This window comes from Ascidiella aspersa, chromosome 3 (assembly GCF_963924565.1).
Source record: "Ascidiella aspersa chromosome 3, kaAscAspe10.2, whole genome shotgun sequence".
Taxonomy (NCBI): Eukaryota; Metazoa; Chordata; class Ascidiacea; order Phlebobranchia; family Ascidiidae; genus Ascidiella; species Ascidiella aspersa.
In genome coordinates, this window is record NC_139449.1 from 28,691,982 (window position 1) to 28,755,901 (window position 63,920).

A 63,920-nucleotide genomic window follows, 5' to 3' on the forward strand; every position below is an offset into this window, starting at 1 on the left:
TTAGGGTGCGAGGGGAACACATATAAAGACCTAAAAGGAACAACACCTGAAGTGGAAAAAAACATAGTATTAAGACAAATGACATAATAAAACGAAATACGCAGTAATATTCACTAAAGAATAATAACTTAATCGTGTGAATAAGGCATAAACCTGTCGGAATTAGACCTAAATGGCCAAAAAATAAGCCCGAAACTGTAGGGAGAGGGTATGGGACAATCGGGGGCCATGGGTCTGGCATAGGTAAAATGTTGTGTAGGCCTCATTCTGGTCAATTAGGTCTCATTCCGACGGTTTAGGACTTATGCCGATTTAGACGGTATTACGACCACTTATAGGTATTAGTCCTATTTCGGTCTTGTTCCGATCTGTGTTATATTCCGACGTTAAGGTTGTTCTTATATCGATATTATGCCTGGAGTCCGATGCGAGTTAACTTTTGGTTTGGGTGGGTCAGGTATTATTATTATATTTATTCTCCTATCTTTATTTCTGACTTGCAATTTCAATTTTGAAAACTCATTTCGTTATTGTTAATAAAAGTTGTAGGAATCTAGAACAGCGCCAAAGGTTCTATTACTTAATTAAAAAACCACCACAGACCAAAACTGCCTAAAAATTAAGAGTTTAAAATTTCGCAAAACGTCCTAGCTAGAGAAAGATTTTGGATAAAAACTGAAATAAAAAAACTAACCAATGACATCACGAGGCGATACAAAAACTAGCTTTTTGTGAGGCTAATTGTTAAAGAAATGAGGTTTAACAAACTTTAATTTTTGTTCGTAAGTCTGCGACCCTACGTCCATGCCCACTGTAAGGAGTTTTGTGAAATTCAATACTTTTGACCTGCCTGTGCTATTCTCAATACATCTATAATAATTCGCATGTCATGTACGAAGTCGTGGCTTTGCACGAAAGTCACACGAATCTGGCATGCGCCCGTCACGGAATTTTCACGCGGTGTCTTAAGATTGGGGAAAGTTATTCTGAAGCACACATTTAAGACATCTGCAGTTACATAACTCTGATAACAGTTATTTTGACTATCTAGTGGTGTTAATATGGAAGTTTACAACTATCACTCAAAATACAAGAAGCTAGCCAACAAGAACAAATCGCTGTCCAATTTAAATTTATGCTCGAGTACATCAGTGTTTACGCTACTTCATAAAAAACCTGGTGCTTTTCATAATGCACAGCAAGTAACCTCAAGTTATAGGCTAGACAATTTAAAAAAAATCTCTCTTTGTTCTGCTTGCTAAATTATGCGTAAGGTCTAAGCTCAAAACAGATAATTAACATTAGCACAAACTCTTTAATATATATAAGCTCGTGTTTAATTGTTAAGAAATAAAGCAAGTGCTATAATGTACGCATAGTTCTAAAATAACTCCTTGTGACGTAACATGAAGTCAGACGTTCAGCTGCTACGCCAAAGAAATTATAACTTATAATCTCTTTGGCTACGCTTACCAATATAAGTTTTTTTATGAACTCGAGCAATAAGGCCAAAATTAGAATAACATTATCATTAGGGCCATTTTTATTTAAACTAAAAAAAAAAAAATTTCTAACTTTATTTTTATCAAATTTCAACTTTATTTTAACCTAACGTAATTGCTTGTTTGTAGAGGCTACAGTTCTTCCGCCAGTTACCCAAAAATAATATTTTGTCGATTTCAGACCCAAACGTGATATTTTGTCGCAAAGTCAAGGTGGTATATGGATTATAAACAGTGCATCGTTTTTTTTTGGCGATATAATTAGCTTGCTTAGGCATTTTCGTATTACAGAATGTCAGTAGGCTTATTCTAAAATCCAAATTGTTGATCTTCGAAAAGACCACGTTTATGAAGATAAAGTGTTTTATAAAAAAATTTTAAATACGTAACAATAAAGAAAACAATTGACAATTTGCGATAAAAGTTACTGCTGATCCAATTGGCATTGTGACATTTTTCCTGCTATTATGGGTTAATATGGTTTAATTGTGTCGCAGTTCCTGATTTACAATGCTTCCTCGACGATTTTTACAAAAACTACTCTCAAGAAACACAAAAACTTTGTCAAAGGCTATAATTTGACAAATTTTGCCTTATTAATAAATTTTAACTTTATTGTAAATTTTGACTTTATTTTAACCTATAAACTTCTTAGAAACAGTCCCCTAGGTGCTAAAAACAACTTTATTATTTGATTCGTGGACAGACGAGCTCCTTAAAACATTTTAACTTTATTGACTTTTGCGGGCCCTAATTATCATGTAACACAGTACTGAATTAGACCAAAATAGGACTTATACTTATTGGTCGAAATAAGACTAAATGGCCAGAATAAGATCTAAACAGAGCAGCGGCCTATGCAAAAAAAACATCTCAATCTGATACAAAATGTCGACATTACTATTCTTACTCAAGCAAAAATGATGAAATTGAAATGTTCAATGGAACTTTTTCAGGTTATTAGTAGGGCAATTATTTTTTGACTTGTCAAAAAAAGTCAAAATTTTGTCAAAATTTACATGTTAGATCAAAATTTAAAGTCAAATTCGTTCATTTTTTTCAATTTGTTGTTCAATTTAAAAAAAATAGTTTTTATTTATATTCAACGAGATTTTAACTGTATTATATCTTAATTAGAACGATATACGGTATACGAAAGCCGGCAGAATTAATCACCCAGGCCTTTCTGATTTGGACAAAAGTATTAAAAAATATTTGTTTTATTTCGCTTGTGATTTGAAATTATCCCGTTTCCTACTTCAATTGGTCGGTCCTTGTTAATTTTCTGCAAGTATTTTTACGTTGCTTTTCAACTGTTTACACTACAATTTTCTAAATAACCAGCGTCTTGGTTTCTTTGGCATTTTTATAGTTGTTTGAGTTTTTTTGTAAATGACAAAAATATTTTCATGAGTTTTGCATAAACCCGAAAAAATAACTGATTTGTGTTGAAAAGCATGTGGTTGAAGACAGCACTTCAAACAATAATAAGCTATTTAAATCAATGTATTTCTAAATGGTCAAAATTTGGTCAAAATAAATTATTTTTAGGTCAAAATTTGTCAAAATTTTAATTTTTCAGGTCAAAATTTCTTATTTTTAAGGTCAAAAATTAATCGCCCTAGTTATTAGAGTAAATTTAGCTTTAGTGTTTATAAGTTGGTAACCTCAAGTTGTCAGCCTTCTATTTTTTAATGAATTTACGTAAAGGTATTAAAAAAGGTACAGATTTCTACGTTTGATGACAAATCATTGCTAAATCCTATATTAATTTTGTTATCGGATCGGCACCGATATAAGCTTTGTACTAAACGACTACCAAAACTACTGCTTGGCATCGGATATCGGCTACGATCCGATTTTATCTGACATCCCTAGTTCTAAACACGGCGTCCAAATTTCGATTCCAGAACGGCCGATGACAGAACAGCGGCGCCAAATCGTCTCATATCCTTTCCCAAGGGCTTGAGATGTATTTAACCCATGCGGATTTATTCTGAAGAAATTAGGCCTTCTTCCGACAAGTTTAGGGTCTATTCCATGAGAGATATTATTTTATATTTAGTTAAATTATGTCGCGGGTCTTATTACTAGTGCATTATAACTTATTAGTGTATAAAGTTTTGTTTTAGCTTTTAGTAAACGGGTAATATTTACGTCACCACGCCTCTGTAGAGGGTAGAGAGCTTATACAGTGGCAGCTTGGAGGCAGTAGAGAGACAGAATTATTCAAGATAGTTTTAAGGACAATTGTACAATCAATTTATAAATTTTGTACACTTAAATAAAAAAACTTGTTCTAGGTATAGGTTGCCTGTGATGAGACACTATTTTATCAATGGCTATTTCTTATGCTTGCCATTTTTTAGAAACGTAAATCCGGGACGCATATTGAAAACTGCAAATAAACCTAATGTAGACCAAATACAAAATAATTTAATGCAACTAATTAACTTAACAGGGTTGCGGTTGTTTTATATTTTGCCAGGAGGATATTTTTCAGGATGGTTTGTCTAAGTAATTTAAATTGTAACCGAAAGAAATGTTCTGTGTTGTGAAAAACATGAGTCCGGTAATTACTTTCTACAATTTTAGTAGTATGCGGCCCTCGTGAAAGCAGCAACAATATTAGGCCGTACATTGGCAAAGGCGCTGTGTCCATAACAAATTCGTATTACCCTGACCAAATCATTCTCAAGCATATGTTGAACAAAATGCAAGATTCCATCAAGCTGGCCTCTTGAGACTATTGCATATTGTACTTTGCGTCATTAGCTTGAGCCGCGTGTTATTGCCGATGATTTAAAAAGGTAATTTACCATGTTACTAAAAAGTAATGTTACGCATAGCGTAATATCCTGGCTTGAGTGATAAATAGTGTGTAAAGTGGTAAACATTTTAATTTTTTCTAAATAAAACATTTTAATTTCTCCAATCGTAAAATCGTTAATTGGTATACAGTATATATGTTGGTCGTCCCTTGACTATATTGTATTTGCTTTTTTTTTTTTTTTACTATATCTCTAAATTATAATAATGATTTCAAATGATATCATGCCTCCTTTATACCTCTACCATGAAGATTTTTCAACACTTATAAGTTTGCCTCTAGCTTTTTCAACTACTTTTTCAACTATATTAAACGGTCTAACAACCGTTAATAAAAACAAAGTTTAAGCATGAAAGAGTGTACGTTATTTTAAGCTGATCAATGAATACCACAAGTATTAAAAACAATTTGAATTCCACTCGCCACAACAAATAAATTTAAACTAAGGAAACAATTTAAAAAGCATTTTTTTCAACTTATAAGGACATTGTTGTTTGTAATAACGAAAACGTAAAATTTTTAAATCTTTAATTAATTTTAAATCTTTAAAGTGCAACTTACGTGGATAAGTCACTTGCAAAGAGTGAATGGTTTGGCACACTGTAGTTGTGTGCCCATTATTTACATTGTTTTCAACTTTTATCACACAAGACGCAGACCGATCTTTTCTGCCTGCTTGTTTAATTTTGAAAATTAATTTTGTTTTGATTTGTATAGGCTAGTCACTAGTGGATTAGTGGTGTGTTTTACCAGCGCTTATATTTTTTCTCACACACATGTTGATACTGTGTTCCCTTTTAACTTGGTGTATAACTGGGCGTTACAACTTATTTTATTGTTAGGGCAAACGGATGGAATTCTTTATTTATACTTCGAAACTATAATCAAGCAAACAGTATTAAGGTTTTGCTGATTAATAACTTGTGAAAGATATTTTTTATGTAAAAATAATTAATATGATGTTTGTTGAAAACCTTCGTTTTAAAAGTAATCTTTTTCAACAAACTTAATCACAACACTACAAGCACTACATTACTTAATGGCGTTGCGTTTCGCACTTTAATGGGTTTACATTTGTTTGTTTAAGAAAAGTAATACAATTTCACTAACTTTACGTGGTATTATTTTTTCGGCCAATGTTGTAATTTTATTAGGGACGTTATGCTTTCTTTTGTGCGTATTTTCAAGCATAACCTTACCCCACCTTATCCCTATGTCAACAAAAATCAGTGCACGAAACCTGACCAACCGGTTGTATGCTAAAAATAAAAATTATTAGCCTGATGAACATAACAAGTTTCTTTTTATAGCGGCATAAAACAATATTCCTGCATTACAATCATGTCTGGCAAGCGCGGGAATGCCCTGAACTGAAATGCTTCGTCCTAAGTAGCCAATGAAGTCCCTCCTAATCTTAATTTAGTGCAATATTATTACGCTGCGCTACTAAAAGCCAAAAAGCGATGTATTTCGTTAAAGAAGTGCGTTCTACGAGCAACGTGTGCAAGCAAGTATATAATTTCCACAAGAGGTCGGTAAAGAGTCACATTTGCGTACTGATTGCATGGTAATGGGATACTTTTGCGTGTCTCTTATTTTTAAGAAACATGATGAAGCTGGTTGATAACGAAGTAAAAAAACAAAACTATAACGATGTTCGATATTAGGTAATCTGATTCGATAAATTTGTTCGATACTTCCAGGAATAACATTGCGATCCGATCTGAGAGAAAAAGTCTTTAGTATCTTCATATAATCAAAATTTATAAACTTATACGTGCAATGGCAGTGATTTGTCAGGGTGAGACCAACTTTTGCTTCGTTAGAAACCTATTTATTTGCGACCCTAATACAATATTGTCTTCGAAATTTAACATCCATGACTTAAGAAACTCCACATTGAATCGCAAAATATGTTTGATATTAGATCGGCACCGACACAGCTCCAGTAACCGACCAGTCCCAATATGGTGGCCGGAATTGCATCTGATGCGATAGTATTTGACACACCCAATTAACCGATGTGTCACTTCTTATTGTTCTCATCGCAACAATTGAAGACATTCAGAGCGTAAGGGATAGAAAACGATCTACACCAGTTTTCTTTTACTGGTGAATAAAATGTGATAAATTTATTAAAACGTGGTGTTAATACGCATTACCAAACTGTTTAAAATCTACAGCAAGTACCACCAGCCGTGATTAGTATTCTATTTCGGCATCTAAACCATAACAAGTATTACTCGTGCTAACCAAATGCATATCACAATACATTTCTCATGCTTGGGTAAGCAGAAAATTAACAACACGAAAAACTCTTGAATCGCTTGACTTATTAACTGAAGTGGCATATAAAAAGTAAATTCAATCGCGATTTGAAAATAAAGTATAGGCTTCGGAACAATCTTATCACCATGTCGTAATATTCATGTTAACTCCTAATTTATTGATACGTTCAACTTTTACTGATTCTAATACTGTTGAACGTTGTTCTTTATTAAAGTAGATCGGGTCACTGTACCCATTGCTTTCGTAGATTTGCATCCTTCTAACTAGAGATATGGAGGAGGATTTTAAACGAATAGCTAAATAGATATAAGACAAGGCAAACAATCATTTCAAAAGCACTATGACACTGACGTTCTGAAACTTATCACACATTAGCCGATCCAAAGCTCCATGAGTCTATGCTTAACTTCTGACGTAGGATTAATAACAAATTCTTGGTATCGGTTGTATATCAGATGTGTGAAGGCTGATTTTAAAACCGAGTACTGAAATATCAATGTATAGTTAAAGTTCTTTCAAATATAGTGCTGTTCACAATAAAACGGACAATAGGCTTCGAGTTTCTTGAAATGATTTAAAAAATATTTGTATCCAGAATTGATATATTTTGATTACACAGTAGTGAACGGAATCAGGGGGGTTTCAAAAAGGCGTTTCGGCAAAATAATGACTGACCGTAGCCTACGCCGTATACAGTTAAAAATATTGTTCAACACAGCCAACCGAGTTTTTCTCGGTACGTGATCTACTACACGATCAGGTAGCAGTCTGTCGACTATACCGACCCGGACTTTCAACCGCCAGTTCGTTTGTGTTGTGTCTAAGCTCAGGCTCTTGCCGCAGATAAGAGTAAAGTCCAGGTTTCGGTTGCGGGAGTGAAAAAGGTCGTCAGGTCGTGTCAAGTTCGCGTTGCACAGGCCGTGTCAACTTTTTAATCTTGCAAAATCCTGCTTAGCAACTGGACTTTCGCACTTATGGTTGCTGTGTACATCCAAATATTGCCCTATGGCGAAAACTAATTTTCACACTACCTAACTTCGAATGATCAGTACGCCTGGTGGATTTAGCAAAACAAAGGTTCATATAGGTACAGCATACCGGAATGCTTTTTTTAGAAAAAATATTAAAACAACCCGTCACTTTAGATTTAGGGTTAAGGAATACGATTTATTTGCGTAATATGGTTGCACAGTTTATTTGTTTTTACGTTTTCCCCTGATATCCTTTTGTCATAAGTTACGCTGTTCACCCCCAACACTTGCACTTGTGCAAAAGATTATTGAGAAATTCGGCACTACAACTTCCAAATTGACTATAGGCCTCTAAGACATACAGTTCCAGTCGTTGGCCCCCAACATTTGCTATTTGTGTCAACGTTTTTTTGGGGGGTGCGAGAACTTTTCAAAGGGGGTACGGTGTTGCTGGATCAGGACACAGAAAATGTATTACTGTATTTTATTTCTCTGTTCAGCTAAATGTAAAACTAACTCACATTTTGTTATGGCGTTGCCGCGTTATCTCTTACTTGTATCAAAATAAAATTACAATGGTTTTGTTATTTAAGCAAATCTGAAAGGGGTTCGAGAATTGGTTGGTGATTTAAAAGAGGCGCAGCAAAACGTTAAAAATCACCGCGACCAGCCACCCGACAGTGGTTGTTACGTATAGAAAACCGAATATACTTGGTGTAACATTATTTCTTATTACTACGACCCAGGCTAATAGAAATTGGCATTGACTCGTAACAGCACAGGAAAAACATTTTATTACAGAAAAAACTTTTTATTCAAAGTTGTATTTACAAATAAATACAATTCTTAAACGACACATAGAAAATAGTGCGGATTATTTACCCGACTTCCACAGTGGCGAATGCGCCATAAAAAATGAAATCGAATGTCGAGTTCAATGACGAGTTTAAGGTAAATATCATGAAATGTGTTACGCCAACGCCCCACTAAAATGGGTACGGGCTTTACAAAAAGTGTAAAACGATTGAATGGTGTAAAACAATGGTTCCCGACCTGTGGTACGCGAAGGTTGTTCTACAAACAACGTTGATTAATGCCAGTTGTAAGCTAAAAATAGATAAAAACATGATTCGATCAAATTAGTTGTTCTACAAGTGATACGCGTTGGCAGTACAGAGTGTCCAAGTAGAGCGACAGCGCGAAGGTTGGGAACCCATGGTGGAAAAGGAACGGAGTCATACACGGCGACAAAATAATTTGGACAACGTTTCACTGTCAAGTAAATGTATGTTGTGGCAGCTCTGTGTCCCACGCAATAAATAAGCTTCAGAGGCAGCCGCAATGGCGAGCCACCTCGTCTTCTAAGATCTCGACGGTTATGTCTCCGCCACTGCCGTACGTCATCTGGTAGAGGGACTGGTACGCAATGGGCACGCAGTCGACGGTGGGTTCGAACGGCGGGTGGCGGTTGAAGGTTTTTTCCTAAAATGCGTCGCGGTTAGTAAAAGTAACAGAAACGCAATAAAATACTTGGTTCCAGTAATAGTGAAATTTAATGTTAGCTTGTTAATTTTGGCCTTTTAATCCATTAAGGAAGGCATAAGTTATAATTAGGATACATTAGTGGTTGCCCAAATCCAAGTCTAACGATGCAGGTAAATTCCTAATTTTCACCAACTGCTTCTTTAAGTGTTTTTAGTTATCGTGTTTTATGATGGAAATTTTTTTTAAATGGGTGTATTTTTATGATGTAATGTATTTACAAGGTTGTTCAAAATACGTCGTATTACGAGACTATTCCTCGTTCGAAGATTTCGAGAAACAAAACTGTTTGTTTCTCTATAAACATTTAATAAACATCTATATTTCTTCAATTCAAATAGTCATTCGCTTAGGAAAACGTAGCCTTGTTCAAGTTTAGTTAAAAACATTATAGGTGCGAAAATGGAACTACTGAACATACCAGGGTCATGGTCAAGGCGTGGTTGGTGGTGTTCATCTGTTCAGAAAGCGGATGACTACAGCTGCCATAGCATTCGCCCACATCGTATTTTGATGGGTAGGTCAGCTGAAGTTGCTGAGTGTAAATTTGACGGGTTTGATTATTATATGAATAGCTATGAACCTCTTTTGACTAATTTCCCATAAAAAACAATAGTCAAACTATTTAATTTGTAATAAAATTCGTGTTGACATGGTAGAAATATTGTCATTAAACACTAATTGCTAATAATTTTTTTTACACAACAAAGCCTAAAGTAACAAGAACAGATCGATTGGCATTACAAATATGACTAATTGAAAATCAACACCAATGGTTTGATGTAAAAATCATACACGAAATGGCTTGACGCAATTAAAGTCCTTACCCAGGGCTCGACGAAATTGACGTGGTAACTCATTCGTCTGCAAGTCAAGCTGTTTCGCAATCCTGTGGCACGAACTGAAGGACTGCGGCGTTGTCTTACGTGGCGCCGGTGATCTAAAAGAGCAACAAGGTTCCACGAGCATGTCGACTTTTAAGCCTACCCAAACCGCAGAAATTTAGAGGCTTCTACTGATTTCGCAAAAGTGCAGACATCTGGCAAGTTAAATTCTTCTCAACATCCTTTTTCGCTTTGGTGTGACATATTGGGAGTTTGGCCAACGCTGCTGATTTTGGTTTATGTCACAAGGAAAAACCTAAAACATTCGTTGGTCTTTCATACATCATCAGCGCTGCACATTGCTATCATTTCTGTTACGTATAACGCCACGGTTTTAACACTCTTGTATATGGCATATTACAATATGCTGTTGCTACCAGGCATAGCATATACTAAAAACAAGTTCTCTGAAATTAAGTTCACTATTTTTTTGTGCTAAAAGACACAACTAGGTTGTTTCGTCGTCTTATCGTTTTTTATTTATTTTTTATTTGTGTGTGTCATTATACTTCGCGTGTTCTTGGGCGGGTTGTGTACATTCCCTGCTGTAGGCTTCCCGGATAATTAGCCGAAACGTCGGACAAATAAATAAATACCAGAATAACTCAATTTTGAGTATATTTCAGATATCGTTTGCCAAAATGCGAATTGTGAAATATAATTATAATATCATACGCGCTTACTTTATTTTAAAATAAGGTTTATAATTGTGGCTAGAATTTTGGGCTCGAAGTTAAATATTGATTACATTTTATTACCTTCACTTATAGTGTTATCTTCATTAGCTATCCTTAACTGCAGCCGCATTAGTCTGCGTGTAACTAAAACACAGGCCAAACTCAGCGGGGCTTAAAAAGTGAGTGCAAAGTACATTACAAACGAGCTTCGCAACACTGGTTGCCTTTGTCTCGTGTTTAGCAAACGTTTGAGCGCTGCGGACTTAAAGTGCAAAACAAAGCGTTACCCACCTCTGACGCGCTTTGGCTGAACCGCAGAATTCCGGTACAAGTCGAACCTGGGTCCTCTGCTCGCCGGCGAGCTGGGATCCTTTTTGCAGAAGAAAGTCAGCGACACCGCGCGCCGCAAGATGCTTATCCGATCGTCCGTGCTGTTTCCTTTGTATACACACGGATAAAGATTAAAACAAAGCCGAAACCGGCTGGAACGCTGTGCGCCAGACGTCTGCGGAATTGCAGGTGCCAAAGGCGATGTCAGCCTGTCAGTCACCGGGAGCCACGAAAGGTTTACGAGATACGAGCCCCGCTGACGAGCTGGGAAAACTCCCATTTTGCAGCAACGGGCCTGGGAATGGCCGCCGCGTGTTTAACAAATGCAGGTGTGGCAGTGAAAACTCGCGATTAGGTGCCTGGCGTTCAATCTAACGAGCTATCGAAAAGTCAACAACGAATGCTAATGAAGCTCAATGTTTAAAGCGTTATCGAAGTCCCCCTGTTCCGGATGTCCTGATGTAAGATTCACAAGCAAGGGGTAGAGCTAACAAAACAAGTATGTGTGAAACGCACATTTAATAAAGCGGCGACGGGGCCTTCGAACACACCAATTTAAAAAATACATTTTTTAAGTTGGTCATTAGCGTGCTTTATTTTAGATAAATTTCAATTTATTTATTTTTACTTTACACAGGGGCCTTCGTATTGAAATTAGGGGCTGTATAAAAGAACGGAAAAATAACGTGTAGAAATTTCGTTGTTTATTTAAGAATAAAACGTATTTAAAATTAAAAATATTTAAGAATAAAACGTATTTCAAGTTACGTAGAAACTTCCGTCCAACGAATCATGCCAGCAAACGAATAACAGCAATCGAATAACAGCAATCGAATTGTTTACTCCTTACAGGCGCATTGCGCAAACGAACCTGAGATGAAGAGTTGCCTTCGTGGTCGAACGCTGACGCGCAATGTGAGCAGCTCGCCGCTTGATCTAGTCAGCCATCTCCACAACTCGAGTCTTTTCAGGCTTGCGATCATCAGACCGCCATCCACTGAGGGACAACTTGCCTGGAAAATACGTCATTTTCAGTGCAAGGAAAAGCGTTATAATAATAATCCCGCTTGCCAATGTAGCTCTCCGTATAAATAAACTGTTTCATAGCTACCCGTACTTCACTTCTGTTTAGTGGTACAATTCACAAAGGCTGGAACCGAACATATCGATCGTTTTTTACTGGCGAACGATTGCAGAAAATGCATGATTGGATGCCAAGTCTTTCAGTGGCGTGCAATCTGTTTTCCGGTGATTTTATGTTTATTTTACGAGGTTTACCGAGTACGATGAAAGATCGCATTTTGTGAAAAACATAAACATCTTAGTTTTTATGTACATCTTTAATGTTAAGGCAATAGTCAAGAACATTAAAAAATAGCTGACCTAGTTTTAAATTAGAAAACAATCTAATTTAAGGAACTTCTGTCTGTAGAGAATTTTATATCCATTTCCCTGTACAGCATTAGAGCATTAGCCTTGCTGATAAACCCAAGCAAATCCTGCAAGGTCCCTGGTGCTGCAACGAGCGAGCCCAAATTGTGGTTTAAAGTCTGTTTGCCCTAACAGCTTCGGAAAAGTACAAGCTTTTTGCAGTTCTGCTCGATCGCTAGGTTGAAAACAAAGCCAGCCACGCACTCGGCGACATATGCGCGAGGACTGTAAATTTTACCCAGAACTCAAGTAGCCTCCTGTTCACCGATTAAAGTCGTAAATTTAAAATAGCTGTGGTGAAAATTAGCAAACAAGGTAAAATCGGCGCGTGGGAAATTGCAAGGTGGAATGCCGGCCACTCCTACAGCTGCAAATAATGACAAAACGCGAGATGTTTATTTTAAATACTTTTAGAGTTTAGGCGAAAATTGCCAGCGGATCAAAACGACGTTATAAAAAAACAGAGAAAGGTCAACTTTGAAACAAGTGAAATGCGGGTAGTTTTGAAACGGTCTTACTTTCCCTATCGAATGTTACAGAAAGTCGAGCGAAGAATACACCAAGTCTAAATTATATTATTCGCAAAACACAAATTTTTTTCTTTAACAAATACTACGACAAATCCCTATAAAAGTCCTAATAATAAATTATATTATTCGCTGAACACAAAACCAGCTTTTTTTTGAAATAACACGTCATCTCCCTATCAAAGTCATTCGTTACCGAAGTCAAATACCAGTCCAGAGTACGGGAAAAGCAAGTCAATTTATAGGTATCGCAAAAAAAATATATATAGTTATTATGACCCGAAGAGAACTCATATCAAGCAAACTCTTTACGTTTACCCAAAATAAAATAGAACATGTCAAATCAATTTAAGTTGATTGAAACGCACCTGTTCGGCGCGATACAACAAAGTCGTGGTTCCGTTACCAATCGCCTCTACCAGCACTTCGTAGAGGCCGAATTGCTCTTCAAGCTCGCAGGGACGGGCGCGCTGTAAAACCAAGTCCACCGCCTCTGGCTGACTTCCCTGACACTTTGCGCTACATAAAGAAAAATACAGGTGTCAATAGTTGCCCTTTGGTTCAAACCAAAAAAGTTAATTACGCCTAGTATTAGTCTGTTGTGTAAAAAATGTGTTGAAAAATCGTCAATAACTTCTTTGAAAAAGTAATTGGGCGTTTGTGAGGTTTTGACAACGATGTGTGACGAAAGAAAAACGTGGTATCGTCCCTTAAATTGATAATATTTTAAATTGACAAAGGAATATAAATCATCATAGCACCATTGTGTTGTTTTCTGACGATACTTAATTTCCGGGTGAAAAATGTAAAAAATCAATAATCAAGTCCTGTTTAGCGTAAAGGAGAGAAGGAAGTTTGCAAAGCACTTGTTTGAGGTTTTTGGCAGGTGTTTATTTCAGGTATATGCAACGTGCGGCCAGACAGTGTCGTGTTTTCCTTTTCCGCAAATTTAATCTGTTCATAGTTAGCTGCACAGATCGTTCGTTTAATTTGAATGCAAGCTGCAATCACTATACGTTCGAGTTTGAAAATATGAAAGAACAACTGAAGGACAAACCGACCATCAGAATATTTTATCGGTGTTCTTAAGCAATTTCCAAAATTGCTTAAGAACTAAAATGTATTTTCAAACGATTTGAATCACTGTTAATTTCCTTCAACTTTGGAAAGTACCGATTCCGAATCACTGACAATTTTTCGGTGCGTTTTGAAATCACGTAACATGAATAAAGCTTAAACCCAGCTGAACAAGAGAAACCCCGGTGTTTTCCCAATCGTGTCGGGTCAAGGTTCTCTAACTAACAAAACGCGGTTTACGGTTCCAAATTAATACAAGGTACTAACTCATATCTCATATATGGTGTTTCTTGAATAAAGAAGGTTTAATCATAAACTTAACCTAAAGCAGGAAAATTAAATAAATTAAAATATGTAGTATTAGCTACTTTTATTATATATTTTTTTAATTTTACTGCGGTATATGTAGTACCATTTTCCCTTTTTATGTTATTTTTTTGCAATGGACCGCAAAGTAAATATTGCAAGCAGTTAGCCACATAATTTTTTTGCAAACAAGTTATTTTGACCGCAAATCAAATATTGCAAGCAGTCAGCCACATAATTTTTTGCAAAAAAATTACCGCTTCATATCGAAGTTCAAAACCGGTTGACAGAACCAAAAAAAACCGTTCTCTTACATTTTTCCTGGGTGCCGAAACGAAGCTAAGATGGTGTCACGGTCAACGTGTTCCAGCGAGCGGTCGACCGGGACCCTCGTCATCCCGCCAAGGCCCGCGATGCGCTTCAAGTAGAACTGCTGCAATTGGTTACGGACGCGCGACGAAAAAGCTGCGCAGGTCGCAAACTGAGCCGAGTTCGCCCCGACACCGTTCGCTTCGTCGATCAGCTCTGAATAAAAGCGGTACACGTGACGTAGCTATTGCCTTGTATATTTGCATTTTGCGGTGTGGCAGCCGTTTGACACATTCGGTCTAATGCGATATTGAAAACAGCACACCTTGGCGTGAATAGAGAAGGCTGCTGTTTGTCGCAACTAACTTTCAATTGTTTCCGAATATTTATTTTCTTAGCAAACACTGCGTTGTTTCTCGTATAATTTAATTAACTGTCAACGTTTTTATTGATAAAATATTATAATTAACAATTTGAAGTCACTATAGTTGTACGCGTACGTGCCCTAAACATGTTATTGTGCTATTTCCTTGGGTATGTTTTAAAGGTTTTATTTTGCACGTTGGTAAATAATATTAAGTAAAGTGAAACCATCGCTTGATCAAAATCGGTAATAAAATAAACAATTAAAAACTCTAGTAAAAGCAGAAAAAATATTCATATTACTGGTCTGAAAGATAGTTATAATACGTACCTCGTTCGTAAGTGTGCAACATACGATCACCTGCAAAATGTTGAAATTTTGTTAAGATAAAAATAGAACTTAAAAAATTACCTAAACTAAGTACCGCTTAACATGTTGAGTTACACGGCGTAATTCAAAAGCGTAGTTTTGGGCAAGTTTTAACATATTTCTTACCACGTGACATGTAGTGTCAATTTTTTTATGGTTTCGTGTCATTAGAAACAGTCGTATAGAGCAGGTAACCCAACATTTTTTTCACCGTGGACCCTTTTAAAATTTTGAGAAATCAATGTCCCACTATTTTTTTTAACCGTTTGAAAAAATTAATCAACGTAATTTTAGTTAAAAAAAAGCTGGTTTATAGTGTAACCGGTATTTAAAATGATAAATTGATTTGAAAGCATTTAATCATTTTATCAAATTTTAAAATATTACAATTAATAAATCTAAAAGTAAAACGAAGAAAGTTAGCTCAAGATCAAGAAGTAGCTTATTGCTGTACTAGTATTTTTAATAAATTTGAATTTATTGTTATAGTTATAAGTACACTTTTAGTTAAGTAGAGATGATAAATTAAAAAAATTATTGTTTCAAAAAAATAATTGTTTGAAAATGGCCCCTAGGGGGACATGGCCCCCAGGTTGGAAATCCCTGGTAAAGAGAGTTCAATTTTTGCAAAAAATGACTACGATTTAATAATTTTTTTTGAAAGGTAAGAAAAATAAAATGCCGGAACTTCATAAATGCCGTCAGGCAGTAAGTAGAAAAACTGGTGATGGAAATAAGGTTTTGAATTTCAAAACAATACAACAGACAAACCAGCAAAAAGCAAGGCACCGTCGTAAGCGGCAAAACAAACTCAGGCAGCAAGCAAAAAAGCAAAACAATTCAAATTAATTAGCATACCATTATTATAAGCTTCTGGTGCTCGAAATGTCGGAAACCCAGAAAGAATTTGGTTTAAGTACACACCAACAGACGTTAAGTCAGTATAATGTTTTTATCCGAAACACCAGCCACTAAATAATAAACGAAGTGTTATTTCCAGAATTGAAGTAGGTTTAGTATCTAGTTGGGTTAGTAATTATAAGCTTATGATAGGGTTTCAGGACAATCCGACAACTACCATTTCGAGCATCAAATTAAGGCAGGAGCATTTGTCGCTAAACAGAAATTCCTTGTCAGTATTCTATAGATTAGGAGTAACAAAATTAAACAAATATTATTTTGGCAAATTTGAAGCAAATAACACTAAATTGCAACTTGCATACTGTCACACCCATCAACAATTACCTCTGTTCCGACGATGCTTACATACACCTGTGTCACAAATGGCGATTAAAAAAACCTGTCATGACCAATAAAAACTTTTGTTTTTTAATCCGATCAATAAATGTCGTACATGTGCGCCCGAGCGGCGATGTTTTGCATCGGTTTTACTTAAAACCGACCAATATTTTGTGTCATTACCAACGGTAAATAGCGCTGACTACAGGCGACAATAAACTGTTAAAAAAGTGATGCCAGACATCACCACAACTTCAGTAAACTTTCAGGTAATAAAAATATATCAAATATAAAGAAACATTATGAGGTGCTTTAACAAATTCTACACATATTAACAGAAAGCAACGCTTCGAAAATACTTTTAATAATTTGTTTCGTAACCGAAAAACAAAACAAAACCTAAGTTTGCAAAGAGACTGTCGCAAAAACTTTTCTGGTTTATAGAACACGTACTAGTGGTAAGTAAAGCGCTTTATACTAACATCAAAAAACGAAACGTGGCGGGAAAAAAAATCCGTGGCCCCAAGGTCAGCGTACGCTCCTTAGTCACTTACGTCTCTTTCTGCTGTGTGTTGATGTAGTCCCGGCATCTGTGCTCATGCGTGACAAAGCGTTGTTCAACTGGGCACATAGGGGAATGCTGTTTCTGAAAAAGTGAAAATTACATTGAGCGGCCTATTCTGTAACGTTGTGTCATTACAGTTAGATTAAAGAAGTAAGTTTTATGACTAAACAGCACGGATTTCTTTGCAATTCGGAAATTAATGCGGCTGTTCTAGCAGTAGGCCTATATATTACAGGACTACTGCCTATATATTACAGGACTACCATAGTAAATGGCGTGGTAAAAGCTTTATGGTACAACTACACGGTGAGAACAATCCTAAAAATAAAGAAAACTAAGCCAAATCGAACAAGGCTACAAGACACACATGTACTTACAGTAGTTCGTCGTTGAGACATTTCGCAATAATCCTCATCTGTCCCGAAGATGGTACAAAATCTCTACGTTGTATTAGACTTGTCAGGGGCAAGCCTTGGCCGATACCATTCAACGCAAGTAGAACAAAGGTAGCTAACAAAACTCGCATGTACATTTCTCTTAGAGTTTGCTTAAAACTTTTGTCGCTTGATTCACCCCGACGTTTGCTTTACACTTGTGCAACTGGCTTCGTAACGGCAGGTTATATACGCCCGCCGCCACAATCCACTTTTTCCCGTCTTTGAAGCTTTGGCTACGCCAACTACACTTTTTATCAGTTTCGTTTTAATGACAGAACTTTATTACCGGGGATCTGTCAGCGATAATGAACCAGCGTTGTACTGCTCAAGTTAAAGTTGGAGAAACTTCAGCCGAAATATGTTCGCTGATGGATTACCGCGTGAGAATGCACCACACAATCAATAACCAAGCATTTAAGTCACAAAAACAGAAAAGTAGATCGTCGTTAATACCATAACACTTTTTCCACTGAGACACACCCACGCGAAGATTATTGCACCTAAATCATTTGACGCATCAGTTTAACCACTGTGACCTTAACCGTTGTGATGATTTTCGGAAATAATTGCACACGGCGCGATTTAAGCAAACACGGATAGCGTGAGGGTCCTCACCAAAGTCAAACAATAAGTCGCTTCATAAGACGAAGGTGATTTTCAATCGTGCAGAAAATAGAAGCTAGGGAACAAATATTTTCCTTGGTTTTCATTAAACTTAACATTTACGACTTTACGGGAGAGTCGAACCGTTTGACTTTTCCGGTTCGGGTTCAAGGGTAGTTCAGTTCCGGTTTCGGTTCGGAGCTATTTAAAAGTTCCTGTTCATCTCCGGTTCGACCATTGTTATTTTAAAACCGGTTTATGAAGTTCCGGCTCGAATACAATTTAAGTTGCGTTAAATAAAAAAAAGTGAGTCAATGTGAAGAACAATTAATCTTAGTTTTGTGACGTATATATTTAAAAGCAACGTTTTATTTAATAAATATTCATTTTGTTCATAGAAGTTCGAAGTTCGAACATGACATGACTTGACTTTGCAAAATACAAGTTGTGACGTAATGCTTAAGTGAACCGCTTTTTATAGTTTCGGGTTCGGTTAAGGTTCAGGTTCTTCCACAATATTCAATTCAGTTCCGGTTCGACTCATTAGAATCTTACCCAAACGGTTTTGGATGGGAAAAAATGGCCCAAAAAAGGTTCCAAAAGTTTCGGTTCGGATTCGGTTTGACTACCTGGCCAAAACTGATTAAACTAACATAACAAATATTCCTCTTTCTGTAACCGTTTTTCTTACATATTTTTGTGTGACCACAGACTAGCGCACTAGCCCACTAGCCCACTAGCGCACTAGCGCACTAGCGCACTAGCGCACTAGCGCAGTGTTTACAAAATAAAAGTCCCGCGAAATCCATATAGTTTATTAATCCAATGTTTGTCATTTGCGACCGTTGTATCGAGAAATATGGTCTTCCTTTTATGTGACTGATTGCCAGGCGCGGATCTAGGATTTCAGTTTGGGGAGGGCTTTAGGATTTTCAGTTTGGGGAGTCATAATTCAGGTAAAAATAACATCGGCTGGCCGAATAAACTAACTCCTGCAAAATAACGCGAAAAACAGAACTTTTAAAAGCACGAAAAAGTAATAAGGTTAGCCTCTACAGTGGGCCGGTTTCCTAGTTTCACCCGGTATGAAGAATATCGCTGAAAGACGCTAACATGTCTATTGTCTACACATCTTGCTTTTTCCCGGAAAGGCGAGAGCAACCGCACATGCCACCGAAAAACCGCCGAGGCCACGTCGCAATAAAACCATAGCGTTGTCTGCTGCGGTCAGCTGTGGTTCTTTCATGACACTTCTCTCAATTTTTAAGTTACTGTAGTTGGTTTTTGCCAAATAAGGTTGCTGAAATGAGCAAAACTCTATGCAGAGTTAATCCTAACACTGGATAGGTTATTCAAATCCTTACACAAGGGTCGGCAACCTTTGTGTTGTAGTCGCGGGCCAAAACCAAACTCAGAAAGGTCTCTGCGGGCCGCACAACATATGTTAAATGAGATTTTGTGTTATTCCAACTTCACAGCAATTGTGAATCAGGTGGGCCTCGGATTTTTTTGCACTTTAACAACGTGTTTATAATTACTTTTAAGGAGGCAGTAAAGTCTTGGCGAAAATTCGCTAGAAAATGCGTATACTTGGTTTAAAATTGGAGTCCACACGTCGTCATCCCCCTACTACTATTAAAAAAGTGTAATAAAACTACTTAAAAACGCAATAAATTTTATAGTTAATGTATTTTAGTGTTTGTTAACCATTTGGGCACACCTGGCGAGCGAAGCGAGCGCGATGTTTTTGGTATACCGGTATTTATTTAAAATTTATTGTTTTTGTTACATTTAAAAAAAATGGTTAAAAAATATTTGTCGATTATGTTTGAATACGTTTTCCGTTTGTCCGCGCCGCACTTGGCAGCTTTCCACGGCGCAACAGTAAAGAAGCGCTGATCTAGTTCAAAAAGAGCATCAAAACGTAAACACACTGGATGTATAAAGATCATTAGCGCGAAGCGCGAAAATTTTTCGCTTTTACACACTAAAAATAGTCAAAAAGTATTTAAAATGGACTCGTGTCTAATTTGTCAAAGAAGCGGCGGGCCGGATGAAGTATATTGGCAGGCTGGTTTTGATACAGATTTGCATTAACAACTAAAAAGCTTTTAATTGTACTTGGATTTAAGTTAAATTGTTTACTAGTGACTATAGGATGCTCCTGAACTTTCGTTCACCCTTATTCACCCCTTTTGGTTGGTTCACCCCTGCAAAAAGGGGATTGGTTTACCCCTTTGGTTGGTTCACCCCTGCAAAAACCCTGGGGTGAACCATTCACCACTTTAAGAAACACTGACCTAAGCTACTACAATATTCTATAGCTTTTCTATGACGTTAAGTATTTTTGTGATTAAATCAAGGATAGAAAACCACTGACCTACGGGCCACAGAGCGACCCATCACAGATTTTCGGTGATCTAGATGTTCGTTTAAAATTAAGAATATTGCTCTCTGCGATTTGATGTTCATTTTCGTCAACTTTATTAAACCCGGCTCAATTCAAATCAATGTTAGTTTACGCCTATAGCCTAAAAAGGCAAAACTATAGCCATAAAAACCAAACACACAATGCGTACCCAGTTAAAGGCTCTTTGGTGGGCAGACCTCCATAACAGCTTAGGATTTTCCCGCTAAACAAAATACCTGCCCCCTTTGCCACATTTCCAAAACAGAGGGCGCTTCTCACAAACCTTAGCCTACAGGTTAATAGAGGCCCTGGCGTGTGGTTTGAAAACGTTTGAACCCTTACTGCTTAATTTGAATATTTATAATTTTTTCAACTGCTTATTTGCTAATATCGCCGTATTGCTTTTTTACCTTGATTGTAAATACGTTTAGCGCCCTCTTTCTCCCCATTATTCGTTTTCTTTTTTGGTGCGAATAAACAAAAATAACCCTACATCATGTTTGAAAATATGCGTTTTCTACAATTTTTTTCTCTTTTTAGAATCCTCTGGAAAAAAATCGGTCTGAAACTTATTAAAGCAAACCAAAAAAGAATGTCAAATGTCGACAAAAACACGATGTGTCTACGGCAAGTCGGCAGTGCATGTTCGCGTTTTAGGGAGACACAGACAGAGCAACGTGGCTCATTTTAGGGAGACAGACAGAGCAACCGTGGCTTATATTAGGGAGACAGACAGAGCAACCGTGGCTCATTTTGCCCCCTCTTAAGCGAGTCGCCGAGCAAGTGGGAAAAATAGAAAGAAACTCGTGTGCTCCCAGACTAAAAAAAAATTGTTTTTTTATGAGAGAAAGTCGCGCATCTCAAGCGATTAACGACGCCAAGGTTATTTAAATCAATGTACCTCTAACAGGTCAAAATTTTGTCAAAATAAATTATTTTTAGGTTAAAATTTGTAACAATTTTAATTTTTTTAGGTCAAAATTTCTTACGTATTTGCTTAAATATCACGCTATTAAGCAAGTCTAAACAAATTGCTGCTACAACCTGAAGTTTTACGTTTGAGAGTTATTGTCAATTGAAAAATGTCAAGGGTTTTCGTTACTTAAAAGATGTATACCATGCTTAGCCAAGTGTTGTGTGCTTTAGTCGATTATTTAGTCGTACCATTCAAAAACATCACACAACAGTGGTTGCATGTTAACTCGAAAGGTTCTCGCAAAACCTCTTGCCGAAAAGGGTAAAGCGTTTTCACACATTTATAAGGCAATAACCTGCCTAAAGTGCATTGCCTTGGAAGAAATAAAGTTTCATGTGGCAAAATTTATACTTTTATGTTTGATAGCTTTTTGCCGTTTGTAAAAGATAGTATAAGTTCGCAAAATATTGCGTTAATTGCAGCGTTTTCCTTAACATTCCTTTATGAGGCATTAAGACACTTACACAGAAAACATACAACAACCCTAACCGAGTTTAAACTACGCAACATTTGGACTGAGTTAGCAAAATATTGCGTTTGTTGCAGCGGTTTAAACACTAAGCAAATTTACTTTTCAAACGGGATTTTTTTTCGTTGGATGCGGAATCGTATTTACCGTGATGACTTATTTGCTTGAATTTCGCGGAATTTGAACAATTGCTGCTACGACTTTTTTACGTTTGTTAGTAATTTTTGATCGACATATGTCACGGGATTTCGTTACGTAAATTATGCGAGACGTCTTTAGCCAAGGTTGTGTGTTTAGTAGCTCCATTTTAAAAAGCATACAACGTTGCAATTTGGTTTGATGTTAAATACCCCAAGTTTTTTTAAAATCATCGGCTATATCATGCGGCTTCAGCAAGCTTATACAATGCTGGTAGCACGTGAATTAGTAATTAAATGGTCACAGCGCGTTCGCGACTTTCCTTTAGTGACCTATTTCAGACACAAAACTGCTTTTTAGGTTATACGTTAATTTTTGTCTTTAGATTGTTTTAACCAAATGAAAAAGTACTCGGAAATTACGGAGACAAAGAATTAGATCTTTAGAGCCACACAGATAAGTCAAAGAATTAAACACGCCATTCCGGTTTCACATTAATGCCGCTTTCATACAGGTTGTGGGGTGTTACTCTGATTGTGGGGAAGCATAAGTTAACCAATTTTAGACCCACGATATGACATGATTTCATATTTTTATTTAGTGACACTCAGTAGAAACGTTTAGGCATAAGCAAATTTGTTATGACATTTAAAAAAATATGTTTGCATTATTTATGTCACTTACGAAGATCTTACGCTATCCGTAACATTACTTTCGGGTTGTATGCTGATTACCTAACTTAGCTTCCATAATTATGGGCTATAAAGAGGCTATTAGTTTAACATGTTACAACTAGGGTTTCTCTTTTTCCCGGATTTTTTCACTCCCGGGAAACGGGATTGAAAAATGAAACTTCCCGGAATCCCGGGATCCCGACGAAAAAATTATACATAAAATTACGTCATTTTGAGGTTTGTATTTTTTTATTTTAGCTCCAAACATTTAATTAAGCTCATTTATGGGCGTTCTTTCACTTATGTACGTGGAAAGTTATGCAAAAAAAAACAAAAGAAAGAAATACCGCATACCACAGGTTAGCGTTTGGGTGAGGGTGTGTCAAGTATTATTATGTTTATTATTAATAATAACCCTTGACCCACCCTTACCCAAACGCTAACCCGCATTCTAACCCAAATAATTTGCGTTGTGGTAAGCGGTATTTAAAGACCGTCTTTTTTTTATTAATTTGTACGTTCATAGCTGAAGGAGCGCCAGACCTTCTCTAATACGAGTCAGGACCGTTATTTGTGCATGCATGACGTATTTTTTTTGTTAGAATAAATTTAATTAGGTTTTTCCGCTGGTAAGCGCAAATAAAACAACTCAGGCAACGACGTTAACATGGTTGGTACTATTTTTTTTTATTTATATTAGTCAAAAACGGCAATATTTTTAAAGTTTTGCTAGGTTGCCGAATACCCGGGATTATAAAAAAAATTTCCCGGGATTCGGGATTGTTAATTCGCGAAATCCCGGGTATTTCCCGTCGAAACATTCCCGGAGATGAACCCTAGTTACAACGTAACGTGCAATAGTAATAAAGAGCCATAGTATGATGGATTGCTTCATTTTGTTTAACCAGATAAAATCCAGGTAGACTTCGTACATTATGATGGTAAAAGAAAAAAGGTTGAGAACCACTGACCTAAACAAATAACGAAAGAGAAAACTATCCTAAAGAACGAAAAAAAAAAAAGAAACTATCCTAAAGACGAAAAACGGCGTTTTGCGCTCGATTTTGGTTTCGCATTAGATTAAGACGCGTGTCCCAATTACTCAAAAAGCACGCAAGCCCTGGTCGGGCGCCCATAGGTACTGGTATCGTTGAAAAGGTTTGATCAAGGGCTACACGAATTATTTGGTCTCTTGGTGACCAAATTATTTTTCATAAAAAATTATGGCGAATATTAATATTTTTAGATTGGGAATGTATGGAGCAGGAGTGGGCAAATGTGTTCAATGAAAGAGCCATTTTCAGAAAATACAATTCTCAGAGAGCCTCAAAATTAGCAAATGAAATTCCGTTGACTCGCTTCCAACTTTTAAGTATAACTCTTCGGATTCTATGTCCAGTGTTACGTCATAAACGAAATGCTGGCCTGAATAAAGAAAAAGAGAGAAACCTTCATAAACGGTACTCTTGGTAGCATTTCCAATTTTTTCGGAATTTATGATTCGACTAGAAGAGTTACAAAAAACATGCCGGCGAGCCTCAGTTTGCCCATCCCTGGTATAGAGCATCCTATCGTTGTGGTGAATTTTTTTTCAAAAAAGTTTTTTACAAATATGTTTATTTTGCCGTTAAAATTTCTTCGGAAATTTTGTAGGCTGGCTAGCTTCTGGTAACGATAACGACTAGGTCTTATTAGAATCCTTATGCTAACTAAATTCGGTACGAACGCTCACTTAGCAATTCAGTGTTGTTTTGGCTAACCGTTGCAATAGCTTGGCTAAAAATCCTTGGCCAAACAACGATCTAGTAAACACTGCCTAAAGGGGGTGACACGATAAACTGGTTGATAAAGAATAAACGATTGAAGTCATGTTGTTATTTTTTTCTAACGAAATCGCAATAATTTAAGTACACGGAGAACACACCAACACAAAACAATGTTTAATCCACTTACACTAGCGAATAAATTATGCTTGCTTAAAGTAATTCTTTAAAATCCCAATTCACACACAAACATAGCCAGCAATGCAATTATGCTCAACCAAGTTCAATTAGCACACACATTCAAGTCTATATGTTCCCTAATCAGAAGCCCTATATTTATTACTTGCATATAATATAATAAAGATACACATCCTACCTAGAACATTTATTAGAGCTTTGAACAGTACCAATATATGTTTAAGCTACAGATCATCATTTACTGTCCCTTTTTTGATATGGATTGCTTTTTCTTGAGAGCTCTTGCACGGATTCCTAGGTTTTGCTTGCTTGCAGCCCACATAAATAACCCTTCAGGAAGCATTCCAAAGATGTTGGCCTGGATTGCATGCGGAAGGCAGCCATGTGTTCTTCTACCTCTTCCAATGGTTGCAAGCGTAGAACTGGCATACTTTTCGGGGCTGGGAATAAATAAACTCGGTCGCCTTATCTTTGACATTTTTGTCGCAACAAACATTGGCATCACGGATTGGACAGTTATTCCTTTGCTTGAATATTCTGCATCCAGCGACTTGGAAAAGCAGTCCACAAACTGCTTAGTAGCAGAATACAGGGACATAAATGGAGTGGGCTGCACCGCTGAACCTGAGGAAACATTAAGAATAATTCCTTTGCCTTTCTTTACCATACCAGGCAGAAGTATTTGAGACATTCTCACAACCGATTGCATATTTACAGTCAGCAGCCGTTGTAAAGAAGTGGAATCAACATCTAGGAAATATTCTGGATGATCGTAAGATACACCTACATTGTTGATGAGGACACCAACATTTAAATCTTGTAACTGCTTTGAAATGTTTTCATAAATTTCAGTGCTCGAAAAATCGGCCGTAATTAACTTTGTAGAAACTTTGTACTTCTCTTCAATTTCTGTTGCAACCAATTTCAGTTTGTCCGGACTTCTGCTGATAAGAACAACATTCTGACCTTTTGAAGCTAGTTTTTTTGCAAAGGCAAGTCCTATGCCATCTGTGCACCCTGTCACAACAGACCACTCTCCATATTTACTAAAGTTAGGTATACTTCCGAGAACATACGTGTAGATTAACCTCCAAACTCCCCACAAGAATTTCAGCAATACCAAATATGCAATGGCCTCAGCAACAAAGTGGCAACAGTTGTTTTTCATGAATAGATACATTGTTATTGTCTTTCTAGTTAGACACAATTTCTGTAAATAAACGATAGACATACTATTTGTTAATTTTTAAGTAAGTTAAATTTGAAACAACTTTCAAAATATTACAGAACAACGATGCTTAAAACAATCAAATATTAAACAAAAGTACAGTTGCATAAAATTAAATTAAAACATAATGAATAAAAATTACAAATGAAAGAGTACAGTGGCATAACACTAATAGGAACAATTATAATAAAAATTATAAAAGAAGTAAAACAAGATATATAAATTTATAACTACAGTTGCATAAAACTAATGGGAACAATTATAATAAAATTTATAAAAGAAGGCAAACAAACCGTATACATTTTAATGAGTTATATTAAATTTATTGAGGTTGTGAAAAAGAAAAAATGCACACTATGAAAGATTTTAAGCCAAACACACATCTGTTGGTATAATTTACTTACATATATGGTCTACAATTTGTTGTTTTATGTGGATTGGTTACTTTTTTTCTTTTTTTTTTCTTTTTTTTATTATACGCTCTTTTGTTTGTTGTAAAAAGTGAAGAGCACCATGCATAAAAACAAACTCTGGCAAAACATTTAATAAAAATGCTTGAAAGGCATGTGGAATGTATCCATAGCTTTGCAAGGACCTGCCCACAGTTTTCAAAGTAGATTTCACATATTCGTCAGGTGTTGGAACAAACAAACTTGCCTGTTTAAGGCCTGTCATTTTGGTAGACACAAACATGGGCATTATACTCTGGACAAACACTCCGCTTTTGGCATACTCTGAATGAAGAGATTTGGAGAAGCAATTGACAAATTGCTTGCTGGCTGAATAAATCCCCAAATATGGGGTTGGGTGGATGGCAGAACAGGAGGAAAGGTTAATTACCAGTCCTTTTCTTCTCCTCACCATAGCGGGCATAATTAACTTTGTCATTTTGACTAAGCTTTCCATATTAACAGCCAGCAAGTTTTGTACATCTTGAAAATTAACATCTAAAAACCGATCAGGCATGTCAAAAGCCATTCCCACGTTATTGACAAGAACACCAATGTTTAAGCCACTTAAGGATTTTGAAATCTTTTCAAAAATGTCGGCGTTGGCAAAGTCTACGGCAATCTGCTTTGTTGATACATTGTAAGATTTTTCAATCTCACTTGAAACTGCCTTAAGCTTTTCAGGATTTCTGCTTATAAGAACAATGTTTTGGCCATTTTCAGCGAGTTGTTTTGCGAAGGCAAGGCCAATGCCATCCGTGCATCCAGTCACAACTGACCAGTCTCCGTACTTGCTGAAGTTTGGCGTACTTCCAAGGATGTATATGTGAAAAAAATTCCAAATTTTAAACAAACATTTCAGAAGGACAAGTATTGCAATCCACTCAATAAGCAAGTGATAATATGGATAGCCAGGGAGTGAAGACATGCTTTTTGAGTTGGTGCTAAGAAAGATGTTATTTATTACAAAAAGTTTGGGTGCTGGTCTAGAATCATACCACATTATTAATATATATAATAATAATACTTTAGCCACTCAAACCCAAACTCTCACCCTAACCCTAATATTGTTAGTAATATAAACCCCCAGACGAAAATGTGGTAGGATTTAAAACCAGCGCCAAAGTTTGCTTGTCATACAATAGTCCAAACTTGTCTTTTTAATGTTTACTTTAAATTTAATCTGACTGTTATTTAGCCAGCAAACTTTGGGACATTAAATTTAAAAAGTTAAGGTGGACCTGACTTTTGCATACAGTTCTGGTGATAATGATTGCTTTGGGTAAATCCAAAATATTAAATAACCAGGAAGCATGGCTAAAAACATTGGTCAATGCACAAGATATTGTTTATAAATGGTATAAACATTTAACTACACCACCCCACTAAAAGATACCAGACTCAGAATGCACTGGATATAAATGCAAAATAACAAGTAAATATTGATGTTTAAATTGTCATTCGCTTTGAAAAGCTCCTTATGGTTTAATAAATATTTGTTGCCTGGGTTACTTAAAAAAAGTCTAATATTCTGTCACTTTACTGGTTTGCATTTCATGGCACTTTACACCGAGATCTCAGGTGTGAAATCATATTTATTTGCACACTTAGGTTGTAAATCCTACCACAATTTAATTCTTTTAAGTTCAAGTGCGACAAATTTAGGTGTGTATCAGTTACCTGCCATCGAATGCAGACTCGTCACTTTAGAGATATCATTATTTGGCGCTGGTCTAGAATCATACCACAATGAGCATATGGGTTACTTAGGGTAGGTCAAGAATTATACTAAATAATAAATATAATAATACTTGACCCACCTAAACCCAAACTCTAACTCGTACATTAACTCAAATGTTGACATTTAATAATTGTAGTAGGATTCTAGAGTGGATAGACCAGAACTCCCATTATTTTAATATAAATCAACATAACTTGTCTAATGTCTTTATACAACGATATTTTAGTTACAGAGCAAATGTTATCTGATTGACATGGAAATTCATGCAATATACCGAGTACATTAAAAAAGACAAAAGCAGCCATATAAATAAAGTTTAAAATTTTTAATAGTTCACGAGCGGCATCTAAAAATTCCAGAGCAAAGTCCAATTAACGCACGTTTTATGCTGAGTCATATTTATATAGGTGCAATACTACGCCATTTTATGTCCCAGCATTTAATAATAACTTTAATTAAAAAATTACCACCACCCGGTACATACTTTCTGAAATAAACTTCTTGATCGTTTAACGTGTTTTTTCAAAACAATTCTATTTTGCCACAGAATTCTTAATGCTACAGTAAAATGCTGTATGTTTTTTACCGTAAACATGGCTTTTTGTAAATCATTTCTAAGTGCTGCAAGAGTTAAAAACGTCAGTGTCGAATCTTATCGTAAGGTTTTTACAGTGGGTTGCTTTTAAGTAACACTTTGGAGGAATGACACGACGAACTGCCAGTCGTAAGCGAAGTTGTAGTCTACGTATATACTAGTAACTTTAGATAGGCAGATAATAAGATACTTTAACTTTAATGTGGCTTGTTGTTTTAATAGAAACCAACCATATAAATAAACACTTTTAAGAGTTATTGGCAAAATGAATGGAAACTTGTTAACCCATGTGAGAAACTTTGCTTCCTCTAGTTTGCGACTTGCTAATCTAACTGGGAAAACAGCCGTTGTAACTGCTTCCACTGATGGAATTGGGTTTGCCATTGCAAAAAAACTCGGCCAAGATGGAGCTAAAGTGGTTGTAAGCAGTCGAAAGCAACACAACGTTGACGAGGCCATTGCAACTCTCAAATCTGAAAACATTAATGTGTGCGGCAAGACTTGTCATGTAGGCAACAAAGAAGATAGGAAGTCCCTTTTGGAGTTTGTCAAAGATACACATGGAGGCATTGATATATTGGTCACCAATGCTGGAATGAATCCCTACTATGGTATGACACTGCAAACACCCGAGTCGGCATATGATAAAATATTTGACATTAATGTCAAATCAACTTTTCAGTGCATTCAGGAATCAGTACCCCTAATGGAAAAACAGTCGAATCCTTCAATTATTATTGTTGCTTCTATAGCTGCATTTACACCATTTAATACCCTTGGAATTTATTCCATGAGTAAAACAGCACTGGTTGGACTGACTAAGGTTTTATCACCAGAACTGGGAGCAAAAAATATTAGAATTAATTGCATTGCCCCAGGTATAATCAAAACGAAATTCAGTAGTGCCCTTTGGAAAGACCCCAAGGTGGAAAAACACATAACTAGCCAAGTTGCATTGGGTAGACTTGGTACAGCAGACGAGTGCTCAGGGATTGTTTCATTTTTAAGTAGTGAAGAGGCCTCATACTGCACTGGTGAAACATTTGTTGTAGCTGGGGGCATGCAATCGCGATTGTAAATTATTGTTAGTTTTAAATTGTAAAAATCTAATACAAATTGTGTTGTCTATTGTGGATTGTTTAATTATTCTTGTATCTTTTTTCAAAGTAACCATTCACATTCAGGGCATTTAATGGTTACTTATTTGATCTGTATGTACTACCAAACCCTAGTTAATGATTAATTTTGAAAGTTAACAGGGTGTGCTTTTTACAGCTGTTTTTAAGTTTAGGTGGAAATCTATTGTGAAAATCATGACTCGGGTGGCACTTGTTACTGCTTCCACTGAGGGAATAGGGTTTGCGATTGCAAGAAAACTCGCACAAAGTGGAGCTCATGTTATTGTTAGCAGTAGAAAGCAGAAAAATGTTGACAAGGCTGTTAACGCTCTGCAAAAGGAAAACCTTAAAGTGACTGGAATAGTTTGCCATGTTGCAAAATCAGAGGACAGAAAACACCTGTTAGATCACATAGATAAAACATTTGGTGGCCTTGACATTCTGGTCTCTAATGCTGCTGTAAATCCTTACTTTGGAAGCATTCTCGCCACGCCGGAATCTGCTTATAACAAGATGTTCGAAGTCAATGTAAAAGCAACATTTCTCTTAATAAAAGAAGCTGTTCCACTTATTCAGAAACGCAAGCATGGAGCAATCGTTGTTGTGTCCTCAATTGCAGGCTATTCTCCTAATGAGTTACTGGGTATTTATTCAGTTACAAAAACCACTTTAATTGGTATGACCAAGGCATTAGTGCCTGAACTAAGCAGAAGTAACATACGGATCAACTGCTTGGCACCTGGCATTATACGCACAAAGTTCAGTGAAGTTCTCTTGGAAGGTGGTGAAAATACAGTAATGCAGCAGATGGGAGTGCAACGTGTTGGAGTACCAGAAGATTGTGCCGGAATTGTTGATTTTCTTTGTTCCGATGCTGCTTCATATATTAATGGGCAAACAGTGGTTGTTGCTGGCGAAATGCAATGTAGACTCTAGAAGTGTTAAGGTTATTGTGTTCTGCAATCCTGAAACGGCTGCAAAATTAATTAGAGTTTAAACTGTGTATTATTTATTTACTATTTTTAATTTTGCTATAAATTACGTTATTCCTTTTAATTGTTCTTTGATTATTATATTTTAACATTTATTTGCCTGTGTCGTACTGTTTTTTTCAACTGCTTCTTTAACCAATTAACAATCCTAGTAATTTTCAGCTGCAATAACACCCTGATCATTGTAAAATTTTATTATCACAAAAATAAATCGAGCGATTGATTACATGGTAGGAATATATTAGAAGTTGCTTCAGTTGAAAAGTTACCAGATGTGTTACCAAACAACTCTGGTGAATTCAATTGACCTTCAACATCATTGAATGACACGAATTTTACATTGACTCGCTTTGGTGTGCTAAAGCACTGAGGCATGTGAAACATACTACAGTGATTTACATCATTATTAAGAGTTGAAATATTGCACTTCGAAGAATCACAGTGGTTCTGTGGTAATTGTCTAAATAAGAGTTTAGAAGCATTAAGTTTTTCAAAACCTGGTTTTGATTTTGCACTTGAATTGGATTTTGACTTATGTAACTCTCCTTCTTCTTCGAAAGTTGTCATTACACCCAGCTTTTCTTGACTTGTCAAAGGCAGAGTAACGTCGTCAAGAATTTCACAACTTGTGGATGATTGTTCCTTGTCTGTAGCTTGTCCACCGGAACTTGACCAATTGACATCGTCAGGTGTGTTTCCAACACAATAACTCTTTCCAGGGGGCGTTTGGATCGATAGGTTGTGGTTTTTTAACAAACTTACCATTAGTGAGTCTTCAAGGAACTGCAAACTGTCCGATTTAGATCTTGTATGCTTTGAACCTATATTAATGCTTTGACTAGTATCTTTTAGAATAGAGTTGTCAATATTCCTTGTCACAGTTGTTTCTGTAGTGGATAAATTGCTTGATAATGAATCACAATATAAGTGGTCACAGTTTAATACATTCATTTTTAAGTAGTCTGCAATAGACTGTGTCTGATTTGCAGTGCTGATGGGCACACAGTCCTCAGCAATTAAGGCTGTATGACATGTTGATTTTTTGTTCCAGTTCTGAAAGTAAAACTTGCTTTAAATGCCTGCCTTTTATTTTAATTTTTCTAAACCAAATTAACTATACCTTTATTTTGAAAACAAAAGTACCACCAATGAAACAGTTTTCGACAGCATCATTGAGCTTTGTTGACATGTTTGGTCTTTGTGCCAAGCTGCAGAATAATTAGGAAATGAACTACAATAGCCTAAAAACTATTACACATTCTTTTTCACCTTGATATATAACTTGCAGAAGCCCCAAAAAATTTTGTTAGGGTATTTCCAAAAATGCAAATCGATAAAAGTCCACAGTTTGTGTCCACCTCAAATAATATGCGATATCTAATTATTTCTTGCAAGCAACCGCACTTAACACACCCCCTGTAATACAAAACACAGAACAGGTTAACTTCCGTTTTTTAACTTTAAAATACCTAGAATTCAATACTACTTACATGTGACATTCCAGAAATTTTGTATGGCAGTTAATGCAAGCCTTGTACCAAAACTTGCCATCTTCCAGGGCTACTACAGTTCCAGTTAATTCTTTTTTTGATAATGCCATTCTAAACCAGATAAGGTGTTGTTTAACAATCTAGTAACGACAGGCAAACAGAAAATTTATAGGTCATCAAATTTAAACTAATTAGGAGTATATCTTTTTGGAAGAGGCTATTTGCCCAGCAGCCCGTTACCGAACTTCGAAGTATGTTTTTCATATATGAAAGAATAAGCCGGTCCCCGAAGTTCGGTAAACGGCTAGAGAATTAGTTTGTAACTTAGAAGTAGCTTCTTCTGCACATGCTTTGGGTTATGGCGTCGGTTAGTTTTTGGGTGAGTTAAGTATTGTTATATTTATTATTAAATTCTGTTGCTTAACCAAACGATAACCCTTTTTCCATCTGTTTACCGAACTTGCGAATGTTGAAGTTCGGTAAACGGGCGAGCTCTTGCTTTTTTCGTTGCACTTTTGCAGGACTTTCACAGCACTTTTATTTTTTGTAAAACTTAATTCTTAAGTGTTGTAAACAAGTCAGTTGAGTCCCATTCAAGTCATAAAAGTAGATCGTTTTGTCCGATTATAAGCAGCCAGTAACTCAAGTAAAATGTATGATAAACGCAACAGATAGCAATCAAATTGTTTTATGTGCAAATATTAAGATAAATAAACTCAATTTGAAAAAAAGCATTTCAACCGAAGTAATTTGCCCGGAAGAATTATTGTATACTTCCTATGTTTTGTTTGATTTTATATTTACCGCCCTATCAAGTATAAATGTGTGACGTATTGATTTTTAAGAATTCTATGAGCGGAGAAACAAGTATCATAATTATGCGCATATCCTGTAGGCTAGTGATGGATGTAAAAATGTTTTACCGCTTTTGTTCAAGGATGGTTTGATTTAAAAAAATCATTTTACCAAAAAAAAATTTAAAAAGTCATTCCTTTAGTTATTTCATATGACATATATTAAAGTTTTTTGATTGCCATCATATAACATGGTCAAGTAGCCTACGGTTGTCAACTATAGTCATTACCTCAAACCCTCAAACTAATGGCCAATAGGCCCTGACATCACTTATTTATAGAAGAAGAATGTTTATCAAATATTTTTTATAAAAAACACAAATCGCTTATACCCACAGTAAAATATAGAAAACTCTGAAGAACTTTATTTTTACATCGTTGTCAGTATTAAAGTTTCGTGAATAAGTAAATGTCCAGCGAAACCCATACGCTCAGAAGGTAACTTGAATCGTACACATAAATTGACAAATACAGACCCTTAGTGAAGTTGACGGCGATAACATAAACGAATCGCTGATAGGCTAAAATTTTGATAGTTCCGAGTTTTGTAGAAAATTACAATTAATTAATATGGTAAACAAAACAAAAATAACTAGTAAAACAATTTTCAGAACTTGCAAAACAGGATAATTACCTAAAAAATTTCTCGAATCTCAACTAATATCTACTGTGAAAACATTTTTCGATAAAACAGGGATGTAATCTTGGTGGGAAGCAACTGTAGACCTCAGTGTAGCCTACTTTTAAAAGTTCTACTTGCTTACAGAAATTACATTAAACGAAACCTCAAAATATATGCTCGCAAAGTTTCATTCAGATCCCCTTTCTCAACCGTGGCCATCGGTCACCTTGGGGGCCACGAAGTGTCCAATCTTCAGGGGGGTGGACCCTTTGTAATTTTCCGTGACGCATTTATGCAAAACGTAAACAAGAAACGTGATGTCGCAATATTGGCAATGGTAATACAGCTACGCGGCCCCTTATCTACACAACCTAATAATAAAATATTTAGAACCACCGACTTTACGATTGCCCCGATAATACCTCAAATAATTTGCAACTTACCGATCGACTATACACCAGGGAGTCGAACCGTTCGACTTTTCCGGGTTAGTTCCGATTTCGGTTCGGAGCAATTCAAAAGTTTCTGTTCAGCTCCGGTTCGATCATTGTTATTTCAAAACCGGTTTATAAAATTCCGGTTCGGATCATTAGAAGTTGCGTTAAATCTAAAAATGTGGGTCAATAAAAGTAGACAATAAATATCGAATTGTAATTCATATTAAATCTAAGTTTCGTGACGTATTAAAATGCAAGCAGCTCAAGATTAAAATATCTGAAAAATTAAAAAACAACATTTTATTTAAACAACATTCTTTTTTTTTATAAAATTTTGAACATTGAATAACTTCACCCTGTAAAGTGAATCGCTTTTGTTGACAAGTTCAGGTCCGATTAAGGTTCAGATTCTTTCAAAATATTCGGTTCAGTTTCGGTTCGACTCTTTTAAATCTTACAAAAAAGGTTCAGGTTTGGTTACAGTTCGGGAAAAAAACGGTTCAGGTTCGGTTCGACTCCAAACTGACAATCATCATAAAACTGTTTTCCAGGTTCTTACGAGTTACTTTGCAGAATTCAACTTTTAGGAAAAATATGGGGGACCGGGGATATCGTGTACGCCGGGATACATCGAAAAATGCGTTTCCGACACATTAGGGAAACAACTTGATATCCTTTAGATCAAGCTTACTTGACTCTTACGAGTTTTTAGTAAAGCCGATCTGGTTTTCCTAGAAATTGTGTTTGAAAGTTGAAGTGCGTGCAACAATAAAAACAAAACTTTTCAAATGTTCTTGTTAGGGTATAATTTCTTTACCGATGTGAAAAAATAATTTCATAATAAATTTTTGATTTCTACCTTTTTTGAAGGAACCATAATTCCAGTGTTGTAATGATCGACTTAAGTCATTCACTTGACTTAAGTGCACTTAAGTCATTCTGTCAAAAGACTTCAAATAAAAGTGTTTTGGTTCAACATTTTATTATAAAATTAAGTTATTATCAAGTGTTGTACGTAAAACGCTCAGATTGTTACATGTTTTTTTCGTTTTATTTCGATGTAAGTGAATATTTTTGATATAAGTTGTTGGAGATGTCTTGCTTGACTTGCTTGGGACTTGATTAGGATTTAAATCATTTAAAAATGACTTGTTTACAACACTGCATTAATCGAACCGTTTTTGGACAGAGGGTTGACCTATTTAGCGAGGAAAAAATTATGTACCTATGTCTTAAACCAAAAGGTTTGAGAGAACTAGAGAATACTGTAATGCCATTGATTTGTAAAACGATTCATTACAAGTTCAACCTCCACTTAATAAAAAAATACTGTTGTTTCACACCTTGTTTTGAAAAAGTGCTTATCACAATATACGGGTTTTCCTAGTAAATTCAAAATATAACTTCAAACCCACATTATTCGGTAAAATCGACATTTTGTTTTTCACAAACTTTTTACTAGGCTTTTTACACAGATGATTGCACGAAGTTGTCAAAACCGATTGTTGAAAAGCAATAGGTTGATTTTATCAAATGTGTGATTTTTTGTGGATATTAGAAAAACCTGTGTATCTAATTTGCCTCGCGGCGCAACCGAGGAATTGCACAAAATCCGCCCCCCCTAACAAAAAAAAAATAAGTGTATACGTTCTCACGTTCTCTGTATACTGAGCACCGATAGTTATTAATTTAGCATATGTCTTGAGTGGACACTTTCCGACAAAAGGCTTGTTACTACAAAACTGTCCAGGCGGTTGCCTAGATTTTTTTACACACCATGCGAAAGTTCTCTAAACGTTGTTTAATGTACTATGTGGTGTTAAATACGTTTAAATTAGGGGGATGTAGTTGTAGATGTTAACGTCCCTCCATAACTTCTGCAGAGATGAAGTGCCACCCCTATAGCAAGAATTGACAAGCGCCGCACACTGCACTTGAAGGGTTGTATGTAACGTTGCATCGTACGCAGGGCTTTGTCAAACTGAAGACCAAAAGTCTTGTTTATTCGCCTGCGCTTCCGAACAAAAGCGAACATTGTTTGTTTTGCTGTTTCCTGCTATTTGTGATTCATTTTGCTATCATTTATCCACCTGCGCACCCGAGTGCGCAATTTTGTTAAATAGGGAAACAGGCATATCCTGTTATTTGTGACTAATAGCACTATATGTAGGCGACAGAGTTGAATCCTTGTATGTCACAGGGCCATGCCATTTCTGCAAAATAATCTACATCTACATATGGCCATTGTATTGCAAGGATAACAAGATAAACGTTAATGACGGCTTTTTGTGTTTTGCGTGATTTGCGTTAACTCTTTAGGTGATGTCGGAAAAGCCAAACAGTTGTTCGGTCAATGGCCTTTTTTAATAAAGCTTTCACGCTTATTTAACTGCTTGGTGCCCTTTCCTAAATTAACGTAACTTTTCCTATGACTGTAGGACAAAAAATGATATTGGCCTGGCTACACAAGTATTTCAAGATTGTTTTCTTCTAATCGGTCTAAAAGTTAATAATTTCTTTACTTTGCAGGTGTGTTGCACTAATCGTCGGATGAAAAAAAAAAACTTAAACTATTGGTCATGAATCAGTTTTAATATTTATATATATCGCGTGAAACTTGTTTCTCATTGTTTGTATTGGTTGTCACTGGTTCGCAAAAGTAATAATAACCTAAACAGATTCAAATACACTGTAACGTAATCGCGGAACCATGTATACCTTGTGCTCTGGGAAAAAAATGCACAAAAATTTTTGTTGTTCGAAATATTTAGTTGGTAAAATACAAAAAATATACAGTTCCTCAAAATTGGACAGTGGACGTGATTTATCTTAGAAGCGAGACAAAACCCATGAAACAAAGCAGCACTATTGCATTCACTCAATGAAACGTAGTCCAAAACTCACAGGCAAAATGCCCAATACCAGTTGTATATTTTTTGTATTGCGTACTGTGCTGTCACGCCAAGAAGATTTGGCTGTTTTGTAATTGAGATTTCTCAGCTGCATATATTTTGTTGTCAATAAGAACGTGTAAAATGTTTAACCTTTATTGAGTGTAATACTGAAACGCACATCCACACTCTAAAGAGTGAAGATTTGCGTAGACTTATTTTGACAAGCTGTTTACCAGCCCTGGTTACATTGTAGGTAAACGACAACTAGTTTGGGTTTGGTGTTTATCGTATGTTAAGCTGGATTGCAGAAAGCATGAATTTGGTAGTATTGCCGTAAAACTAGGAACTTTACCTTACATTGGTGTTCAGCGTGGCAGGAGCATTCAAGGTTTTTTTATTTATTTACCGAGGAAATGTTTTTCTGTCTTATTTTAGCAGTGGTTTAATAACAGCTCCGAAAATGCGTTATCAGTTTCTCACTATTAGGGCTTCCAAAAAACAATAATATAAATTTTACAGCATAATATTGGAAGTGAGGGGGCATAAGGCAAAATTACGTGATTGAAATACGGGTATGACTGATTATTATGCTGTAATAATTCCTTGAACTATCCTGGTACAGCATCATACAGTCAGTTTTTTATAAGGTATAAAAGAGAAACAAATTTAGCTAAAAATAGCTATCAGCCACCTTATTCGAATGATTTATTTAAAGTTGTTGTCGTCATATACTTGCAAGGGCGAGACGATTGGCCTTTACTTTTTGTTAAACTTTTATTTGGGGTTTGATGTTTCAGCATCGAGTTGACAATATTAAATGTGTTTTTAACTTTTCTAGTTAGTAATAAGTTCGTCTTATAAATATCTCAAATATGCTTTTCGTCGGTGTACCGAAAATAGCCAAACCGCCAAACCAGGAACTGCTTTGTATCATTGTTGATCGGCCCCAGAATGTACAATGTTTTTATTAGCCTTCGAGTAGCAGAGACGTAAATTAACAGAAACGTTTTCGTTTATTTTTAGATAAAACCAACTTATTTATATGTTGAATGCCGTTTGCGTTACCATCTCTTTATTAAACCAATTTGGCACAAGAATGCACACTGCGTTTGTATTTATTTTTCTTTAGAGTGTGAGCTACTTGTTTTTTTATAGGACTGCGGTTCATAGAACAATAGCCAGACGTAGCATAATATTTGCAAAGCTTTTTCAGGAAGCCACCAAGCTACTGTTTTATGGATTATTGCGATAATGTACAGGATACAGATTGACCGACACAATGTAACCCCGTTTTTGTTACAACGATGGGTATAAGTTGACTGAATAAAATTCAATACCTAAAGCGTAGTTTGCGATGTTTCGGTAAAGAATGTAAGGCGTACATCAAAGTTTGCTGTAAATCTGGAAATGCTATTTTTAAATAAGAATTCAGTTTTTCAAACAGTTACTGTGTTTGGTAAACTGTGATTAAACTTTCATCAGTAGCGATTTGCATTAAGTTTTAGAATATTAAGTACGCACCGTTCGCAGTGTTTAATATTAAGTGAAAATCCTGAATGCAGTGCAGGGCCATTTTTGTTATAATTTATATTTTTCAGGAAAACTTGTAACGCTCGTCGTGACCGACCCACAGGTTACACAGGTTTATCGCTAGGAATATGCACGCCAAAGTAAAAGCACTACTTTGTTTTGCGTCAGGACTTAGTATTGGATTCTGCATTACAGTTCTGCAATATGCACCTACAATTAACCCTACTCAAAGTAAAAACAAGAATTCTGATGAGAGACAAACAAACTTATTTGAAACATCTGAAACTGATGGCAAATCACCAATCAGCAAAGCAATAGTGAAAAAAAATTCCCAGCTAAACGACGAAATGTTTGTTCGCCTTATGAATGCGATTCAGTTGGAGAGAAAATCCACGCTACTCAACGCTTGCACAAACTGGAATCCCGGATTTCCTGGGGTAACACAGGAGCCGAAACTTAATGCATTATACTCCAGTAAATACAAGGTAATTGCATATTTAAATAAAACATCATTTAATGTTTGGCAGAACAACTTATTTTGTTCCAATACAAATACGTCGCAACTTGTTTAGGTGTTCGCATTTTTCTCTAATAATCCAATATAATGTAATTAAAACAAACACTGTTTAAAAGACCAAACTGGGTTGTTCGAGGTGATATTTTAACTTAAAAAAGCTTGCAATTAACGATTTATTTATGCAAGTAATTTGTTAAAGGCATTCCGCGGTCCTGAAAGACAGATTAGGCAGAGTTGTATCGCAAACGCTCTTAAGTGACCGCCCCTTTAAATGTTTTTTGATGAAATTAGTGCTTGCCACTTGAGGTCCTGAAAATATCCAATGTTTATTTTGGCTAATTTCAAAAGCATTAAGGGATAGTAGTATTTTAAAATACGACAAACTTTTTTTAAGAGCAATGTGTCTTTATAAGTTTTTTTTTGTAGAGCTCGTAAGCATTTTTATAAGCAATAAATTGTTTTTGCGCTCCTTAGGCTGCTTTATCGCCTTCGTTATGAACTGACATGAATCGTGTGTTTCTTGAAACTTAATCTTTCAATCGATGAAGTCAACCGTTTTGTTTTCAGTATGCTGTGTGTGAGATATATAAATGCGGATACACCAGCTGGTTGGAGGCAGTGCTTGTCATGGAGGGATACTACAGCATGGAAGAGTACTTCAATACTGAGATACGCGGCGTCAAAGCTATGCAACTAGGACAACGACAGGCTAGCTTTGGATTCAACAAAGATGTGCAAACAGCAAAAGCATTGTGGAACGACGAAACATTTTCGGTACTGTGTAAACTTGAAATGTTGAAAAAATGGGGGCCAAAAATGAGGCTTACAAATGCCCAAATGAGGCCGCTTCTTCTTAAAATACAAAGTTATTTTAAAATTTGAATTGTTTTTCCGTATGAATTTTCCGTAAAAAGTGTTCGTAAACATACAAAATTTGTAGACAGCTTTAATATCACACGAAGTTTCAGGTGGCATGTTTGATAAGCTTTTCTGATTAAATTTTATTAAAAAACACCATTTTAATATTGCAGATAATCACAGTTCGAGAGCCTTTTAGTCGACTGGTTTCTGCTTACGACGACAAAATGACGGTAGTTAGTCCTGGATTCTCCAACTTTTACGAAGGCATGTCAAGACAAATTAACAAGGATTTTCGTCATTTGAGGCAAAGACCAGAAGAACGTAACGTAACCGGAGACGGAACAGCCACATTTGAGGACTTTCTAAATTTCCTGATTCTTTCAAAGAGTAGCGACCTTCATTGGGCGTTTTTCGACTCCAAATGCCAACCGTGTCATTTTAAATACGACTATATTGTAAAGTTCGACACTTTAAACGATGATGTCAAGTTCCTTAAGCAACGGTTGAATATTAGCGATTTTGACCGTAAAGCCTTTTTTCCTAAAAGCCATTACAAGACTGATTACGACAAAGTTGAACGACAGTTTAAAGACATTTCAAACGAGTTGGCCCTAAAAGTATTTGAAAGATATAGGAAGGACTATGAACTTTTTGGATTTTCTAAGCCATCCTGGCTTTGATTTTGAAACAAAGTAAAGCATTCAATGTAGTACGTTTGACAACTGAAACGAACTTTTAAATGTGATTTTGTTTTTAATGAACCACGTTTTATAGTTAGTTTATTTTCTGTCCATAAAAATGCTTTTAATAAATAAATCGATCAAATTCTTTTCGCTTTTTTAAATTTTTACTTACGGGAATGCAGTTAAAGCTCTGCAGAGAGAAAACCTTCAAGTGACTGGAATAGTCTGTGACGTGCAATAGATAATACATTTGGTGGTTTAGATATATGCCAATACACATTTTGGATGGCTTCTCAGCACCCTCGAGACCGCCTTTTATGAGATGTTTGACGTTATTGTAAAGCCGCATTTCTTCTTATATGGAAGCAGTACCGCTTATACGGAAACGAGGGCAAGGAACAATTGTTGTCGTATTTTCAATACTCGTGTATTCTCCCAACAAGGCACCCGCAATATGTTCCGTTACGAAAACCGCTTTAATTGGTCTTACAAAAGCGCTAGAGCCAGAGCTCAGCCGAAGTAATATGTTTCTTTTTTAGATAAAACCAACTTATTTACCTGTATATGTTATAAGCCATTTGCGTTACCACCTCTTTATTAAACCTATTTGGCACAATAATGCACACTACGTTTGTATTTGTTTTTCTTTAGAGTGTGAGCTACTTGTTTTTTTATAGGACGGCGGTTCATAGAACAATAGCCAGACGTTCTCTAGCATAATATTTGCAAAGCTTTTTCAGGAAGCCACCAAGCTGCTGTTTTATGGATAATTGCGATAATGTACTGGTAACAGATTGACCGACACAATGTAACCCCGTTTTTGTTACAACGATGGGTTAAATTGACTGAATAAAATTCAAGACCTAAAGCGTAGTTTGCGATGTTTCGGTAAAGAATGTAAGGCGTACATCAAAGTTTGCTGTAAATCTGGAAATGCTATTTTTAAATAAGAATTCAATTTTTCAAACAGTTACTGTGTTTGGTAAACTGTGATTAAACTTTCATCAGTAGCGATTTGCATTAAGTTTTAGAATATTAAGTACGCACCGTTCGCAGTGTTTAATATTAAGTGAAAATCCTGAATGCAGTGCAGGGCTATTTTTGTTATAATTTATATTTTTCAGGAAAACTTGTAACGCTCGTCGTGACCAAACCACAGGTTACACAGGTTTATCGCTAGGAATATGCACGCCAAAGTAAAAGCACTACTTTGTTTTGCGTCAGGACTTAGTATTGGTTTCTGCATTACAGTTCTGCAATATGCACCTACAATTAACCCTACTCAAAGTAAAAACAAGAATTCTGATGAGAGACAAACAAACTTATTTGAAACATCTGACACTGATGGCAAATCACCAATCAGCAAAGCAATAGTGAAAGAAAATTTCCAGCTAAACGACGAAATGTTTGTTCGCCTTATGAATGCGATTCAGTTGGAGAGAAAATCCACGCTACTCAACGCTTGCACAAACTGGAATCCCGGATTTCCTGGGGTAACACAGGAGCCGAAACTTAATGCATTATACTCCAGTAAATACAAGGTAATTGCATATTTAAATAAAACATCATTTAATGTTTGGCAGAACAACTTATTTTGTTCCAATACAAATACGTCGCAACTTGTTAAGGTGTTCGCATTTTTCTCTAATAATCCAATATAATGTAATTAAAACAAACACTGTTTAAAAGACCAAACTGGGTTGTTCGAGGTGATATTTTAACTTAAAAAAGCTTGCAATTAACGATTGATTTATGCAAGTAATTTGTTAAAGGCATTCCGCGGTCCTGAAAGACAGATTAGGCAGAGTTGTATCGCAAACGCTCTTAAGTGACCGCGCCTTTAAATGTTTTTTGATGAAATTAGTGCTTGCCACTTGAGGTCCTGAAAATATCCAATGTTTATTTTGGCTAATTTCAAAAGCATTAAGGCATAGTAGTATTTTAAATTACGACAAACTTTTTTTAAGAGCAATGTGTCTTGAATCGTGTGTTTCTTGAAACTTAATCTTTCAATCGATGAAGTCAACCGTTTTGTTTTCAGTATGCTGTGTGTGAGATATATAAATGCGGATACACCAGCTGGTTGGAGGCAGTGCTTGTCATGGAGGGATACTACAGCATGGAAGAGTACTTCAATACTGAGATACGCGGCGTCAAAGCTATGCAACTAGGACAACGACAGGCTAGCTTTGGATTCAACAAAGATGTGCAAACAGCAAAAGCACTGTGGAACGACGAAACATTTTCGGTACCGTGTAAACTTGAAATGTTGAAAATATGGGGGCCAAAAATGAGGCTTACAAATGCCCAAATGAGGCCGCTTCTTCTTAAAATACAAAGTTATTTTAAAATTTGAATTGTTTTTCCGTATGAATTTTCCGTAAAAAGTGTTCGTAAACATACAAAATTTGTAGACAGCTTTAATATCACACGAAGTTTCAGGTGGCATGTTTGATAAGCTTTTCTGATTAAATTTTATTAAAACACACCATTTTAATATTGCAGATAATCACAGTTCGAGAGCCTTTTAGTCGACTGGTTTCTGCTTACGACGACAAAATGACGGTAGTTAGTTCTGGATTCTCCAACTTTTACGAAGGCATGTCAAGACAAATTAACAAGGATTTTCGTCATTTTAGGCAAAGACCAGAAGAACGTAACGTAACCGGAGACGGAACAGCCACATTTGAGGACTTTCTAAATTTCCTGATTCTTTCAAAGAGTAGCGACCTTCATTGGGCGTTTTTCGACTCCAAATGCCAACCGTGTCATTTTAAATACGACTATATTGTAAAGTTCGACACTTTAAACGATGATGTCAAGTTCCTTAAGCAACGGTTAAATATTAGCGATTTTGACCGTAAAGCCTTTTTTCCTAAAAGCCATTACAAGACTGATTACGACAAAGTTGAACGACAGTTTAAAGACATTTCAAACGAGTTGGCCCTAAAAGTATTTGAAAGGTATATGAAGGACTACGAACTTTTTGGATTTTCTAAGCCATCCTGGCTTTGATTTTGAAACAAAGTAAAGCATTCAGTGTAGTACGTTTGACAACTAAAACGAACTTTTGAAATGTGATTTTGTTTTCAATGAACCACGTTTTATAGTTAGTTTATTTTCTGTCCATGAAAATGCTTTTAATAAATAAATCGATTAAATTCTTTTCGCTTTTTTAAATTTTTACTTACGGGAATGCAGTTAAAGCTCTGCAGAGAGAAAACCTTCAAGTGACTGGAATAGTCTGTGACGTGCAATAGATAATACATTTGGTGGTTTAGATATATGCCAATACACATTTTGGATGGCTTCTCAGCACCCTCGAGACCGCCTTTTATGAGATGTTTGACGTTATTGTAAAGCCGCATTTCTTCTTATATGGAAGCAGTACCGCTTATACGGAAACGAGGGCAAGGAACAATTGTTGTCGTATTTTCAATACTCGTGTATTCTCCCAACAAGGCACCCGCAATATGTTCCGTTACGAAAACCGCTTTAATTGGTCTTACAAAAGCGCTAGAGCCAGAGCTCAGCCGAAGTAATATGTTTCTTTTTTAGATAAAACCAACTTATTTACCTGTATATGTTATAAGCCATTTGCGTTACCACCTCTTTATTAAACCTATTTGGCACAATAATGCACACTACGTTTGTATTTGTTTTTCTTTAGAGTGTGAGCTACTTGTTTTTTTATAGGACGGCGGTTCATAGAACAATAGCCAGACGTTCTCTAGCATAATATTTGCAAAGCTTTTTCAGGAAGCCACCAAGCTGCTGTTTTATGGATAATTGCGATAATGTACTGGTAACAGATTGACCGACACAATGTAACCCCGTTTTTGTTACAACGATGGGTTAAATTGACTGAATAAAATTCAAGACCTAAAGCGTAGTTTGCGATGTTTCGGTAAAGAATGTAAGGCGTACATCAAAGTTTGCTGTAAATCTGGAAATGCTATTTTTAAATAAGAATTCAATTTTTCAAACAGTTACTGTGTTTGGTAAACTGTGATTAAACTTTCATCAGTAGCGATTTGCATTAAGTTTTAGAATATTAAGTACGCACCGTTCGCAGTGTTTAATATTAAGTGAAAATCCTGAATGCAGTGCAGGGCTATTTTTGTTATAATTTATATTTTTCAGGAAAACTTGTAACGCTCGTCGTGACCAACCCACAGGTTACACAGGTTTATCGCTAGGAATATGCACGCCAAAGTAAAAGCACTACTTTGTTTTGCGTCAGGACTTAGTATTGGTTTCTGCATTACAGTTCTGCAATATGCACCTACAATTAACCCTACTCAAAGTAAAAACAAGAATTCTGATGAGAGACAAACAAACTTATTTGCAACATCTGACACTGATGGCAAATCACCAATTAGCAAAGCAATAGTGAAAGAAAATTTCCAGCTAAACGACGAAATGTTTGTTCGCCTTATGAATGCGATTCAGTTGGAGAGAAAATCCACGCTACTCAACGCTTGCACAAACTGGAATCCCGGATTTCCTGGGGTAACACAGGAGCCGAAACTTAATGCATTATACTCCAGTAAATACAAGGTAATTGCATATTTAAATAAAACATCATTTAATGTTTGGCAGAACAACTTATTTTGTTCCAATACAAATACGTCGCAACTTGTTAAGGTGTTCGCATTTTTCTCTAATAATCCAATATAATGTAATTAAAACAAACACTGTTGAAAAGACCAAACTGGGTTGTTCGAGGTGATATTTTAACTTAAAAAAGCTTGCAATTAACGATTGATTTATGCAAGTAATTTGTTAAAGGCATTCCGCGGTCCTGAAAGACAGATTAGGCAGAGTTGTATCGCAAACGCTCTTAAGTGACCGCGCCTTTAAATGTTTTTTGATGAAATTAGTGCTTGCCACTTGAGGTCCTGAAAATATCCAATGTTTATTTTGGCTAATTTCAAAAGCATTAAGGCATAGTAGTATTTTAAATTACGACAAACTTTTTTTAAGAGCAATGTGTCTTTATAAGTTTTTTTTGTAGAGCTCGTAAGCATTTTTATAAGCAATAAATTGTTTTAGCGCTCCTTAGGCTGCTTTATCGCCTTCGTTATGAACTGACATGAATCGTGTGTTTCCTGAAACTTAATCTTTCAATCGATGAAGTCAACCGTTTTGTTTTCAGTATGCTGTGTGTGAGATATATAAATGCGGATACACCAGCTGGTTGGAGGCAGTGCTTGTCATGGAGGGATACTACAGCATGGAAGAGTACTTCAATACTGAGATACGCGGCGTCAAAGCTATGCAACTAGGACAACGACAGGCTAGCTTTGGATTCAACAAAGATGTGCAAACAGCAAAAGCATTGTGGAACGACGAAACATTTTCGGTACTGTGTAAACTTGAAATGTTGAAAAAATGGGGGCCAAAAATGAGGCTTACAAATGCCCAAATGAGGCCGCTTCTTCTTAAAATACAAAGTTATTTTAAAATTTGAATTGTTTTTCCGTATGAATTTTCCGTAAAAAGTGTTCGTAAACATACAACATTTGTAGACAGCTTTAATATCACACGAAGTTTCAGGTGGCATGTTTGATAAGCTTTTCTGATTAAATTTTATTAAAAAACACCATTTTAATATTGCAGATAATCACAGTTCGAGAGCCTTTTAGTCGACTGGTTTCTGCTTACGACGACAAAATGACGGTAGTTAGTCCTGGATTCTCCAACTTTTACGAAGGCATGTCAAGACAAATTAACAAGGATTTTCGTCATTTGAGGCAAAGACCAGAAGAACGTAACGTAACCGGAGACGGAACAGCCACATTTGAGGACTTTCTAAATTTCCTGATTCTTTCAAAGAGTAGCGACCTTCATTGGGCGTTTTTCGACTCCAAATGCCAACCGTGTCATTTTAAATACGACTATATTGTAAAGTTCGACACTTTAAACGATGATGTCAAGTTCCTTAAGCAACGGTTGAATATTAGCGATTTTGACCGTAAAGCCTTTTTTCCTAAAAGCCATTACAAGACTGATTACGACAAAGTTGAACGACAGTTTAAAGACATTTCAAACGAGTTGGCCCTAAAAGTATTTGAAAGATATAGGAAGGACTATGAACTTTTTGGATTTTCTAAGCCATCCTGGCTTTGATTTTGAAACAAAGTAAAGCATTCAATGTAGTACGTTTGACAACTGAAACGAACTTTTAAATGTGATTTTGTTTTTAATGAACCACGTTTTATAGTTAGTTTATTTTCTGTCCATGAAAATGCTTTTAATAAATAAATTGATCAAATTCTTTTCGCTTTTTTAAATTTTTACTTACGGGAATGCAGTTAAAGCTCTGCAGAGAGAAAACCTTCAAGTGACTGGAATAGTCTGTGACGTGCAATAGATAATACATTTGGTGGTTTAGATATATGCCAATACACATTTTGGATGGCTTCTCAGCACCCTCGAGACCGCCTTTTATGAGATGTTTGACGTTATTGTAAAGCCGCATTTCTTCTTATATGGAAGCAGTACCGCTTATACGAAAACGAGGGCAAGGAACAATTGTTGTCGTATTTTCAATACTCGTGTATTCTCCCAACAAGGCCCCGCAATATATTCCGTTACGAAAACCGCTTTAATTGGTCTTACAAAAGCGCTAGAGCCAGAGCTCAGCCGAAGTAATATGTTTCTTTTTTAGATAAAACCAACTTATTTACCGGTATATGTTATAAGCCATTTGCGTTACCGCCTCTTTATTAAACCAATTTGGCACAAGAATGCACACTGCGTTTGTATTTATTTTTCTTTAGAGTGTGAGCTACTTGTTTTTTTATAGGACTGCGGTTCATAGAACAATAGCCAGACGTTCTCTAGCATAATATTTGCAAAGCTTTTTCAGGAAGCCACCAAGCTGCTGTTTTCTGGATAATTGCGATAATGTACTGGACACAGATTGACCGACAAAATGTAACCCCGTTTTTGTTACAACGATGGGTATAAGTTGACTGAATAAAATTCAAGACCTAAAGCGTAGTTGCACTGAATATGTGAAAAATAGAAATCACCTTGACCCTTAAATCTGAAAACGCTATTTTCTCACTGTGTTTGGTAAATTGTGATTAAACTTCCATCAGTAGCGATTTGCATTAAGTTTTAGAATATTAAGTACGCACCGTTCACAGTGTTTAATATTAAGTAAAAATCCTGAATGCAATGCAGGGCCATTTTTGTTATAATTTATGTTTTTCAGGAAAACTTTTAACGCTCGTCGTGACAAACCAACAGGTTATAGAAATTTATCGCTAGGAATATGCATGCAATAGCAAAGCACTACTTTGTTTTGCGCCAGGGTAGTATTGGATTTTGTATTACAGTTCTGCAATATGCACCTACAATTCACCCCGGCGATGTCAAGTTCCTTAAGCAACGGTTAAATGTTTACGATTTTGATAGTCAAGCCTTTTTCCTAAAGGCCGTTACAAGACTGATTACGCTAAAGTTGAACGACAGTTTAAAGACATTCGAACGGTATAGGAAGGACTACGAACTTTTTGGATTTTCTAAGCCATCCTGGCTTTGATTTTGAAACAAAGTAAAGCATTCAATGTAGTACGTTTGACAACTGAAACGAACTTTTGAAATGTGATTTTGTTTTTAATGAACCACGTTTTATAGTTAGTTTATTTTCTGTCCATGAAAATGATTTTTCTACTTACTACGGGATCCCGTGATCAGTTTTAAGTGTCGGTATGTGCCTATATTAATTTCACAATAAGTGTAAAATCTATATGAATTGTACTTTTGCTGACTTTCGATATGCAAATGTTCAATCTAATTACAAAAGTGACACAGCACACATAACTGAGTTGACAAATATTTCTCAAAAGATACGTGCAGAAGCAAAAAAACAAAAAATATTCTGTTTTTTAAACCATGTGTTAAATAACACAATTTAAATTATTTGAAACCATGTGTAAAATAACACAACATTATACATTTTTAACTTACTGATGGCTACTGGTTTTAACTTTATGTTAACAAAACAAAAAAATGTAGGCTATACGAGAAAGCGAAACAAGGTTTTCAAAATGTTGTAAAAAATTAAAAAGGCGATAGTTACATATCTAAACGAATTAAAAATGTCCTAAAAATATTTTCGAAAATTACAAACACTTATAGTTAATTACAAGCTTTTAAAGTAATCGTTACATTCCAAAATGACACTTATTTGTAAAATATATCCACCAAGGTGTTATATTATGTTGACAATAAATGAACTAAAAAAGTTAGATTTATAATAAATAATTAAATACAAAGCAAAGCGTCTTGACGAAACAAGTATTTAATATCCTTTTTTAATTCTCAATTTACCTAAAGTTTCTTCTTTTTTAAGGTTACAAACCTTTTATGTAAAAAATATATTTATCAGTTTGGCAACTGTACGTTACAACCTTTTCGGTCGACCTCAAAGAACCCGACAGAGAGTATAGAGAAGTAATTCTTAACTTTTTCTGGCAGCTTACTACATTGTTGTAATAAAATAATTTAATGACGTGACTTGACTTGAATGTCATTGTTTAATTAAGTCATTGGGCAAAACGAATTGGCTTGACTCAAGTGTTTTGGACAAATCACTTGACTTATTTTTTGTCATAATTTTCTTGTGTTCAGTTACGTTTTTGTTACTTTTTGGTTGAGATGTTGCTTATAAATGAACGAGTTTACCAGTTTTATTAGCTTAACGCTTCATTTTTGTGTTAATGACTTAATTAGGAAATGACTTGCTTTATGAATGACCTTCGACTTGAATTGAACAATTGATTACTTGTACTGGGATTTGACTTCCGAATTTTGCAAAATACTTGACTGAAACAAAAGTTGCGCTTTAAATGAATTACAACGTGGGTCATTTCAAAGTGATTTGTTTACGACACTGGCGTAAAACCTCTCGTCTTGACTTGGCCACGGAGCGGTCATTGCGGTGGCCACCAGCCTAACTTCCTAGCTATAGGTACAAATCGTCACTATTTAAAAAATGTATTTATTATGTTTTTTATTATGACTGTAAAAGTTTTATAACAAACTTGTCAAGCCAGTGGCAAGTTTGGTTAAAGACCTGTTGCTGTGGCGAAACAATTACTGTGCTGCTTTGTGCTAGCCTACGCTGCTTTATGCTAGCAATTTTCGGGCCGCCAATTTCTTGCTGATTATTAAGTATCCTGCAAATGCTGTTGGGCAAGCAACTAATGTGGAATGCCAGGTGAAACGAATTTGCAATTTCATTAAAGGGCGTTTAGTTATATTCTATAGGAAAATGCACGCTGCAGGATTACTTCAGATCGGTCAATTTTATGTCAATATTCATTAAGGTTAAGTACACCGTATATGTCAAGTACCTAATTGTAACGAATCAATAAAACGAAAATCAAGAAATCATCTCGACAAATGTTGTGACATTGCTTCGCCCTGCAAAAAAACATAGCTGAGTATAAAAAATACCTTGGCGTATAGTCTAAGAACAAGCTTTGTAGTTACTAACTAAGTTAATTTGAAAGAAACTGACTAATTTGTTAATTTTTAGAAAGTATGTGCATTTGTCCGTTGATTAATGGCTGTATTTGTTATGTATGGATATATTTTGCCCAGAAGTAAAACAAGTGAAAAGACGTTCAACACAATACTGGGAATTTTTAAAAGCAGGGGGCCATAAAGGTTAAGAGCCTTTCAAATGGGACCACGAAGCATAAAAGAGTGAGAACCACTGCCGTACAACCTGGTTTGAAAAGAAACCGTTTTGCTGAGGTTTAAACCGTCATGTCATACCTTGACAATCTTGGCGATTGCGGAAACTTCTCTGTGGCTTATGCGGCTATGCTTGGGCGATCACGAGCTTCACAGTGAAGTTTAGCGTGCAAGAGAAACAGTCTTGTTTAACGGAGTGCGAAGGTTGCGTTGGTTAATGTGTTGGTCTAACATTAACCCATAGGTTTTGCGAAAGAAATTCTTCGAAAGCTTATATTTGTACACAAGTTACAACGGACACGTTTGGCATTACGGCCCATCGAGCCACTGAAAAATAAAAAGTTACCAGGTTTAAAAAGAACGTCGTACCGTACAGCTAAGCGTGTCCTTGAACCAGTGCAAAATTAGGTAACAAACCAGCTACAAGTTGTTTGCCTAAAATTAGTTAATAATTGATTTTTTCGGTTCAAAACCTGCCTATTTCTTTTCAAATCGAGGTCATACGCGATATGCTTTCAAAGGTCTGTAAACTTTTGCTCTACCAGGACTTGCATTTTAGATCTGGAATAGGTTCGTTGCAAATCTGTTTACGAAATAATGACTCGGGTGGCACTTGTTACTGTTTCAACTGACGGCATAGGATTTGCGATTGCCAGAAAGCTTGCACAAAGCGGAGCTCATGTTATCGTTAGCAGTAGAAAGCAGAAAAATGTTGACAAGGCCGTTAACACTCTGCAAAAAGAAAACCTTCAAGTGATTGGAATAGTCTGTAACGTGGCAAACTCGGAGGAAAGAAAAAACGTTTTGAGTGCAATAGATAATAAATTTGGTGGTTTAGATATTTTGGTCTCCAACGCTGGTACCCATACACACTTTGGCAGGCTTCTCAGCACCCCCGAGGCCGCCTATGATGAGATGTTTGACGTTAATGTAAAAGCCACATTTCTTCTAATAAAAGAAGCAGTACCGCTTATACGGAAACGAGGGCAAGGAACAATTGTTGTCGTATCTTCAATACTCGGCTATTCTCCCAACGTGGCACCAGCAATATATTCCGTTACGAAAACCGCTTTAATTGGTCTTACAAAAGCGCTAGTACCAGAGCTCAGCCGAAGTAATATTCGGATAAACTGCCTTGCGCCTGGCATTATACGCACCAAGTTTAGTCAGGTTCGTTTGGACATGGGCAAGGATAAATTGAAACAGCGACTTGGTGTGAGTCGAATTGGAAAACCTGAAGATTGTTCTGGAATTGTCGACTTCCTTTGTTCGGATTCCGCTTCATACATCAATGGACAAACAATTGTAGTTGCTGGTGAAATGCAATGCAGACTTTGATTGCTTCGCTTATTACACATAAGAAATTGTTTGATTGTAATTTTTTCTACATTTATTGGAATAAATTTACATATTGGAAACAAAATTGCTGTTTTGTCTAATATATTTTACTACAAAAAATACCAAAAAACCCCTCTACTTTATTAATAGTATTCCTAGGATGCTCGCTTGACACGCGCTGAACGCGTGGTAGGGAAACTGTGTGCCGCAGAGCCAATTTTAGTGGGCCGCGTGTCACTTTCGAAAAACTTATTGTTATCCATGTAGTTGTGGGCCGCTAGCCGTACATCGGTTGCACTTAATTTTAAAAGTTGATATCGCTGAGAAATTTTTAATTATAGCTCATCTTGGAAAGGCCCACGTTCCAATAATGGTTTTGAGAGCCTATCGAACTATATTTGTTGCCAACTCAACTATACTGCATGTCACGAACACAAATATTGTGCGCGTTATTTAGAGAAATACTTCGACGTTTTTTCCAGTCTGAATACCCAGAAGTGTTACCCTGCAGTTAGATTTCTGAAGCACTCAAAACACATGTTTTCACAGCCACGTTTAATGTAGAATAACCAGTTTTAACCGGTAAACATCACGCCACTTTTGGGGCATTATGACGTAACACAAAGGCAAATTGTAAACAACATCACAAAGTTTAACGCACAAGGAAAAGTTACGTGGTTAGATTCTAATTTGTGACATCACCCCCAATTCAAGAGAAATTATCCAAATTTCTGTCAACAGTTAACAAATTAGAACACAACGAAAAACACTGCGAAACGAAAACAACAAAGCACATCACGCACGATATATAGTACACAGTTACAGTATTCAGCGTAGGCGACTCATAAAGTCTGCGCCAACGTTATCCACACCCTTAATACACTCGTATTTAATACGATAATTTTGCAGGAACATTGCCCATCTCATAACGCGATCATTTGCAAATTTCGCGCTTTCCAAATACACCAATGGTTGGTGGTCTGTCTGAAGGACAAAGCCAGCACCATACAGGTATATTCTGAACTTCCGTATTGCCCAAACAATGGCAAGACACTCCTTCTCGATGGTGGAGTAGTTCTTCTCAGCGTGGTTCAACTTCTTGCTAGCATAGCTAACTGGAAAACACTTCCCATCGTGTTCTTGCATCAGCACAGCACCTAGTCCGTTGTCGGACGCATCAGTGCGCAATACAAATGGTTTAGTGATGTCAGGCAAATGAAGTATAGGGTCGTTTAAAAGACTGCCCTTCAGTGAACGGAATGCGGCCTCCTGCGCACCTCCCCAGTTCACCACATTCGGTTGACCCTTCTTTGTCAGGTCGGTCAATGGAGAAGCAACCGCTGCATACTGTGGTATAAAATCCCGGTAGTATCCGGTAAGCCCGAGAAACGATCTAACTTCTTTCTTAGTTGATGGTCTTTGCGCCATTTTAATCTTTTGGACATTGTCATTCTGGAGTCCGATAACGCCCTGGTTAATGCTGTGCCCCAGAAAATCGACGTTATCTGTACCAACCACGCACTTCGATGGCTTAATTGTAACACCTGCGTCACGAAGTCGCTGAAATAAGGTGTCTAGAACAGTCATGTGCTCCTCCCACGTCGTAGAGTGGACGATAATGTCATCAATATAACTTTCCACGTTATTAAGTCCTTGCAGCAAAATCCTCATAGCCCGAACAAATGTGGCACTGGAGTTCATCATACCGAACGGCATTTTAAGAAACTCAAAACTTCCTTCGGTGGTCACAAACGCGGTCTTTTTTATATCATCCTTTGCAACAGGAACCTGCCAGTAACCCTTCGTCAAATCGATTTTTGTAAAGAAGCGATCACCTCCAAGTTTTTGAAAAACATCCGTTACTGTCGTCATCGGCTCTGGGTCAAATATTGTCACTTTGTTTAACTTCCGATAGTCTATACAAATTCTGTTAGTCCCATCTTTCTTCGCTACAACTACCACTGGAGAGGCATATGCTGAATCGGATCGCCTAATTATGCCCAACCGTAGCATTTCGTCCATGTCCTTCTTTAAACTGTCGCGTAACTTGTATGGGACGGCGTAAGGCTTGGAACGAACTGGTCGTTCATCCGTTAACTTTACTTCGTGCTGAACGAAGTTCATGTTGCCAGGTACGTCGCTAAACACACTGCTGTAATTCTTAGCCAGTGCAGCTGCCTCTGATACCTGAGTGTCCGTCAAGTTTTTGCCGTAACTCACGTCGTTCAGAGTCCCTTTCTCGGAAAATGAACACAGCTCCAGTAAATCGTCATCATTTTCTACTTCATCCGTCAGTGTCGCCGAACACGCATCAACATTTTTCGGCTTATCAGTTGGGTCGTCAATTCGCGCGATATATTGCTTCAACAAATTAATGTGAAACGTCTTCCCTTTTCCCCCAACATCCAGCACGTAGTCGCCAAGTCCGGTCCTCTTTTGCACAACAAATGGACCCTTCCACTGCATAAGCAGTTTGTTGTTATCCGTCGGCAACAAAACGAGAGCCTTGTCGCCTTCTTCCAAACTTCTGAACTTTGATTTTTTGTCAAAATACTTTTTATACCGCTCATGTGATTTTTGCAGCTCCGTCCGAGCAATTTTCAGTGTGTCCTCCATACGCTGCTTTAAGTCAAAAACATACCTGTAACTGCTTCGCACATTGGGTTCCGTTGACGCGTTCGTCCACAATTCCTTCAGAATAGACATGGGTCCACGGACAGTCCTCCCATACAGCAATTCAAACGGCGCAAAACCTGTAGATTCTTGCGGCACCTCACGGTAAGCAAATAACAGCGCGTTTATGTATCGATGCCACTGCTTAGGTTGGTCGCAGCACAGGCGCCTAAGCATTCTCTTCAATGTTCCATTAAACTTTTCCACCAGCCCGTTACACATCGGGTGATACGGAGTCGTTGTCAAATGACGTATTCTTAACAGTCTTTCCACCTCCTTCATGCAGTCCGATACGAACTGAGTTCCCAAGTCGCTTAAAATCTCATCGGGTATTCCGAGGCGACTGTACATATCAACTAAAGCTTCCGCCACCGCTTCGGTTGTGATCGATTTCAATGGAACCGCTTCTGGATAGCGAGTCGCATAGTCCACTAGAGTAAGTATATAGCGGTGACCGTCCTCACTCGTTGGGTAGATTGGACCAATCAAATCAACTGCCACACGTTTGAAAGGTACATCAATCAGGGGCATCTTTTCCATCGGCACCCTCGGAACGTTACCTTTGCTCACTGTCCGTTGGCATATGTCACACGACCTACAAAACCGCTTGACGTCATCCTTGAGACCGGGCCAATAAAAATCGGAAAGGATTTTATCAGCCGTCTTTTTAATGCCCATGTGTCCTCCCATCATGGCGTCGTGAGCGAGCTCCATTATTTTCCGGCGCAAGCTACTTGGTACAACCAGCTGCCGGATCCACCTCCCACCATTAACTTTTGGGTGCTGATAATTCCTATACAGTAACCCTTCATCCATTCCAAACACAGTAACCTGTTCACCTTTGACCCTTTCTTCATCCATTTCTTTCAAGGCTTGCAAAGTTGTGTCGTCGTTTTGTGCGGCCTCGAACCCGGCCTTATCAATATCAGACCACTCTTCACAACTTGGCACTTTTAATGGTTTGCGTTCCCGCTGTGCTTTCTGTGAACGAGTCTTTGCGGCACAACCTTCGTTCCACATTGGATAGGGATCGTCAGGGTCCCTGGCACCCGGTACGTTTCCTATTATCAAATCGTGCAAGGCGTCTGGCAAGCACAACGCGTCCACATCTCCTTTAAAGTATGGCGAATCGATGTGAATTCGAGCCACGTCTGCCTTAACCGTACTCGAGTCCAACAACGTAACAAAACCACTGTGCCCTGTCAGTTGACCGTCCTTGACAAATTTCTGTTTAACCACAACTCCAGTACAGCCCGTATCACGCAAAGTGTCAACCATATGATCTCCCACAAGTCCTTTACGCACTGGTAGCGGCCCGACTTCCACGGGTTTTTCTTGTGGCGTCACAAACGGCTGAACGTCTCCTTCTGCAGTTGATTTGCCAATATTATCCAGAGAGGTTGAACCAGCTCCTCCGCTCTGCTTAACTGGCCGTGACGGCGCCACACGTGATCTGCAGTCTCTCGCCAAATGCCCAGTCTTGTCACAAATAAAACATTTCCTTAAATTACGGGAATCCCCTTTCAACCGTGGACACTCTCTCGCCATATGCCCATGTTGTTTACAATTAAAGCATACGTCATAACCCTGCTGGTCAGCTTGCGGTAAATTTCTGCTAGCCGAAATTGACAAGTTTTTCCCATGTGCAGTGAGAAATTGATCCGCTACCGTGGCTAGCAACTCCAACGATTTCGGCGCCTGTTCACGCAAGTAAACTGATAGTTCCTTAGAGCACGATTTTATAAACTGTTCTTTTATAAACAAATCGCGAACTTCCTTCCATTCAGTAGAGAAACCAGACATTTCAACCCATTTTTGCAGGTAATTTTGTAAGCGCACGATGAATTGCGTAGAGCTTTCATCCGACTGAGGTTTCGCAGAACGGAATTTTGAGCGATAACCCTCCTCTGTGAGGTCATATCTATTTAACAATGCCTGCTTTAGCACATTATAATCAATTGCTTCAATATCTGACAATCGAGAATACACGTCTAGCGCTCTACCTGATAACAAAGCACTAAGAGATGTGGCCCACTCGCGCTTGTCCCAATTACTACTAGCAGCAAATCTTTCATACCTCAGTAAGTAGCTATCCAATTCATCTTTTCCGTCAACGAACGGTGGTAACTTTGGAGCTTTAGCCTTACTTACTGCTGCTACATCCTTAGCGTTGTTTGCTTCGGCTAGTTGTAACTCCAATCTTTTCATTTCTAGTTGAAATTCACGCTCCGCCTGAGCGTCAGCCATTTTCTTTTCTTCTAGCCTGTTGGCTTCAGCAATTCTCAGTTCCTCTAGCCTGTTGGCTTCAGCAATTCTCAGTTCCTCTATCTTGTTGGCTTCAGCAATTCTCAGTTCCTCTATCTTGTTGGCTTCAGCCATTTTTAGTTCTTCATTTCGTTTAGCCTCAGCCTCTAAGTCACGTTTCTCTTTCCGTTCCTCGCGCTCAATCGCTTGCTGTTCGTTCACCCACTTAAGTAAATTTTCGCCAGTTAGGCCCATGAGTTTACCAGCTTCTGCTAACTTTTCCATGGCTAACAATCTTCGTCTGTTGGTGCTGAAAAATCTGAAGAGAAGTATATCCCGGACGAGCCCCCAGTTGTCACGAACACAAATATTGTGCGCGTTATTTAGAGAAATACTTCGACGTTTTTTCCAGTCTGAATACCCAGAAGTGTTACCCTGCAGTTAGATTTCTGAAGCACTCAAAACACATGTTTTCACAGCCACGTTTAATGTAGAATAACCAGTTTTAACCGGTAAACATCACGCCACTTTTGGGGCATTATGACGTAACACAAAGGCAAATTGTAAACAACATCACAAAGTTTAACGCACAAGGAAAAGTTACGTGGTTAGATTCTAATTTGTGACACTGCATGTAAACGAAAAAAAAATTCATTATGCTATGGTGGCCTTTTGACTTTTGCCCATCAAGGCGCTGTGTAATATTTCACCTTAAAATTAAACATCCTGCACCCGACACTGTTTTCGTTGTGCTTTTACCTAGTGTGCTTTCAATAGCTCTGAAAACAGTACTTTGGGCCGCGACAAAAAAAATGTTGCCGACCACTGCGCTAAACCCTTGTGCACATTTCTCCGGCCTTCTCTTGCCACGAACACATCACCGTTCGGCTTCCGCCAAATAGCTTTGGAGGTTATTATAAATAGTCTTCAGTTGTCTTTGACTTGATAAAAGAAGATCGAAAAATCTTAAATAAATTCTGCATGGCTTGATTGTTGGTTTCCTACTCAGATTGAAATGAAGCTTGTCAGAAATAGCCACATAGGCATGTCAAACCAGACGTCCACTAGAACAATATGGTCTGTGCCAAACAGGGCTGCGTCGGACTCGGGACTCAAAAGTCGGTTTGTTTTGCTGGAGTCGGACTCAGGACTCGAGTAAGACCACGTAAGACTGCCCGAGTCCCGAGTCCGACATGCGCATGCGCAGCACCAGATTTTAAAACTGATATGGCCGCCAACTGCAAATAAAGGTTGAATAGCATATGGTATATATTTTTCAAACATGTATTGTAAGTCCATTTAATTATTCTAACTTTACACAGTTATAACACTTTGCATACAAACTACTGATGAAATACAAACTACTTATGAAATCATTTTTTTAAATACATTTTACTATTGGAAAATCGCCACTTTGTAAATCAGCGATGAGTTGTCGTTTAGCCAGAGTTAAGCAAGATTAATTAACCATAAAATGTGGCATTTTATATATTTACAGTTCCACGAAACATTTTAAACATTTTGCAAAAAAAAGGCGTTTTACCAAGTCTAAATTTCTTTGAATTGAAAGCTCATTTATAACAAAACAAGTTTACTTTTTGAAGACTCCTTCAAATCACTACACGAACGCACGAGTGGTCTCTTGTTTAAATGACATTATCAAGGCTGATGTCCTTTTTCGATGCCTCTTTCCTCACGTGTGAATTAACAGAGTCCTTGACATAGTTGTTGATGAGAGCGGTAAATGAGCTGCAGACGGTAAGCCAGAAGCTGGCGCCAAAAGAGTCTCCCTTTATATCTTCGGCTGTGAAGGCCACCATACCAGCAACAGCCACATCTGACACTCCTGGTGATCAAGACAATACAATAAAAACGCTTCAAATTAGGCTACCACCTTATTTTTTAGTTTTTTTTGTTTTCAGGACTCGCAGATACTTGTTGGGCGAGCGTTCATGTATGCACTATTTTTGGGGTTTCAGCTCAGCATGTCAATTTACTTCTGTCCAATTCGATACCAAATGAAGTCATTACCATCGTCAAACAAGCAAAAGAGGTTAATTCGAAATGCTAAAAATATTTTTTTTCTATTTATTCAAACAAAATTTGTTTTAGGTTTAACAAGTTGACCTACCTAGTTATTAACTTAACATTTTTGGTCAGGTTTAAATAAAAGCACTTTTTTCAGGTGGAATTCGCTGCGTTGGATGCAAATCATGGCTAAAATACTTAGATGAGTTTCGTATCGGATCGCCAAGAAAATCATCCCAAATGTGGAAATCAGGTAACACTCTTAACGACGTATTGATGGTATTACAACAATTTGTCGTTCAGAGTGTTACCTGATTTCCAGATATAGAATAAGGCACAAACGACTAACAAAATAACTACCCTAGCATCGGATCGGAGTACCGTTACTATAGCACTTTATATCGGGTATGGTGTCCAATCCGATCATATCAATACACGAAATGTTTACAAAGGTTGCAAGCAGGGCTGCGGAATCGATTTAAAACACCCCGAGTCCGACTTCATTTACATAAACCGACTTGATTCCTGTCCCGATTTTACAGCTGAGGTTGTATAAAGACAAGATTAGTCTGAATCACAAACGGCCGTCGTCCCAATGGGTTTTATAAATTCACAGAACTTAACCGATTTAGAAGTATTCGCACCTAAAAGTTTTTACCTGACGAGAAGTTTGCCCTGGCGAAGCTAGCTAGCTTTACGCTCATGTAAAGGTAGCCTTTCTCACCAGCCATACCGCAGCACTTGCAGTAAACTTGAATCGCGTAGATGAAGGTAAACAAAGCTGAGATTGTGGACATGAGGGCGAAACCAAACACAGCTACCATACCTAAAATCGTTAAACTTAATTGTCATGTATTCTGGTCAACCATTAGAAAGGAACAAAGACATAAAGAAAATCGTATACCGGTAGTTATAGGGTTTTACGATACCCAGTATATTATTTCCATACTTATAAACCCGATATTTTAGACAAAAAATACTGACTGTCGCTTTACCTTCACCCTTTTTTTAAAGAAAAAAATGGCAGAAACTGCTGCATTCGAATACCAAGGTTAAAATGCCACATAAAGCTGGGTATTAGGCCGACACCGACCTTACCCTGGCTCTGATTATTATCGGAATTTCCTTCAAAGCTGCTGTATCGCATTATAAAAACACTAGGTTTGCATCCTTATTAAACAAAATGATGGATTTGAAATTATTTGAAAAAAAAAACTTTCTTTTTTTTTACACGTAGGTTACCTTCTCTGTTGCTGTCATCGAAAAATCCAGAGATAAAGCTGTGGAAAAGTCCGATCTGAACTTGAACGTAAGAGGTGCTGTTTAGACTTGTTAAGTTTTCCGATTCCTCAAATTTATCTTGATCATCGGCGAATGTGGCAGCGTCCAAACTATGACAAAAAAAATTTTACGCTGATTTTATAAAATATAAAACCCCCGAAGAAATAGTTTTAAATTGATGAACAGTGGTTTTCAACCTTTTTAGCTTATAGACCGGTAAAATTACAAAACAAATTTTGCGGACCGGTGGAAATTCAAAAATTAAAATCAATCCAAAATGTAATTACGAGAAAAGTATGTAACTTAAAAGTAAAGAAGGACAACAAAAGGATGAACAATTTGCTGCTGTCTTTGTGATATCATACGTGTTTTACGTGGTTTATTGAACTTTTTCACGTACAAGGGGGTCTTAAAGTTAAATACCTAAACGAGTTGTAGCCAAACAGTTGTGCACAATACTTTTAGCATTGTGACATACGATAAATTTAAAGTAGTCTACTAACTCTATATTACGTCGCAATGCTGCAAATTACAGAACTGGCGAAGTTCTAAATTTGATAGACAAGCCTTTCACATCTTGTATTTTGTAGTTGAAATATAAAATTGTAATATATTTGGCGGACCGGTAGGAATGTTGACGCGGACCGGCGGTTGAGAACCACTGTTGTAGAACGTTCATAGGCCGGTTAACGCATATATTTTGATTTTAAAATAACTCAATCATAGGTTTTACATATAGTGTAGTTTTGCGACAGTTGACGATTAGGTACACAACTCGATATATGTATCTTATTTGTACAACTATAAGTACATCATAAAAATGTTAGTTATATACATTGCGCTTATATTCCTATGTAAAAATATGTATTACATGGAAACGTGAGTGTCAAAAAATCATTACCTAATTTTTTTTTCACGTTTAAAAGTAGGGTTTGAGCTCTTTCTTGTAAAAAAAGTGATAATACATATAGTAAGCTTATGTGCAACTGGCATCAGTTATCCCTTCTGTCGTCAGTATATTATCCCAATAAAGACCAGTCAATTATAAAAAAACGCAGTCAAATATTTGCGCCAACGCTGTAATTTCCAAAGTTAAAAGAACTAAAAAGCAAAGAGCTTATCCAACTCAGGAGTTAAGTCCTGGAACCTTCAGCATTTATAACGCACTGACTTTTAAACCTCAAATAGCAGAGTGTCTTAAAATGTTTTCGTTTTCAGAGTAAGTTTTATTCCAAGATTTATCCAAAGCGTGCAATATTTTGTTAATAGGAAGTTTTCTTTTTTCTTAAAAAAGGCTAATACTAACACAGTGATGTTCCCGACGATATATTGTGGCATAGCCAAGGCTAAACAGTTCATAGTTAGCTGTACGAATGCCAGAAAAGAAACACCCACAGGCAGCATTTTATATGTCCGCAACAAACTCGACCGTCTTCTTCAGCCATATTTTTATTAGTATATTTGTAACAAAAGTCTAAATAGTTTTTCTAAAAATGTAGAAAGTATGCGTATTAGGGCAAATAATGTGACACAGGACTTTTCGGTGCATATTATAGCATCCAGGTCTATATGAATATTATAACATCTATAGGCCTCGGTATATCGGATCATTAGGAATGTCATGTATCACCGATATATTATGACAAGTTGCACATTGGGTGGTAACGCCGCCATATGACCATAATTTAATGTCAGCTTTATTGCCTACGGTTAGTGATTCAATGCAGCCCCTCTAACTGGGAAGATTAAATTTTTAAAAAAGGATAATTTTACACCTCAAGTACTTCTGTTTCGTGGGGCATAAATGTCATAAATGACCTTTGCATTTCTCAGTGTTACCTTTTTCATTAATTTGATTTTAAAGTAAAGACTTCACCATTTATTTTTTCAAAAAAACAAACGATAGCGCAATTTTTGTAAAATACGAAATATCAAACATTTCAAATCACTGAATTACTGTTAGTACGCAGTCGGTCTTTGATCAGACTAGAAAAATGAAGATAGGTGATTGCTTTTATATGAATGTAACTGTTCTACAAGGGAAGTAATGCCAGTCGCGCGAAAGTCCGTTCAACAGGATGCTGGTAACCTAACCCTGACTCGCTAATGCAGTTACCAAGCAGCAATCCATTATTCCCACTTGCCACGGGTAGCCTTATTATAAAGACAAGCCTGTAGTTAACGACGCATTATCGGCCTTCTTTCAGCAAGAACAACGAATCTTTGCGAAGGTGTAACCTCACGGTTTCTGTCTTTTAACGTACAAACTTAACAATCACATTTATAAACAACGACGTACAAAAGGCGGTAAAAAATATTTTTTACAAGGCGGTTCATACATTTAAGGCCGTTTTATATATTAGTTAAGAATTACACTACAACGTGTTTTTTCGCACAGCAAACTGGCAACAGAAAGTGCCTGTGATTCCATATATAGTGTCTAGTATTCAAAAGGTTGGGCGTAAACTTTCTTCAATCACAGTAAATCTGAATGTAACTATCCCTTTTAACGCTTTTCAATGATTTATCCGCTATATAAGTGGAAAGGAAAAAAAAGGGCACAGCTTTCTTACAATGGTTCCAAGGAAACACTGCAAAAAACATCCTTTTGTCACAAATCGTTAACACTGAATAGTTAACCATTAACTTTGTCGGTCGAGAAGTTCTTGCTTTATATGGAAATAGCACATTTTTATTATTACCGCGCCGTATAATATAATTCTGGGAAAGCGAAGAAACGTTAAATCAAAAAGACCGTAATTAAATGTTATTCAACTTTGTGGGTTAGAACTACATTTAGGTTTTTTACTCCTTGCTGTTAAGTTTTACACTCCTTCCCCAAAATAAAGTTGTAATGCTATGAAGCTGTTTAAAGAGTAGAATATTTCGTCGGTTTTATTACTGCTTTTGCGCGCAATGAATTCAATAGTAACAGGCTAGCCTTTGCTTAGACAGTAAAACATTTCGTGCCCCTGTGTATACATACCACTATGGTCCAAGGTAATAAACTTGGCTTTTTGTATTATGCCGTGTTCGGATCTTGGTGAATAACGCTATGCACTATTCGCTGGGTTTACATCGCATCCAAACACCGGGCCCTGTTTAGTATAGTCGAATTGTAACCACTTTGCCTAACATCGCCGTGGTCACTAGTAAATTGCAAGCTAATACTCTTAGTCAGGGAGAGCGTTTACAATACCAGGAGCCAGATGGCACCCTAAAATAGTAAATATTGTCTGGCTGCACCTTTGATAGGGCGCACGAGCTGCTCACTTTAAAACCAAGCAAGGAAAGTACTGCGCATTTACTTGTCTTTGATGAAAAGAAAATAACTGTAAGTATTGCTGTATTAACAGCACAGTCGCAACAAACCTTTAAAATTATGAACACTTGTTTCATAATCTATATACGCCTATATGTCAAGGACATAATTTTGACTAAGGTGCAGTATAGGGTGCCAAATAGTAACCAATTTGTACAAACTCTACTACATTTAAATATCAGTAGGAGCGTGTGCAAGTGTTCCGCGCAAGTCAATGAATATAATTGTTTTTTATAAAACTTTTTATCTAGGTAAACTCAAGGGGTTGGGGTGAAAAATCCTAGGAGAGCAGTGTTGGTATACACGTGGTTGTTCTAAGCAATCAAACGTCCATAGTATTTAACATAACCACATTATCATTATAATTATTAAGGGTAAGGAAAAATAGTGACTCAAGACATTACAAGTTTGTTGTAAAATGACGTC

The 63,920-nt window shown here is 36.8% G+C and overlaps 9 protein-coding genes and 2 pseudogenes across 10 annotated transcripts; 6 read left to right on the top strand and 5 right to left on the bottom strand.

The window, feature by feature from the left end:
• Positions 1 to 8,469: 8,469 nt before the first annotated feature.
• LOC146161385 (uncharacterized) lies at positions 8,470 to 17,792 on the bottom strand. 2 transcript variants are annotated; one of them, XM_083385529.1, is made up of 11 exons: positions 17,590 to 17,792; positions 17,202 to 17,293; positions 16,654 to 16,680; positions 15,370 to 15,399; positions 14,681 to 14,891; positions 13,352 to 13,502; positions 11,897 to 12,038; positions 10,987 to 11,133; positions 9,962 to 10,074; positions 9,556 to 9,669; positions 8,470 to 9,074 (listed from the first exon to the last, which is right to left on the bottom strand). In XM_083385529.1, the coding sequence occupies exons 1-11, from the start codon at positions 17,742 to 17,744 to the stop codon at positions 8,919 to 8,921; spliced, it is 1,338 nt and encodes a 445-aa protein (XP_083241655.1). In that variant the 5' UTR covers positions 17,745 to 17,792; the 3' UTR covers positions 8,470 to 8,918. The 2 variants fall into 2 exon arrangements, with proteins under 2 accessions (XP_083241655.1, XP_083241656.1); XM_083385530.1 differs by lacking the exon at positions 16,654 to 16,680.
• Positions 17,793 to 24,810: 7,018 nt separating this feature from the next.
• Positions 24,811 to 26,111, bottom strand: LOC146161386 (very-long-chain 3-oxoacyl-CoA reductase-like). Its single transcript, XM_083383813.1, has one exon. It carries the CDS (start codon positions 26,109 to 26,111, stop codon positions 25,119 to 25,121), a length of 993 nt encoding a protein of 330 aa, XP_083239939.1. The 3' UTR covers positions 24,811 to 25,118.
• Positions 26,112 to 26,549: 438 nt separating this feature from the next.
• On the bottom strand, positions 26,550 to 28,569 carry LOC146161387 (very-long-chain 3-oxoacyl-CoA reductase pseudogene; annotated as a pseudogene).
• A 550-nt stretch (positions 28,570 to 29,119) lies between these two features.
• LOC146161388 (dehydrogenase/reductase SDR family member 4-like) lies at positions 29,120 to 29,984 on the top strand. The gene has a single exon (XM_083386049.1). It carries the CDS (start codon positions 29,159 to 29,161, stop codon positions 29,969 to 29,971), a length of 813 nt encoding a protein of 270 aa, XP_083242175.1. The 5' UTR covers positions 29,120 to 29,158; the 3' UTR covers positions 29,972 to 29,984.
• Positions 29,985 to 30,161: 177 nt separating this feature from the next.
• On the top strand, positions 30,162 to 31,222 carry LOC146161389 (dehydrogenase/reductase SDR family member 4-like). The gene has a single exon (XM_083386050.1). The coding sequence runs from the start codon at positions 30,207 to 30,209 to the stop codon at positions 30,945 to 30,947; it is 741 nt and encodes a 246-aa protein (XP_083242176.1). The 5' UTR covers positions 30,162 to 30,206; the 3' UTR covers positions 30,948 to 31,222.
• LOC146161390 (uncharacterized) lies at positions 31,199 to 32,629 on the bottom strand. Its single transcript, XM_083386048.1, has 4 exons — positions 32,494 to 32,629; positions 32,273 to 32,419; positions 32,124 to 32,211; positions 31,199 to 32,056 (listed from the first exon to the last, which is right to left on the bottom strand). The coding sequence occupies exons 1-4, from the start codon at positions 32,601 to 32,603 to the stop codon at positions 31,202 to 31,204; spliced, it is 1,200 nt and encodes a 399-aa protein (XP_083242174.1). The 5' UTR covers positions 32,604 to 32,629; the 3' UTR covers positions 31,199 to 31,201.
• A 6,548-nt stretch (positions 32,630 to 39,177) lies between these two features.
• Positions 39,178 to 40,888, top strand: LOC146161391 (carbohydrate sulfotransferase 10-like). Its single transcript, XM_083385143.1, has 3 exons — positions 39,178 to 39,315; positions 39,915 to 40,121; positions 40,379 to 40,888. The coding sequence occupies exons 1-3, from the start codon at positions 39,178 to 39,180 to the stop codon at positions 40,886 to 40,888; spliced, it is 855 nt and encodes a 284-aa protein (XP_083241269.1).
• Positions 40,889 to 42,294: 1,406 nt separating this feature from the next.
• Positions 42,295 to 43,906, top strand: LOC146161392 (carbohydrate sulfotransferase 10-like). Its single transcript, XM_083385144.1, has 3 exons — positions 42,295 to 42,432; positions 42,933 to 43,139; positions 43,397 to 43,906. The coding sequence occupies exons 1-3, from the start codon at positions 42,295 to 42,297 to the stop codon at positions 43,904 to 43,906; spliced, it is 855 nt and encodes a 284-aa protein (XP_083241270.1).
• A 1,407-nt stretch (positions 43,907 to 45,313) lies between these two features.
• Positions 45,314 to 47,023, top strand: LOC146161393 (carbohydrate sulfotransferase 10-like). Its single transcript, XM_083385145.1, has 3 exons — positions 45,314 to 45,451; positions 46,050 to 46,256; positions 46,514 to 47,023. The coding sequence occupies exons 1-3, from the start codon at positions 45,314 to 45,316 to the stop codon at positions 47,021 to 47,023; spliced, it is 855 nt and encodes a 284-aa protein (XP_083241271.1).
• A 4,170-nt stretch (positions 47,024 to 51,193) lies between these two features.
• LOC146161394 (dehydrogenase/reductase SDR family member 4 pseudogene) lies at positions 51,194 to 51,946 on the top strand (annotated as a pseudogene).
• A 554-nt stretch (positions 51,947 to 52,500) lies between these two features.
• LOC146161395 (uncharacterized) lies at positions 52,501 to 57,409 on the bottom strand. The gene is made up of 2 exons (XM_083383902.1): positions 55,156 to 57,409; positions 52,501 to 54,489 (listed from the first exon to the last, which is right to left on the bottom strand). Exons 1-2 carry the CDS (start codon positions 57,146 to 57,148, stop codon positions 52,775 to 52,777), a joined length of 3,708 nt encoding a protein of 1,235 aa, XP_083240028.1. The 5' UTR covers positions 57,149 to 57,409; the 3' UTR covers positions 52,501 to 52,774.
• Between the last annotated feature and the right edge of the window lie 6,511 nt (positions 57,410 to 63,920).

Coding starts and splice junctions, on each gene's coding strand:
- LOC146161385 (XM_083385529.1), bottom strand. CDS start 17,744: ATGTACATGCGAGTTTTGTTAGCTACCTTTGTTCTACTTGCGTTGAAT. Junction 15,400..16,653: donor TAAGCATCGTCGGAACAGAG/GTAATTGTTGAT, acceptor AACATTTTGCAG/GTGATCGTATGTTGCACACT. Junction 9,075..9,555: donor ACGCCTTGACCATGACCCTG/GTATGTTCAGTA, acceptor GACGCATTTTAG/GAAAAAACCTTCAACCGCCA.
- LOC146161386 (XM_083383813.1), bottom strand. CDS start 26,111: ATGTCTATCGTTTATTTACAGAAATTGTGTCTAACTAGAAAGACAATA.
- LOC146161388 (XM_083386049.1), top strand. CDS start 29,159: ATGAATGGAAACTTGTTAACCCATGTGAGAAACTTTGCTTCCTCTAGT.
- LOC146161389 (XM_083386050.1), top strand. CDS start 30,207: ATGACTCGGGTGGCACTTGTTACTGCTTCCACTGAGGGAATAGGGTTT.
- LOC146161390 (XM_083386048.1), bottom strand. CDS start 32,603: ATGGCATTATCAAAAAAAGAATTAACTGGAACTGTAGTAGCCCTGGAA. Junction 32,212..32,272: donor TCTGCAAGTTATATATCAAG/GTGAAAAAGAAT, acceptor ATTATTCTGCAG/CTTGGCACAAAGACCAAACA. Junction 32,057..32,123: donor CTTTTGTTTTCAAAATAAAG/GTATAGTTAATT, acceptor TTTTACTTTCAG/AACTGGAACAAAAAATCAAC.
- LOC146161391 (XM_083385143.1), top strand. CDS start 39,178: ATGTTTGTTCGCCTTATGAATGCGATTCAGTTGGAGAGAAAATCCACG. Junction 39,316..39,914: donor TATACTCCAGTAAATACAAG/GTAATTGCATAT, acceptor TTTTGTTTTCAG/TATGCTGTGTGTGAGATATA. Junction 40,122..40,378: donor GGAACGACGAAACATTTTCG/GTACTGTGTAAA, acceptor TTAATATTGCAG/ATAATCACAGTTCGAGAGCC.
- LOC146161392 (XM_083385144.1), top strand. CDS start 42,295: ATGTTTGTTCGCCTTATGAATGCGATTCAGTTGGAGAGAAAATCCACG. Junction 42,433..42,932: donor TATACTCCAGTAAATACAAG/GTAATTGCATAT, acceptor TTTTGTTTTCAG/TATGCTGTGTGTGAGATATA. Junction 43,140..43,396: donor GGAACGACGAAACATTTTCG/GTACCGTGTAAA, acceptor TTAATATTGCAG/ATAATCACAGTTCGAGAGCC.
- LOC146161393 (XM_083385145.1), top strand. CDS start 45,314: ATGTTTGTTCGCCTTATGAATGCGATTCAGTTGGAGAGAAAATCCACG. Junction 45,452..46,049: donor TATACTCCAGTAAATACAAG/GTAATTGCATAT, acceptor TTTTGTTTTCAG/TATGCTGTGTGTGAGATATA. Junction 46,257..46,513: donor GGAACGACGAAACATTTTCG/GTACTGTGTAAA, acceptor TTAATATTGCAG/ATAATCACAGTTCGAGAGCC.
- LOC146161395 (XM_083383902.1), bottom strand. CDS start 57,148: ATGGAAAAGTTAGCAGAAGCTGGTAAACTCATGGGCCTAACTGGCGAA. Junction 54,490..55,155: donor CGTTCCGAGGGTGCCGATGG/AAAAGATGCCCC, acceptor AGTATTTTGACA/AAAAATCAAAGTTCAGAAGT.